A 64,096-nucleotide genomic window follows, 5' to 3' on the forward strand; every position below is an offset into this window, starting at 1 on the left:
CCCTGTTTGCAGATGATATGATACTATGCATAGAAAACCCTAAAGACTCCACGAGAAATCTACTGGAACTAATAGAAAGATTCAACAGAGTAGCAGGATACAAGATAAACATACAAAAATCAGTTGGACTCCTATACACCAATAAAGAGAACGAAGAAAAGGAAATCAGGAAAACAATACCATTTATAATATCCCCTAAAAAAATAAAATACTTAGGAATAAATCTAACCAGGAATGTAAAAGGCCTATACTAAGAAAACTACAAAATAATAGTGCAAGAAACCAAAAGAGACCTACATAAATGGAAAAACATACCATGCTCATGGACAGGTAGACTCAACGTTGTGAAAACGACAATTCTACCCAAAGCAATATACAAATACAGTGCAATCTTGATCCAAATACCCACAGCATTCTTTAACGAGATGTAAAAACTAATCATTAACTTTATATGGAAAGGGAAGAGGCCCTGGATAAGTAAAACACTTTTGAAGAAGAAGAATAAAGGAGGAGGATTCGCACTACCTGACCTCAGAACCTATTATACAGCTACGGTAGTCAAAACAGCCTGGTACTGGTACAACGACACATTGACCAATGCAACAGAATTGAGAAACCAGATGTAAATCCATCCATGTACAGTCTCTTGATCTTCGACAAAGGCCCAAAGTCCATCAAATGGGGAAAAGACAGTGTTTTTTAACAAATAATGCTGGCAAAACTAGATGTCCATGTGCAAAAAAATGAAACATGAGCCATACCTCACACTATACACAAAAAATAACTCAAAATGTATCAAAGACATAAATAAACCAAAAACCATAAAGATCATAGAAAAAAAATAGGGTCAATGCTAGAGGCCCTAATACACGACATTAACAGGATAGAAACCATAACTAACAATACACAAACACCAGAAGACAAGCTAGATAACTGGGATCTTCTAAAAATTAAACCCTCATGCTCATCAAAAGACTTTACCAAAAGAGTAAAAAGAGAAACTACAGACTGGGAAAAAAAAAAATTTCTGGATATGACAAATCTGGCAAAAATCTATCTCTAAAATTTACAGGAAAATCCAACACGTCTACAACAAAAAGACAAATAATTCAATTAAAAAATGGGCAAAGGATATAAACAGACACTTCACCAAAGAGGACATTCAAGCAGCTAACAGATACATAAAAAAATGCTTGCAATCACTAGCCATTAGAGAAATCAAATCAAAACCACAATGAGATACCATCTCACACTGATATTTCTGGCATGAATCAAAAAAAAAATAAAAACAGAAAATAACAAATGTTGAAGAGGCTTCAGGAAGACTGGAACTCTTATGCAGTACTGGTGGGAATGTAAAATGGTACAACCATTTTGGAAAATGATATGGCGCTTCCTTAGAAAGCTAGAAATAGAAATACCATAAGATCCAGCAATCCCACTCCTAGGAATATATCCTAGATAAATAAGAGCCATCACATGAATAGACACATGCACACCCATGTTCATTGCAGCATTCTTCACAATAGCAAAAAGATGGAAACAACATAGGTGCCCATCAACAGATGAATGGATAAACATACGCACAATGGAACACTACACAAGGATAAAGAACAATGATGAATCTTCGAAGCAGCTCACAACATGGACGAATCTGGAGGGCATTATGCTGAGTGAAATAAGTCAATCACAAAAGGACAAATATTGTATGAGACCTCTATTGTAAAAACCCATGAAAAAGTTCACACACAAGAAGAAACAATCTTTGATGGCTAAACACTAAATAGACAATAGATAAGTGGTAACTTTGGTGAAGGGTAAGACAGTACACAATACAGGGGAAACCAGCACAACTTGTCCAAGAGAAGGTCATGGATGCTCCATAGACATATCCAAACTCCCTGAGGGACCGAATTACCGGGCTGAGGGCTATGGGGACCATGGTTTCGGAGAACATCGAGCTTAATTGGCATAGCATAGTTTATAAAGACAATGTTCTACATTGTACTTTGGTGAGTAGCGTCTGAGGTCTTAAAAGCTTGTGAGCAGCCATCTAAGATACTCCACTGGTCTCACCCCATCGGGAGCAAGGGAGAATGAAGGAAACCAAAGACACAATGGAAAGATTAGTCCAAAGGACTAATGGATCACAACTACCATGGCCTCCACCAAACTGAGTCCAGCACAACTAGATGGTGCCCAGCCACCACCACTGACTGCTCTGACAGGGATCACAACAGAGGGTACCCGATATAGCTGGAGAAAAATGTAGAACAAAACTCTAACTCACACACACAAAAAAAAGACCAGATTTACACTGGTCTGACAGAGGCTCGAGAAACCCTGAGAGTATGGCCCCCAGACACCTTTATAGTTCAGTAATGAAGTCACTCCTGAGGTTCACCCTTCAGCCAAAGGTTAGACAGGTCCATAATACAAAATGAGACTAAATGGGCACACCAGCCGAGGGAGAAGGACTAGAAGGCAGGAGGGGACAGGAAAGCTGGTAATGGGGAACCCAAGGTCGAGAATGGGAGAGTGATGACATGTTGTGGGGTTGCCACCAATGTCACAAAACAATATGTGTATTGTTTAATGAGAAACTAGTTTGCTCTGTAAACCTTCATCTAAAGTACAATAAAAAAATTACAGCTAGAAAAAAAATCAGTCACTGAAAATCCTATGGAGCACAGTTCTACTCTGACACACATAGGGTCCCCATGAGTTGGAATCAACTCTACAGAAACTGGTACTGGTACATTGCTGCCATGGGCATTGGTGGTTCAGAGATAGAATTCTCACCTTCCATGTAGGATACCCAGGCAGTGCACCTCATGCATGGCCACCATCCATCTATCAGTAGAGTCAGGCTAGTTGCTATGATGCTGAGCAGGTTTCAGTGGAGTTTCCAGACTAATACAATCAGCCATTGCAACATTTCCCTACGGAGCATTTCTTCTTGCTTAAAGTCATTTTAGGAAAAAAGTCCTGGCAAAGTACTATTGAAAATAAGCCAATGAAAACCTTATGGATCACAGTGGTCTGATCTGCAACCAGTCATGGGGATAGCAGGCAGTGTTGCCTTCCATTGTGCATGGGGTTACCATGAGTAGAGGCTGACTCAATGGCAGCTGACAACACTGCTGCCAAGAGATTCTGATAGTGTTGGGAATATATGATATCCCTCAGGTGCAAGGAGACAGAAAAAAACAATTGAGAACTCCAGCTCTAAAACCACACAGAATCTGACTCAAACATAGTGAAAATGACAACTTTTGTTTTGTTATGTTAAATTTCCCACCTATCAAACTGCTCAAGTACTAAAAATAAGCAAAACTTATATATGGTAATAGAAGTCAGGAAATGGTTATCCTTGAGGTGTGGATATTGATTAGAAGGGAGTGTGGGGAGGGCTTCTGGTGTGCTAAAAATGTTCTTGAACTGGGTGTGGTTGCATATGCATATTCACTTTGGGAACATTGGTTTCAGGCCTATAAAATATGTACTTTTTCTAAATGTTTATTATACGTCAATAAAAGTCTTAAAATGCTTAGATATACCATTATAAGCACTATATAAATGTCCGTCAAATAATCTGTAGAACCTCTTGAAGAAATTTTGAAAAAATTACACTACAGATGTAGAGTTAATAAAACTAACCATCTGTTGACAAATAATTTACTTTAAAATTTTATCTTTTTGGTGAACAAGCTCCAAATATTCAAATGTACAAAAAATTTTTTGAAAAGTTTTAGCTCTGAAGGATAGTCCTTCCTTAACCACAATCAAGTCATCAATCTTGTAAATATGGTTGTCTGTCATCAATGAGAGCGGTATTTGGGTAACCCCCAAATATAAACAACTCCATAATTTCAGCTTTTAAATATACTGTTTTTCTCTGTTAAGAAGGTTATTGATTAGCTAAGAATTGCTTATTACTATTAATTGATAAAGCGTACTTGATGGCCCAAGAACTATATTAACAGCAAAGGCAAGTCAGCATAAGATTTAAAAATTGACACTCAGAGATAACTTGATGCTGAAAATTAAGACTGAGAAGCAATTACTGCTACTAATCACATGTGCCCCAGAGGTGACTTCGGTGTGAGGAATTGCCAAATAAATGTTCTATAGAATAAAGAAGCTCTTGTAGCATGGTGGTTAAGCACTCAGTTGCTAACTGAAAGGTCGGTGGTTCAAACCCACCAGCTGCTCCAAGGGAGAAAGATGTGGCAATCTGCTCCTGTAAAGATTACAGCCTCGTGAGCCCTACGGGGCAGTTTACTCTGTGCTATAGGGCCGCTATGAGTCATAATCAACTTGACAGCAACAGGTTTATAGAATAATAGCCATTATCTCTCCATTAAAAATGTGCAGCAATAAACATCGAACTTGATATTCCAATAGGCTGACAGTGAAATCAAAACATATTTAAATTCACAGATGATAGATCCATATTTATGAACAATTAGAGATGTTTGGCCATACCCAATCTCTAAATGGAGCCCTGGTGGCACAGTGGTTAAGAGCTCGGCTGCTAACCAAAAGGTCAGTAGTTCAAATCCACTCCACCAGCCATTCCTTGGAAATCCTATGGGGCAGTTCTACCCTGTCCTATCGGGTCGCTGTGAATTGGAATGGACATGACGGTGACAAGTTAGGTTTGATTTAAACTCTCAATATGACATCAAGAAGGAAATCTACTCAATCCTCCCTTCCTCCTGCTTAAAGTCGTTTTAAACATATACCTTGAATAAAAGATTGGACAGACAATTTTTCATCAAATATACGTATAGAAGTGTACTAAAAAGTGCAATATTATCTTTGGTTTTATACATATCAATTTAAATCATCTTCCCTAACTGTGCGCATACAAGAATAATGTCTTTTTATGAACCAGTTGTAAACTAACCTTTTTTTTTTCTTTTCCAGCCATGAAAGAATCCACTTTAATGTATTACAGCTCCAAAGAAGTTTTGTTGTGTCTGCATTATTACTTTAGTTGTTCTTTTTTCCAACCACTAAAGGCCAATCAAAATTTTGAACCACGCTACTATCCAACGAATCTAGTGGAATGGATTAGTTCTGCAGATGAGTTTCTCCAGCCATTTGTAAGACCTTAATCCTTTCAATCACATTTGTGTATCTGATGCAGCAACAAGTTGAAAGAGGGACCTTCTGGTTTAAACTTTGATTGTACACATTGTAGAACAAAACCCATTATTTTTCTGGTAGGGTAATTTTTAGATATTAATTTGTTGTGGTAGAGATTACACGAGTTATTCCATTAGAAGATTTTCTCTGACATTAGATGTTCAATTCGGCTATAAGATTAAATCGTGTTTTTTAACAAAAAATGGAAAAAGACAATTGAAGAAACAAAAGTAATTTAACTAGTGTGTGATATATACAACCTATATTTGTTTTTCTCACATTAAGCCTTGTGACCAAAGGTGATGCTTTATTACATGCTATTTACATGCTTGGAGGAGACATAACTAAATCAAAGGTGATGGTTAATTTCTTTTAGCAGGGAAGTGGGATAATATCTTTTTAAATAGCCAAATCCACTGAATTATATACATTATGCTATACTGGTTCTAAGTACATATCAGTGCCTTGGTAAATCTATTCATTCAAAGCATATTAAAAGCATGGCCCCCTCAAATTAGTCCAGCCACTTCCTTAAAAACACAGCACCTGGCGGATTCAAACTGCCAACCTTTTTTGGTTAGCAGACAAACTCTTAATCACTACACTACCAGGGTTTCCATATGATAGTGGTGGGTGGAAAGAAGGTGGGCTTTTTTATACTGGTATACACAGTTTAACATTAAAATACTACATAGACATAAGAAAAGCTTCAGAAATAAAAATATCAACAACAAATACTTTGATATCTTCCCGACTTGGAAGAAAGATTTTATAGTAGGTTATATTTAATGTACTTAGAAATTGGTTTATTAATTGGGCTTTAATGACCTTACAAAGTGAACGCAATACTTCTAAATACATTAGAAGAATGAAATTTCTTAATTTCAACCCCTATGGCTAAAATTAACATTTAGCAAAAATTAACATTTACATTTGAAAAACTATTAAGACAACACCTATATTAAGATTACAGTGGATGATATTTTGCACTGAAATATCTCTGCAAATATCTATATAGAATTCTGTCATGCCTTATAATCATATTCTAATAATCATTATACTAAGAAAATGTTAAGATAGAAACAGATGAGCACTATAAAGATTAAACCTTAAAGAGAAAATGCTTTTAATATTCTTTTATAGAAATATCAAATAGGTCTTGCTATGAAGTTAAAAACTTATCTTAATACTTTGCCTAAAATTTAAGCGCCACAACATAAATTGATAGATTCCACTTTTATCAATATTTTGTGATAGAAAATGTTAGTATTTTTCATGAACTATACTCCTTACATATTTTTTCTTTTGGTGTAGGCTCAACAGAGCAGTTTAACCTCTGCTAACTACTATATATGTAACTGTAACAAACGTATGTCATATTATCTACCCATTGCAAATGATACAAATGGAAGTTTTTATTAGATTTAACCACTAACACTACTGTTTGAAAAGTAGAATAGGTGTGACTTTTCCAAAATATTCCAAATGACAAAAATAGCAGTGTTTAAAATTTGGGGAAGTTAAGAAGTCAGCACTACATTGGCTCACTTGCTCCATGCATAGTGATGGGGGTCATAACAAGGTCTTTATTATTAATTGCAAATTTTTTTAAACTCTAATACAAAATTTAATGGTATAGAGGGTTGTTATGTAATGATTACCATTTAAATATATGCATTTTTCAATTAGTGATTAAGATCAATGAAAATAGCAGTGATTTTGTTCTCACAAGTTTCATACAACTTATCTCTGAAAACTGCAAAGATATTGTCACGTGAGGAATACCTGCTTATCTAATTTCTATTCCACTGTGTTTTCTCCTTATATTTGTCAAATAAAATGGAGACTGTGCAAAGGAATGCAAAGGAATTTGTGTCTAAATAAAGTACATGAAGTATCTGTATGGCCTTTGTGGAAGTTCAAGTAGGAAATGTGTAGGAAGAAATTTAGCTTAGCTGTCTGTTTCTTCCAGGAAGTTATCCTACTGTGAACGTTCATGTCAGCACTAACAAGCAGCACCCTAATTAAAACAATGTAAAAACAAAAACAAAAAAACACACTCCCCTCTCTCCTGGACTACTAGAGACACCCACTTTAACATAAACTCCAGTTGATGTAGATTTCTGCTTTAAATTAAAATTGCTTACAAAACTCGTCTTCTAAGTCCCATAACTCACTTGTTTCAAACATGATTCCATAAAGCATTATTTGCATCCTTCAAAATAAATTATTCAGGTAGGTAGATAAAGGGAGAAGTGAGGCAGAATATAAATGAAACAAGATTGGCCATGAGGTGATAATTGTTGAAGCTGGATGATGGGTGTACAGGGATTCATTATTTGATATATATATACATATATATATGTACACACACATACACACACACACATTTTTATGCAAAAAACATGCACCCTCTGTGTGTTTGTTTGCCAGCAGCGCCCTCCCCCCACAAGGCATCCACACAAGTGCCACCATGCTGATCAATCCTCTTCCATTTGTTGCTATAAAAAAAATTAGCATACCTCACTTACGAAAATACCTCACTGGGAGAGGGTGTGGCTGGCGAACAAATGCAGAAGATGTGTGTTATTTGTGTAAAAATATGTATACCATATTCATATATAGATACATATAAACACATATATACATACACATATATGTATATATGCATATATACTGACATATGAATTATATATATACATAAATATAATATGTATATTATTCATTATATATGGAGTCCCTGGGTGGTGCAAATTGTTAACACGCTTGGTTGCTAACCAAAAGGTTGGAAGTTTGAGCCCACCCAGTGGCCCTCAGAAAAAAGGCCTCGTAGTTCTATTCTGACACACGTGGAGTTGCCATGAATCAGAATCAACTCGATGGCAAGTGGTTTTATATATATGTGTATTTATATATATATAAATTTATAAATATATAAAAATACATATATTTCTATAACCTGTTGCCATCGAGTTGATTCTGACTCATAGCGACCTATAGAACAGAGTAGATCTGCCCCATAGGGTTTCCAAGGAGCAGCTGGTGAATTCAAACTGCTGACCTTTTGGTTAGCAACCAATCTCTTAACCACTGCAGCCACCAGAGCTCCTTGTATGTGTGTGTGTATATATATATATATATAAAACCTCCCTTCCCCCTCAAAAAAAAAAAAACCCACTGCCATCGAGTTGATTTCAACTCAGAGCAACCTCATAGGGTTTCCGAGGCTAATCTCTAGGGAAGCTGACTGCCACATCTTTCTCCCAAGGAACCCCTGGTGGTGTTGAACCACCAAACTTTTAGGAGTCAATCGCTTTAACACTGCGCCACCAGGGCTTTTATATATATGTATATAATTTATATATAACTTTAAGAGCAGTTCAAGGTTCAAACTGGTGGTTGTCCAGTTTGAGACATGTGGAGTTTAATTTGAGGGCCCTCCTTAGGTAGCAATTCCCAAATACTTTCCTCTCCATTGTGGCATAGGCCATTTAGAAAAAGTGACAATGAAACAAGCCTATCCCCACATAATGGCCCTGAACTGCTCTGGGAAAAAAAAAAAAGCTTTTTCTGTAATTTCCAAATTATTTCTCCTTATCATGAAGGTACTTTGACCTGCAGAACTACCTTTTTTAGGTGAAATCTGTTTTGGCAAAAAGAGGATGTCTGTGCCAATAAAATCATTATTTGTTTTTTAAGCCAGTCTTTTGTTTGTAACAAGGACTAAATTCATATTTGTTCTACCCGAACTGAGGTTTTCTAGGCCCAATTTATACATGAAAGATAAGAAAATATATCTAGGCCTGAATAGCTAAAGCAATGTTGAAAGAGAAGAACAAAGTAGGAGGACTCACACTTCCTTATTTTAAAATGTATTATACAGCTACAGTAATCAAAACAGCCTGGTACTGGTATAACAATGGACAAATGACCAATGGAATAGAAAGTCCAGAAATAAACCCACACATCTATGGTCAACTGCTTTTTGACAAGGCTGCTAAGTACATTTGATGGGGAAAGAAGAGTCTCTGCAATAAATGATGTTGGAAAAATTGGATTTCCACATGAAGAAAAATGAAACAGGATCCATGCTTCACAATATACACAAATTCAAAATGGATTAAGGACCTAAATGTGCAATCTAAAACCATAAATGTGCAATCTAAAATTCATAAAATTTAGAAGAAAATGCAGGGGTAATGCTGTCAGGCCTACCCTTAACAATGGATTATCTCATATAATAACAAAAGCACAAACAGTAAAAGATAAATGGGACCGTATAAAAATTAAACACTTTTGTTCATCAAAAGACTTCACCAAAAAGGTGAAAAGACAAGCTACCAACTGCGAGAATATCTTTAGAAACCATAGTATTGGATAAGAATGTAATAACCAAAATACATGTAAAACCTTGACAACTTAACACCAAAAAGACAAACAACCCAATCATAAACTGCGCAAAGGACTTGAATAGACATTTCACCAAAAAGAACATTCAAATGGCCATCAAACACATGAAAAGATGCTCAATGTCATTAGCCATCAGAGAGATGCAAATCAAAACTACAATGAGTTACCATTTCACTTCCACTAGGATGGCTAAGATAAAAACAAAACAGAAAATAACAAATGTTGGCAAGGATGTGAAGAAATTGGAACATTTACCCATTGCTGGTGGAAATGCAAAATGGTACAGCTATTGTGGAAAACAGTGTGGCGGTTCCTCAAAAAACTTAATATAGAACTACCGTATGACCGCGAAGTTCCACTCCTAGGAATTCTTCCCAAAAGAATTCAAAGCAGAGACTCAAACAGATACTTGTACACCAATATTCGTTGCAGCACTATTCACAATAGCCAAAGGTGGGAACAACCTAAATACCCATCAACACATGAATAGAAAAAATGTGCTACATACAATGGAATACTACTGTCAGTAAGAGAAATGAAGTCTTGACACATACACAATATAGATGGAGCTTGAAGACATTATGCTAAGAGAAACAAGTCAATTACAAAAGGACAAATATTGTATGACATCACTTATATAAAAAGAAGAGGCAAATGTATCAAGACTGAAGTTTATTAGTGGTTCCCAGGGGTGGCAGGGAGGGCAAAACGGGGGGGGGGTATTGTTTATGGAGCACTGAGTACCAGTTTATAGTGATGGAAAAATTGTAGATTAAGGGTACGATTGCACAGCCAATTGTTGTAATTGATGTAAGCTGCACACCTATAAAAAGGTTGAATTGGCAAAAGTTGTGTGATAGATGCCGCTGCGGCTGCTTATGTACAACCAAACACCTTATGGGATCTGGTTCCTTGGTTTGGAGGTTTAGGATCATGGTTTCATGGGACATGCCAGTTACCTGGCCTAGTTACCATGTTTAGTACTTCCATCTCCTAGTTCACTGTGTAGTGCCTGGGGTCTTAAAAGCTTGCAAGCTGCCATCCAAGGCACAACAGAGTTGGTCTCTATTTGCCTGGAGCAACAGAGGAAGGAGCGTGAGGAATAGGAGGAAAATCGATGTGTGGGTAACTGCCTCCATGAACAACTGCCTCCTCTGCCCTGAGACCAGAACTCGATGAACCTGGGTACCATCACTGAACATTTTGATCAAAGAGTATATAAAAGAATCCTGATCAAAAGGGGAGAAATGCAGAACACAATTTCAAATTCTTATGGAATCCAGACTTTCTGGAGCCATGAAGGCTGGATGAACCCCTGAAACAAACAACTGCCCTGAGATAATCTTAAAACCTTAAACCAAAAATATCCCCTGAAGTCTCTTAAAAGCACACAAGTTTTCCTTTAGTAAAGAACGTTTTCCTTGAGCGTTACGCTCTTTTAAAACCTATCTATATGGGATCAAATTGACAACAGCAACTCAGAAGATTAGCTAAGAACCTTAGGAGGCAGTAGTTTGTCAATGGGGGAGCAACTCTGAAAAGGAGGGTGATATAAGGTGCACAACTTGAATAATGTAATCAGTGTCACCGATTTGTACATGCAGAATCTATTGAATTGGTGAACGTTTTGCTGTGTGTATTCTCAACAACAAATTAAGTTTTAAAAAAGGAAATTTATCTACTTTTCACTAGCTCCACTGCACTAGTGAACAACTGGAATAATCTCTCAACATACCTCCCTGTTTTCCTCTAGGATACATTCCTCAGTCTCCACATGATCTTAACGATGAAGATCAGATCATGTCACTCAGTTCCTTAAAACCCACCAATAGCTTCCCATTTCAAACTCTTCACAGGTCTTATCTCTTTAACAGTTCCCTTCACACACCCTGGTCCAGCCAAAGCTTATACCCACCTCAGTTTATTTGTGTTTGCAGATTTCTCTGCCTCGACTGCTCTTCCTCAAGATCTTCCTGACTGGTTCCTTCTTGCCATTCAGGTCTTTATTCAAATGCCTCGTCCTCAGTAAGAATTGTCTCCACTCCCTCACCCATAGCTATCTGTATAAGCAAAGTTGCTGAAGTGTACCAGAATTACACTGGGGGCTTTTGTCTAACACCTTACTACTATAGTGGCATTGCACGGGAACTCACTAAAAATGCTGAATCTTAAGCTCCACCCCGCCCCAAAAAACCAAACCCATTGCTGGTGAGTTGATTCCAACTCATAGTGACCCTACAGGACAGAGCAGAGCTGCCTCATGGGGTTTCCATGGAACAGCTCGTGGATTCGAACTGCTGACCTTTTGGTTACAGCTGAGCTCTTAACCACCGTGTCACTAGGGCTCCTAGGCTCCACCTCACACCTACTGAATCAGAATCTGCATTTAAAAAAAAAAAACAACTATATACACATTAAAGTTTGAAACTCATTGGTCTAACATGTAATGTTGTTGTTGGGTGCCACTGAGTAGATTCCAACCCACGGTGATCCCATGTGGCAGAGTAGACCTGCCCCATGGGGTTTTCTTGGTTGTAATCTTTATGGGAGCAGAATGCCAGATCTTTCTCCTGAGGAGCTGCTGGGTTCAAACCACCAATCGTTCGGTTAGCAGCCGAGCGCTTAACCATTGCACCACCAGGGCTCCTTAACATGTAACAGCTAATAGATTTCTCCTTTTTCTGTTATTGATTATTAAAGAATAATTAGTAACCCACTGACAGAGTTTTAAGTAATAATGCTATATACCTAGGTACATGAATTTATTGAATGCTGACTGGTTTGAATATTAACAGTGTGTTTTGTGTTAGTTTACAGAGATCTTTTATGTAGATTTTTATGTTAGTTTTCAGAAATCTTTCCCAAATACTTAGATTCAATATTTTTCCCTTTAAATACATATCAAGAATATCATCTGATGTATTCATTTCTGAGGATTGTGTTATTTAGGCAAGTTAAAAATTTTCAAAATTTCTCTTCAATACAAAATCCAAGGTTTTAAAGTGTGCACCTTAGGACATACATTCTTGAGAGATAATCATGCCATAGTCATCATAATTGTCTGAACTACTAGTTCATGTTGTTGTCAAAGCACAAAATTCAAGAACATGTTTAAAAAAAGGACCAATTACCTAAGAACAACTTTAAGTGAAAAGTATTTTAATAAAGAGTGAACAACATTACAACACAGCTTTAAATAAACTCATAAAACCTTGAAGTGCAATAAATGCATTTTATTGTATGCTCATTTCAATGAGTAACATTTAAAATAATAATCCCACATAACAGTGACAATCTTATTTTACAGCGTGTACATCATTTACAGCCACATAACACACAATTTTCATAGATTTCCCAAATTTAATATTCTGAAGTTAAGAAAGATAAAAAAATTTATTCTCAAGGAACTGATTCCTATCTGGTGCAACAGAAAGGTGAACATTATTTAAAACACAAAACCACAATATAGCATGAAGTAAAATTACATGTTAATTATGTTGAATAGCTGAGTGTAAACATGAAGCAACTAAAACTTTAAAAGTACACATCATATGCATTACATTTATGAACAGGATTTTCATTAAATTGCCCTAAACCAGCTTGTTATATTAAGCGCCATTTTGATTTGCAGCATGCTAACACAAAGTGTTGTTAAAGGGATGCATATTTTAAATTTATACACTGTAAACTGAATAATCACCTCCAAACTCTCTTGGCAGCATATTGTCTGATAAATACTGCCTTATATTGAAAACGCATGTTAATAATATGGTATATAGATTTTAAAAATCAAAATTTTCAATAATGGCATAAAATTGCACCTTTAAACATTAGAGTAAGACTAGAACAATCATACTTGCTAAGACTGTTCTAAAAAATCTTTAAACATTAGAATATTTAAGAAAACTGTGTTCTCTCAATTTATTCTTTATATCATTAGGAAATATAGTGCCGACCTTGCAACTCTACTGTTGCCTGTATTTTAGAAAGCCACATTTGACTCAAATATAGTCTTTGTCATATATGCCATACTGAACATCAACTTGGAACATCCGATAAAAGGGAAATATATATATATGTGAATATATATATATACACATAATCCTTAGACTTCATCACAGAATGCTGTATTTTAAACATCCTATCCTGCGATAAAATATTAGCAGCTCTGAAATTCTTTTTTAAACAGTAATGAATTAATCTAAACTTTTCCAGTGAAATTTTTAAAAATGAATACACAAAACTTTCGCCAGTTCTGAAATTCAACTTCCAGGTAAAAGATAAACGGCTCAATGACTAAGTGACTGATGGATGACCACATTTTATTTCCCTACACTATTTCTAAAATTGCATAAAATTGAGGCGTGCTTGCCACAGCAAAGCATTGTTAAACTCAATATGTATTTTCATTTCAGAAACATTTGTCTCTAGTATGATCAACCAAATAAAGTAGAGTCTTTGCTTTTCCCCTCTGTAGTTTAACTATGCATATAATACTGTTAAATAAACGCAAGTTTTCTGCAACCATTCTATGGTGCTTCTTAAATTCTTTAATTTTCAAAGGGCTGTGAGACCCCTGTCAATTCAAATATTTTAAGATCTTTAATACAAAGAATGTAAAGTTATGATTTAATATCAAGCTTTGAAACCAGATGAAACAGTTCGTGAGATTTTCCTCCCAATTAACGTATCGTCTAAATAGCTTTTTCTTCATATTGATCTTACTACATAAGAGCCTCCTTGTGGTGCCTCATAATATGTTGATTTTTTTCTGATGGTCTTCGGAATCCCTTCTTGCAGAATTCACACCTGTGTGGATAGTCTTTTGTATGTATTGAAATCACATGTCGTTTAAAGCCAGATGCATCTGTAGTACTATATTCACAATACTCACACTGGTAGATCTTCCTTCCAGTATGGGTCTTCATATGCTTCTTGAGCTCATTTTGTTGTCTGAACCCTCTCTTGCACCTTTTACACTTCAATGACTGATCCTTAGTATGAACTGAAAGGATATGCCCACTAAGAATAAATGGATCTGATGTTTTAAAGTCACAGTGCCTACACTGATGAATCTTCCTACCCTTATGGATATCACTATGCTTTTTGAGCTCAGAAGGACGATGGAAACCTTTCTCACACACCTCACATTTGTGAGGAAAATCCTTAGTATGGACAGATATGATGTGCCGCTTAAGGTCACTTGAGTTGGTGCTTTTATGGTCACAATGAGGACACTGGTGTGTCTTGTGTCCTTGAAACAAATCCAGATGTCGCTGAAGTTCCCTCTCATCACCAAATGCTTGGGGACAGTGCTCACATTTATACGGTAAATTGTTACCATGTTTAGACTTAATGTGAGTTTTCAGATTTGATTGATCTGCACACCTGAAGACACAGTACTGACACTGATATGGCTTCTCACCAGTATGGGTTCTCATATGCTTCTTTAGTTCAGAAGGATGTCGAAAGCCCTTCCCACACTCAACACAAACATGAGGAAAATTTTTGCTGTGAACAGCCAGCAAATGTCTGTTCAATAGACCTTGTTCTGCAGTTTCATAGTCACAATATTTGCACTTGTGCATCTTGGGCTCCTTGTCTCTTAATATAAGTTTATTTGAACTCAGTGGACTAGCCTCTCTGTATCTTCGCGTGTATTCTGTAAATTCATGGGTTTTGTCAACTTTGTTTATAAGCTTATGGCTTTCTAAGTGGTTGTGAAAACTCACTTTCTTGTTAGTTGTAAAGTCACAGTCTGTACACTGATATTTTTTTCTCATCAAATGATCAGGATGGTTTTTCATGTGTCTTTTCAAGAATCCCCTGGATTTAAACTTTTTTGTGCAAATGTGGCAAGGGTATACTGTCAAGGGCTGTCCATCAGGACCTATTATAACCGCTAGATAAAAAAAAGGAGGTTATAACATTTGGTCAAAGACTACTTTAAACGGTTTTATAACAAAGGTACTAAAATTAGCTGACACTTACTGTATGAGCACTATAAAATCCTGTAAGATAAAAATGTACTTTAAAAGCAATTTATAACAAACTAGCTCACTGAAAAGTAATGAGAAGCACTCTACTATAGGGCTCACCTGCCAAAATGTTGTATCACGAGCACTTTGAAAACCAGAAACAGGTGCCCTTTATTGTTGAACCAACCTGAAAATTCTCTTTAAAAACATCTTTTGAGTAAAAAGCAAAAAGTTTTACTACATACCAGTCACATACTTAAAAAAAAAATCACCTATACCATACACAGACAGAAACAATGGAGTAGGACTACACTGGAACTGATTTTTTCTTCAATTACCAAAAAATGCTTCCACATCTCAAATCATTACAATGTTCATAAAGCAAAGCATTTTACCTGTTTGCCACTGCCTTGTTTCTCCCCTTCTCCTCTTCTTGGCTTTCTGTTTAAGTACTTTATTCGTATTAATGCTATCACAAATTTGAAGGTACTGTGCTGCTGTGCTACTTCTGTTTTCTAGTGCTGAGTCCAAACTATTTCCTGAAAATTTGATACATCATTAAACTACACATATTTGTCCTTTTCTGGTTTTGGTTAGATGAATTACTGGAGATGACATAGCACCAAGTTGCCCTTGTGGCAATAAATTTCACAAAGTATACCCATATTCCTATTCATATTCTCTCTCACACACACACGTCCATGCATTTTAAAGAACAGACTACCTGAAATTAACTTTAAACTATCCCAGTTTATTCACCCTGATGGAATAAACTGATTAGGTAAATTAACATAAGATAAGCACAATCTTGGCAACAGACCAATTCTCACCAATGAAGGCTGATGAAATTAAAGAGATTTTAAAAAAATATACATACATCAGTGAACCAATATCATCATGGTGACTATGCGTAATGTATAACAAAACAGATCTCTTCTACATATGCTTTAGAATTATTTACTTAATGTGAAAAGTATCAAGTATTTAAAAAAAAAAACCAAACCCATTGCTACTGAGTTGATTCCGACTCACAGCGACGCTATAGGACAGGGTAGAACTGCCCCATAAGGTTTCTAAGGAATGGCTGGTGGATTCAAACTGCTGACTTTATGGTTAGCAGCAGTAGCTCTTAACCACTACACCACCAGGGCTCCATCAAGTATTAAAATTAATTTTGGGGGGTTAAAATAGATGTGGCACAGTAGTCAGGCATTCGGCTGCTAACCAAAAGGTCAGCAGTTCGAATCCACCAGCCAGCCATTCCTTGGAAACCCTATGGGGCAGTTCTACTCTGTCCTATAGGGTCGCTATGAGTTGGAACTGGCTCGACGGCCACGGGTTTTTAAAATAGATGTGGTACACAATTTACCACAATTTTAAAGGGGTCAATGAATGCAGAATAGTTATTAATAAAATTCTAGTTCTTAAAGATGTGTCTTAGTGTTATGCAATTTAGTTTTGAAATGTAAGACTACAAAAATGTCAGTTTAGCTTATATGGCTGTGATATGTATGATTCTCTAATTGATTCCTCTGAAATCTATTTAAATTTAAAGAATCAAATACTTTCCAAGGGTAGAAACAGAAAAATCAGAAACTTCAGTGATTAAAAAGTCTCTTCACTTACGGAATAAAAAAGAACTGTCAACAGACTAGTACTATAAGAAGTTTATTAAAACCCAGAGAAATTAAGCTGACACATGGGTTTTATATTAACAGTAATATAAATCTACAGTTTACCAGGAAAATTAAGAACCACAGTTCCACCCTTAGAAAGACTTTAAAAAGTGGTTAACATCTTCAACAATTTTTATTTTTCTGTGAAATAATTTCTATTTTATATTTGTTTTCATAAAAGCCTTTTATATATCCTGAGGTAAGTTTGCCTGATACTTGTATCTTGAGGTAAGTCTAAAATGAGCTGCATCCACAGATTAACACACTTTATGTCTGCATATAAATCAATCAATTCTCAAAAGAGGCAAACTACTATGTAACTAACTAGTTAGGTCTGACCAGGCAAGAGTCCAGTCAAAGTATCTCTATACACAAACTAATTACTCTTCATTTACCAAACAGTGTAAAACTAGATAGTTAACTTATATTTCATATATAATGCTCTCTCACCTGATGCTTGACAGTCTTCGTACCTTCGGGAAACTCTTCTTTCATCTCCTAAAAAAAAAAAAAGGCTAATTAAAAAACTGATATGCTGATTATGATGATTATTAGCGGATCACATCTTAATCTACAAAATCTTATTTTGACCACCATCCCTTCTATTAAAAATTTTTTGTTGAGTTCTTCCACTCTCATAGATTAGATAATTTCATACACTGAAAATAAGGGCTGCTGTCAGCATCCTTGGAAATGTTACCATCTAGAACAGTCTTACTTTAAATGAAAACTGGGTAGATATTTCTGCAGTGTATCCCCAACATTGAAGATGCTCAATAAATGGCTGGTGAATGAATGAAACTTTGAGAGAACCAAGTTAAGATAAATTAATGCATTTGAACACCAATTTTTTTCAAACTAAAGGGTAGACTACATAATCAATTAACTAGGAAGGAGATAAAATAAAGAGAAAGAAAAATATATAACTTGATAAATTTACCTTCCATTACATACTTTCTAAAAGGGCACATCTGGATTTCTGTTCCTTTTAAAAATCCCAAAATCTTATTATCTCTGTCTTTAATACATGAAATAAGTTTTTCCAAAGGGGGAAGGATCAATTTTCAAAGCATATTCCTATTTTAGGAAAATAAAATTTTTTATGGCACTCACTTATTAAGGTAGGATTTAAAATAGACCCTACTGAAAAACACAATGCATTAAGCAAGGTTCATTTTAAATAATACCAGCTATGTGGTAGGAAAATCACGTAAAGTAACTAGAGATGAATTAGTCCACAGTAAAACATTTTATTATATTAGCCAACTTATGGTGGCATTAGCCACCAATTGATAAAGGCTGATCAAATACATATATTATGTACTTATCGGGTGAAAAAATACCAGTGTCCTACCATATGCCGCAGCCCAGACAACAGGGACAACTGTTTTATTAACATCAGAGTCCTCAAGCTGTGTCTCAGAGAGAGAAGTTCCTTCCTCTTCCCCTACAATGACTTCCATGTAAACTTCATCTGCTATTTCAGCGCAACCTAAATTTTAGAAATAATTGTTTGTTTATAACCCCAAATATTTAATAAATGGGTAAAAATTCCAAACAATTTAAATCTTTCAACTGTCAAGATTTCAATTTCGTTAATTTAATATATATATATTGGGCACTTTCTGAGGCTACTGCCACTAGGAGATAATCACTTAAGACAGTACTTATTCTTCTCCTAGGCCTATGAAAGTGGCTTTTTGATTATACAAAACGTGTGCGCTTGAAATACACTGACTGATTTTACAGTCCATCAGGCATTACTAGTTTATAAAGCGTTGGTATTCCATAAATTCACCTGACAGCTCTTTGATACTCAGAAAGAATTTCCCATAGAAACAATACTAGAAAGTGGTCCATGCTATCCCACATTCTGTAACTGAAATGCAGTACTGTACATGTAATAAAAAAGTCAAATACTAGTAATTAAAGAAACTTTAAAAATTAGTGTCATATATACATATATATGTATAATAATCTTGAATGATGGTGCTCAAGAATATGTGGACACCCTTCCAAAGGCAGGATTTTACAAGAGTACCTACTGAGGGGAAAAAAAGGCATTAAGTGAGGTTCATTAAAAAAAAAAAAAACTTGTATTATGGTAGGGGAAAAATATTTAAACCTAGAGATCCACTTAATACATTTACCTTGAAATAATCTATCTAGATATAACCTATTAAATAAAAAATTTGCTTGAATGTATGCTTTTGGTTCATACACTGGGATCATCTATTCACTACAGAATAGAAATGTGGCGGAGGGTATCCTTCTCCTAAGCTTCCCTTCTTTCCATCAATCAGAAAGACACACTGGTCTAAATTTTCTACAGTCCCATGGAGTTCTGGTTTCAGTTAATCTAAGCTTCAGTCTCCCACTTCCTACTGCGCCCTTTTTCTGACCCATGAGTAAAAATTAAGAATTTAGAGACCAAATAGAAATCTTTTCCCTTCAACCCTTTTCCTAAATGGATTTGGAATTCACCTCCTCATAGCGTCTAGGGAAGGAAACTTGAGGAGTAGGGATCGGAGTGCAGAACAGGTAAAGCCCCACACTGGCAAGGTAATGTAGTGAAGCGGTGATGCTTGCCCTTCTAGGACCAAACCAAGTAGTGTTTGTCTCAGCGAGGCAAGATGACTAAAGAAGGCCTGTGTTCCTATACTGAGGTTGAAGACAAAGTAGGCAGAGAGGAAAGAAATGTCTTCATAAGGAACATGTAGCATGGCAGGAAAGGAAACCTGAGGAGCTTTATTCATCCTGTGGTACTCAGCCTCAAGAAAGCAACTACTTGGAGTCCACCAACAGCATAATAATTAAAGATCCTGGTAGCATGGCCTGGAAGAATACTTACTCAGCTAACCCCTCAGTGACAGGAGAACAACCAGTTAAACCTTCCACTGCTGAATCCAGAGACAGTGCTCACTGTCATGTAGAAAGAACACTGGCTGTGGAGTTAGACAGATACGAGTTCAAATCCTGTCTTCCCCACTTAATACAGGAATGATCTTGGGCAAATTACTTAACCTCCCTGAGCCTTTTCTCCTTCCATAAAACAGTGATAATACCATGAACTTTGGAGATGAGTTGTGAGAATTAAATAATATATATGCAACATATCCAATAATGCCTAGCACAAAGCAGGTACTCAATAATTATACACTTGTGAGCTCCTCTGAAGTCAGGAACTGTATGTTGCTCATCTGTGTTCTTAGTATAGTACCTGACAAATAATATTTCATGTTTGCTGATTTCAACAATACATGTATGCATAAATGGTCAACAGGACCCTTCCCCTTTAAATTATTTACAGCAAAGGGTCAGGTTTATTTTATTGAACTTTGTTCTTAAATAGTGCTTGAACCTCAGAGATTGCTACTTTTTTAAGAATGCACGATGGTTGCTAATAAGTCACTACAGTGCCTTTTAATGATCTTACTGATATCATCTTCCTCTTGAGAAGAATCTTTAACTGCCATGTAAACCATCTTCTCCCGCTGCATTCGGCTCTGGTCAAGCACTCCAGCTACAGAATGTCCACTGGTGTACTCACTCTCTGTGACAATCTCTGTTCCGCCTTAAAAATTAAAACACATATCAAAATAGAGAAGTATCATGGAATAACTCCCTAACATAATAAGGGAGTATATAAGAAATATTTTCGCTTAAGAAAATATTCCAATATAAATTTCAAAGTGTCAAGAAAATTGGCATATAAATCACACTTTAAATTTTCAGTCATCACTGAGAAATAGTAACAACTGCTAACACATATCACACTTATATGCCAAGCACCATATAAGTTTTAAAGGTCCCTGGGTGGTGCAAATGGTTTACACTTGACTACTAACTGAAATGTTGGTGGTTTAAATCCACCCAGCAGCATCACTGAAGAAAGGCCTGGCAATCTGCTTCTGTATGATTACAGCCATTGAAAACCCTACTGACATGGGTTGCCATGAGTTGAAATTGACTCAATGGCAATGAATTTGTTTGATTTTTGGTGTAAGTTTTTTACATATATTTACCAATTTAATCCTCACAACAGTCCTATGAAGTATCTATCATTATAGCTATTTTATGGATGAGGAAACTGAGGCACGGGGAAGTTGAGTAACTCACCAAAGGTCACTCAGCTAAATGGCAGAACCAGGATTAAAACCCAACCAATTTGCCTCTAGAATCCATGCTCTTAAACACTCACTATATTTCTCTACTCTAAACCAAACTCTCTCCACTCACTTGTTTTGCTATGTTTAGCTGCAATATACCACATATGTTTGAAACAATCCAAGAATGATACATTCTACATTCATTCCTCTTTTGTATTCAAATAAATTTTTATATACTACTCCCAAAGAAACCTATAAAAAGAAATCTGCACTTTGAGGACAACTTCAGAATACACCCTAGAAATGATAAGATAGGTTCTAATCCTTAACTGTTATAGAAACAAATTAGTCTTTGTACCTATTTCGACATCATCTTCAGCCTCGGCTTTAAATATATACACTTTTATTACTTCTGAACCAAACTCATCTTCTTTAACATCTTGTGAACCATCACCGCCAATTTTTAATGGTGTGTTTCCCATATGTTCTAATTTCTCCCCAACATCATCCACTGTAAAATATAAAGAGGAAATCTATGTCACTCAAAAATTACCACTGACGTTTAATGGGTGTTCGGGCATAAGTGCAAGGTGAAATGTCTCAATCACCTACCAACTATATTCAACTAATTATTATGTAGCCATTAGAGGTGTTATGTTTCATGAAGAAATAGTATACAAGATCAGATATACTTACATGATCACAATTATGTAAAACTTGACAGATGGAATTTATGTATATGAAATATTTGGTAACCACATAGCTTTAATTAAGCTGATCTGGGAAAAGATTAATATTCCATCACTTTCAACATTTTAAGTTAAACCCCAACAACAAAATTAAGAACAGAATAATTAGAACATAAAATACGTGCTACTCATAAAAGGAATCCACCAGCCACTCCTTGGAAACCCTATGGGGCTGCCCTACACTGTCCTACAGGGTCACTATGAGTCAGAATCGACTCGACGGCAATGGTTTTTTTTTTTTTCACTCATAAAATGTGCTCACATAAAATAGTTCCCAAATTAAACAGCAATTGTTTCTAAAATCAATTCACATATGAAAACTAGGATTTAAAAAAAAAGAGGAAATACAGATAATGTCTAAATGATTTTAAAGGCGTTTTTCAGAAATTATAAAAAATATTAATAAACATTCTAATTGCAGCTGAGTAAACAAAAGAAGACTTCCAACTTGAAATAGTGTATATTTATAGATTTAGCAATGCATGTTATATTTCAAAACCATATACAATACTGAAACAACAGTTAAGACTATTAAATTTTAAGTATACTTACAAAATTTGGCTCTCTGCTGTACAGACTTTAAGTATAACATTTAGTTTCACATGCATACTAAGCATGAACTATGCAATGAACATATTATATTAATCAACTGTCTTCTGACCATAAATAATAATCAAACAATATATTATCCCCAAATATTATATGTCTATCAATTTTTTTACTTCAGTGCTTGCCCCTATAAAAACTGAAATGTAGTCTAAATCAAAAATCTGCTCATTATATATCTCATTTGTTGTTGCTGTTGTTAGTTTCCTTCGAAGGGAGTACCATATATGAAATATAAAATCCTGAGACCTCTGACTACACCAAAACAATTCTAGAACTACTGAAAACAGAATAAAGTGATAAAAGTTTCATTAACTCGGTATTCTTTTTTAAAAAAATTCAGGAAGATCCAAATGAGTCAAAGTATAAATTTTTCCTACTTCAGTTGCAAATTTGACACAACTTCAAAAATGTTCTTTCGGCCTTTCAAAATGGTGAAAAACAACAAATATCAGAAATTCTTTTTATAACAAAGCTACTTTAAATTTGTGATTAAATTTAAATGATACCATACCATTTAAGAGTTCAAACAGTTACTGTCTATGAAAGAACACACCCAAATGATCAAAATAAATAGACTAAAATATTTTTATGTCATCACAGCCCTTAATTCTATTACTACATTTTCAGAAAATATTTTTATGTTATCACAGCCTTTAACTCTATTACTACATTTTTGGAAAATATTTTTTTTTTAACACTGGGATAGATTAAAATGAAATGAAAAAATGATGAAGTATCTGATACTACTGGTTTAATAGTTTCTCTTTCAAAATACGTTGAAAGTGTAAGATCATAAAAAAATCTGAATAACGTGAGATCATAAAAAAAGAGGAAACTTTTTATAAAAAGTACTTTCTCATTCTTAAAAATAAAGACATAGGATATACAAAAAACAAAGTGTGCAAAATATGTATCTCTTAAGTTGGAATAACATAGTAAATTAATAAAATAATAAAATATTTTCATTTCATACATACTGCTTTATAACACTTGAATGGTTTGAAGTGACCACAGTTCCCTCTGGGATAAGCTGAATTAAAACTGTAATTCACAAAATTAAAACTCCTGAAACAAAATACACATTTTTAAATCACTTCTCAATAGTTCTGCACTGTAATTTTAGCTTTAAGTACTGAAATTGCCATTGCTATTCTGATTCCATTTTCTGCTGCTATTCTCTACCTTTCCCTAAAGTCCATACTTAAAGTCTTAAACTATATCTATTATTTTCTCTTTAGATTAGATTCTTCTGAATGAACAATTCTGAAATGTATTGAGTAACTTAACTTGTTCCATATTTTAAGTTTATAGAACACAAGGCTATTAAAGGTGTTGGCGTGTAGGCAGTTTTAAGAGAAAAACCATCAACTTGACCACAATTTAGTCTATAACCCTTGTTATAGACAACACAAAGTTAACAAAGATTTAATATGCAATCAACTAAGTTTAGAAATAGACCCTCAAAAACTCTTCTTAATGCAGACAACACTAAAAACGCCTAAAATATAAGCTTGACATTTTTGCTTGTTGTAAAGCATGCAACAGCCACGCCCCACAATGTTTTTTTCTTGACGCACATGACATTTCAGTTAGCAATAAGCTGGTAATATAATATACACCATAGAATTCTACTGGACACTAAATATAGCATAAAGGAGTAAGGAGCATTATTTGCCAACACTGCAAAGTTTGCTAACGTTTAATATTCTTTTACATTTCATTGACACAATTTGAATTATTCAAATTTCATTTTAGCAAAATGTAAAATATTCTTTTTAGGAGTAAGTAGGCTTTTTACTTTACCCCTTTTATGTTACAGCTACCAAAATTATATGGTGGATATGACGTTATCAGTACAGGATATACTGATGTACAAAAGGGATGGAGGCAGGCAATGTGCAATGGATCTGTATTTCACCATGGTAAAAAAAACAAACAAACATTAGTAACATTTAAATTACAACGGTGTTCCACTCCTAGGTATATATCCAAGAGAAATGAAAACATAGCGCATGCAAAAACTTGTACATGAATGTTCATAACAGCAGTATACATAACAGTCAAAAAGTGGAAATAACCCAAATATCCATCAACTGATAGATGGATGAACAAATGTGGTATATTCATACAATGGAATATTATTCTGCAATAAAAATGAAGTACTGACGCATGCTACCACATGGATGAACCTTGAAAATATTATGCTAAGTGAAAGAAGCCAGACACAAAAGCCTACATATTGTATCGTTTCATGTATATGAAATGTCCAGAATAGACACATTTATAGAGCCAGAAATTAAATATTGCCTAGGGCTGGGAGGTAGAGGAAATGGGAGCTGACTGCTTAATGAGTATGAGGTTTTCTTTTAGGGGTGATGAAACATTCTAAAATTATGGTGAAGTATAGGAAGCACTGAGTATCTGTTAATGGAGATGGAAAATTTGGCAATGGCTACCAGTGATGGTTGCACAGCATGATTAATGTAACTGGTGTCACCAAATTGTACATGTGAAAAATGTTGAATTGGCCAATATTGCTATATATATTTTTACCACTATAAAAAATAATTAAAATATTAAATGGTGGTGATGGTTGCATTAACTCTGTGACCACACTAAAAACCAGTGAATTGCACACTTTAAATGGATGAATTGTGTGAATGTGAATTATATCTCAACAAAATTGTTACATTAAAAAAATTACAAAGGTGTTAGTCTTTTCTCCTTGACCCCTGAAATCCACGAGGTTTGAATGACATTCCTAAATTGACCCTACCAAGATATTTTGCTTTATACAAAACTACGTTCCTGAAAGAAATATAAACTAATTTTCATGAATAAGAAAAATAACATTTAAGTGCCATTACACTGATTCATTATTTACAGGAAACTTTTCACAAAGAAAACGTTGCTGTTGTTGTTAGGCGTCATCGAGTTGGTTCCAATTCATAGCAACCCTATGTACAACAGAACAAAATACTGCCTGGTCCTGCACCATCCTCATAATTGTTGCTACGCTTGAGCTCACTGTTGCAGCCACTGTGTCAATCCATCTCGTAGAGGGTCTTCCTCTTTTTCGCTGACCCTCAAATGTCTTACAGGTGTTGGTTATATTTAAAGAAGGATACATGTGAGACAACTTTAGACAGACAGTTACCATATATTAATTTACAAGTTACTTAGCACAAGTCGGAGAGCCTAACCATCTGCTAAGGTAAAGAATTTGTGAGGTGGTTTGGCCTAAACATAGAAAAAACTCAGATATATCTGAGATATTGAGAAATGACAAACCCCCTACCTCCAAAACGCAGCTGTTGAAGAGGTTTCTTTATAGGAATATTCAGGGATTCAAGAATAAGAGAAAGGTCTTCTGTTTTGAGTCCTCAAATTTATCTCTTGGATTTTGTGAAAATCTCTATTTTGAAAAAACTAGAAAAGAGGATCTCTTGAATTAACATTGAGGCTTTTCAAAGCAATTTGTTCTCTAACTCCTGAAGGATTCAACAGCCAATAAAAATAATCTAACCAAGAGGTGAAGTAAAGATTAAGGAAGAGATGGGAAAAATTAAATCAAAATAGAATGAAATAAATCAATGAAAGTGGCAAGAAAGAGTAACTGAGTCTTAATTGAATATTATATTATAAAAATTGCCAAGGATCTAGGTGGTGGTAGGATGAAAGATATAAAAAATACTTCATTTTTGTATATATGTATACTCTATTTTCCACAACAAAACCAATTACTTCAGTTTTAAAGGAATTTTTAAAAGTTGTTACTGTTTATTTATTAATGATTAAGGAGTTAATTAATCCCCACTAAAATGATGCCACAGTAATTCTAATATTATTATTAAATCTAAAACATTGTTCTTTTTAATTTTTATTCTAATTCTATTAGACTGAAATTAGATAGAAATCCTTTGCATTAGATATATACGGTAAGATCAAGATACATATCCTAACTAAAAATATTCTAGAATTTTTTTTTAAAAATCTTTTGCAAAATTAAATCACAGAAGATATCTCAAGATATGACTATTCACAATATACATGGACTTTTAAATTTTACACCACTTTAATAACAAACAGTTTAATTTGATGGATATTTTTTCTGAAGACACACTAAATTTATTTTAATACAGAGAAACTTCTGCCATGCCATTTTATATGATAACCATAATCATAATTTTTTTTATATATTTTTATGTCAGGTTAAGTTGGTGTTTTAGTTATCTAGTGCTGGTACACCCGAAATGCCACAAGTGGGTGGCTTTAACAAACAGAAACTTATTTTCTCACAGCTTAGGAGGCTAGAAGTCTGAATTCAGGGTGCCGGCTCTAGAGGAAGGCTCTCTCTCTCTGGTGGCTTGGAGGAAGGTCCTTGTCTCTTTGAGCTTCTGCTCCTGGGTGATCTTCATGTGGCTTGGCATCTTTCTTCCCCCCACCTTTGCTTCTTTCACTTGCTTGTTTAATCTCTTTTATATCTCAAAAGAAACTGACTTAAAACATACCCTACTAATCCTGTCTCATTAACATAACAAAGACAACCCATTCCCAAATGGTATTAGAACCACAGGCACAGAGGTTAGGATTTACAACACATATTTTTTGGGGACACAAATCAATCCATAACAGTTGGAAATATTGTACTGATTTAGTAATCTACATCTATTTAAAGACAAGCAATAATATTTGCAGACAGCCTTTTAGTGGCTTAAATCATTATTTTGAAAACACTGTAAATATTCTTTAAAAAAGGAAAAAAGTTAACATGCTAGACTTCAGAATTATTTTACAAAATAAATCTACTTTGTTTTTAGTTTTAAATTCACTGATACACACATATAACACACTATCACTTTACATACACACAGACACCCCACAGGGCAACGTACTTACTTCCCAATGAACAAATTTTCTATTTTAAAAAGAAAAGAACAAAAATCCTCCTTGGAAAAGTGAAATGTCTGCATCTAATCTTTACTATTTACAGCATGACTCTTTCAAATTTTATAGAGAATAGACCCACTTCTATCTCAAGCAACATTAAAATTTGTCATGAGATTTTATTATTGTTTTTGCTCAAGCAAACCTACCACTTAAAATGAGAACAAAATATTTCCTTCCTCCTCCTTCAGACAGAATGTTTTAAGGACCTTATAGAGCAGCCTGACATAAGCTCAAAGTATTTTTGCATAGAATATATATACACATATTTAGACAGAATATAAACACAGGAAGAACTGTAGAACATGATCTGAGTTTATGGCTTGATTACAAGTATTTACTAAAAAAAGCAATATATGCATTTCTTAACATATTATGCTTAATCCCTAAGACGAACTGAACAACTCCAGTGCCCACCATAGTAAAAAGAAAGTAGTGGCTATATAAAAGAAACTTTTCATTTTGAAATATGTATTTACTATTAAATTACTTTTATCATTTAATATTCTTGTCTGAACCTTCCAAATCTATATTTCTGTTTCTAAGATATTAGTAAATTGCAATTTTTACTTTATTTTAGGTATGGAATTTCATTGAGTAAATTAAAAAAAATGAGTAAGTTTTAAAAAGCAGCTCAACAACTTTGAAAAAACTGTTTTTCCAAGAAAAGGTTTACATACACACACAAACCTTCTTTCACAGTTACCAGGGATGGGCGGGAAGGGAGCGAAAATTACTAACTAGACAGAAAACATGTGTTAATATTGATGAATGGAAAAGCAATAAACAATATGGGAGAAGTCAGCACAACATGACCAAGGCAAAGGAAGACACTGAGAGGAATGCAAGAATAAAGGACAACTACCGTTAATTACTATAACACAGACAATCCTGCAACAATAGCATTAACAAAGAATGGTCTAAGAATGGATACAAAGGTAGATAAGTATGCTAAAGAGGTGTGGGAGGCTGTAAGGGAGCACACCCAACTCAGATATAGCTTTGGTTGTGGTTATTTCTACATACCTAATTGTAGATGCTGCATGTCTGTAGGAAATAGAGCACTCAAGGGGCAGTCATGGAAATTTCTTGGACGTAACCAAACACCTTGCAGGACGAAGTTCATAGGATTAAGGGTGAAGGACCATAGACTCAGGGGACATTTACATCAATTGGCATGACATAGTTCATAAAGACAATGTTCTGCATTCTACTTTGGTAAGTAGCGTCTGGGGTCTTAAAAACTTACAAGCGGCCATCTAACATACAACTACTGGTCCCACCTTGTCAGGAGCAAAAGAGAATGAAGAAAACCAAAGACTCAAAGAAAATATTAGTCCAAATGACTAATGGACCACATGAAATACAGCCTACATGACCCCATGACAAGAACTAGATGGTGCCTGGCTACCACTACTGACCACTCTGACTGGTATCACAACAGAGGGTCCCGGACAAAGTGGGCGAAAAACACAGAACAAAAAATCACATTCACAAAAAAGACCAGACTTACTGGCCTGATAAGAGACTGGAGGAACCCCTGAGACTATGGCTCTAACACACTCTTCTGACCTGGAAGAGAAGCCATTCCCAGAGACCACCTTTCAGCCAAACAGTAGACAGGCCCATAAAATAAACAAATGAAAACCTGAGAGGAATATGTTCCTTAGAACAATCAATTATACAAGATCAAAAGTACATTTGCCCAAAAGCAAAGATGAGAAGGCAGGAAGGGGTAGAAAATCCGAAGGAAAGGAAACGAGGAACTCAGAGTGGAAATGGGGAGCGTGCTGACACATTGTGGGGTATGCAACCAATGTCATGGAACACTTTATGTGCAAATTATCTAATGGGAAACTAATTTGCCCTGTAAATTTTCACCTAAAGCACAATAAAAAAATTAAAAATAAATAAATAAATGTAAGCCAAGTAGCAACTAAGGGGGAAAAGAAAGGTTTTTCAACACCTCCCCACCCCCATATGACTTTTACTGCATATATCCCTGATCTCATAAATCCTTTCTAGTTTATAATATCAATATCCCCAGTAATTACAAACTTTATGTTTCACTTACAAGATATCATTAAGTAGTCTTCAGAAGTGCTCTTGACATCATCATCATCATCGTCATCATCATCATCATCATCTTCGGTTTTTATAGTAACTGTAGAACCAGGAACACCACCAGCTGCTTGAATCACAGTTTCCGTATCCGAATTAGTTACAAGAACCTCCTCTGATACCATTGTGGGAGAGTCAACTCCTGAAATACAATCCTGGACCACATGTTCTAAGTGTCCATCAGGACCAGTAACAAGGTCAGCCACAAAAACCTGCTCAGGTACCCTAACAGTTTCTGTAATTAGCTCAGAAGTCAAGATGTGATCACCATCATCTTCCTCTAAATCTTCTTCAATGGCAACATCAGCTTCAAGTACAGCTTCAGGAACAATCACACCTTCTGTTACTACATCAGTCTCTGTGATGATATCAGGCCCATGGACAACTTCAGCTGCAAGGCCATGATCAAGAGTTATGCCATCATCTGTGACAACATCAGAAACTAACACAGCTTCAGGAACTGAGACAACGATATGGTCTCCATCAATATGTGCAGTACCAGCCATTCCAGCCACTATAATACAAACAATTATCCAAAAAGAAGTAAAGTTATTTTATTAATTCACAGTACTTTATTTAATCTAGCAGATGACAGAAGTTTTTAATATTAAAAACTCCTTGCCAAACATATCATTAATAAAAAATAATTGACAATTTAACTGCCATAAAACCCTCACTAACCAGAAATCGGGGTGGAGGTAGTTAAAATAGTGTTAGTAAAATCTAAATTAAGACCTTAGAAGAATGTAAAATAATGTACTTTGTTTTCAAATAAAAACATAAAAGCCACAATGAGACAAAATGACACACCAGTTAGAAGAGCAAAAATAAAAACCAATGACAACACCACAGGCTGGTGAGGCTGCAGAGAAAGTGGATCTCTCATACATTGCCATTGGGAATGTAAAATGGTAGCAGGCACTCTGCAGAATACTTTGGCAGTTTCTTACAAAACTAAACATGCACTTATCATACAACCTAACAATTACACTCTTGGGCATTTTTCCCAGAGAAATTAAAACATATGTTTGCACAAAAAACCGTACATGAATATTCATAGCAGCTTACACTAGAAATTACTTAAATAGTAGCAAAAAATTGGAAACCACCTAATGCCCTTCAACAGGTAAATGGCTAAACTCCAGTAGGTACTTACCATGGAATATTTACTATTCAGCAATAAAAAGGAGAAAACTACTGATACATGCAACAACCTGGATGAATCTCCAGATAATTATGCTGATCGAAAAAAGCCACTTGCCAAAGTTTACAATACTGTATAATGTATGAATGGAATCATCTATATAGCATTCCCAAAATGACAAAATTACAGAGCTGGAGAACAGATTAGTGATTCCCAAGGGCAGGAGTGTGTGTGAATATATAGGGGTAGCATGCATATGATGATGAAACAGTTCTGTATGTTGACTGTGGTATGTTTACATGAATCTATACATGGGATAAAACTGCATAGAACTATATTATCTCTCTCTCACACACATAAACACACACACACACGAATATATGTAAAAAATGGTGAAAACCAAATGAGGTCTCTAGTGAATGAAATCTGTAGGCTAATTTAATAGTAATGTACCAATATCAATTTCCTGGTTTTGATGTTGTACTAGAGTTAAAATATTTAAAATGTCACCACTGGGGGAAGCTAAATGAATGGTACATGGGACTCTATGCACTATTTATTCAACTTCCTGTGAATCTAAATTTCCAAAAATTAAAATAAGACACACACACAAAGATAAAAAGGTATGAACATGTTAAATATTATAAGCTTAATATAATATTAAATATGCATTATAAGCACAAAATCCTGGAACTTCTTTAACTTGTAACAATTACTACATCCAGAAGTTGTCGGCATCTTTCAACCCCTAATTTGGGGGAACAAAAATAAAAAAACTAAACTACTCAATTTAGACTTAGACTAAGAATTGGTTTGACAAAAAAATCATATATATGGACTCTAAATTATGTCAAATTCTAAATTAGAAATCTGCAGAACGAAACTTTAATGTTTTTCTTGGGCAGCATAGTAAACACCAATCCCCTCCCCCTTCCTCCCACTTTGTAAACATTGTATGACCTTAAAAATCCCTTTATGAGGAATTCTATTAAGTTCTGCCTCACTGAAGAGGTACTATGAACAAGTTAAGAGAGTTTGTGGACCTGGTTATAACAAAATCTCTACAGGAAATAATCCAGTACAAAGCCGTTTCCACATAATGATCACTTCCTATAAAGCAGTGCCTGGAAGAGTGCCACTTCCTATGCAATGTTCACTATTATTAATCAGTTAATTATGGAAGTTAGTTGACAAGTCAGGACAGAGAGCAGTGGACACTCTCAATACCCCAAACCATCAAAGTATAAGGTAAGGAGGGAGAGCTGAGCTTTCAACACAGCTCTTGGGATTATCTTCCTTTCAATGCTTTTGTCCTTCTCACTTTTCTCAAGCTTTCACATAAACCACCAGTACCAGTTCCCGCTGAGTCGATTCTGACTCATGGCGACTCCAGTGTTGCAGAGTATAACTGCGCTTCATAATTTTCGAGGCTGTGACCTTTTAGAATCAGATTGCCAGCCCTTTCTTCTAAGGCACCTCTGGGTGGGTTCGATCCACCAACTTTTCAGTTAGCAGTCAAGCACTTAATCATTTGCATCACCCAGGAACTCCACCTAAACCACCAAATTACCCCAAAAGGACACAGTCCAAATCCTGGAGCTCTACTATACAAAGGGAGTATGTATAAACCAAGTACTTTCTATTCACTTGTTACTCCACTTGCCATTTCAGACATTGTTGTTAGCTGCCATCCAGTTAGCCCTGATCTCAGGCTTTAATTGGCTGATTTTTGGAATTAGACGGCCATGCCTTTCTTCCTAGTCTGTTAGCATGGAAGCTCTGCTGAATCCTGTTCAGCATCATAGCTACATGCAAGCCTCTACTGACAGATGAGTGGTGGCTGTACATGGGGTGCAATGGCCAGGAATCAAACCCAGGTCTCCTGCATTTAAGGCAAAATTCTACCACTGAACCACCATTGCCCCCATATTCCAGAGATGGAGAAATCAAATTTGGCATTCAAACAGACTGGAAATGTGGTTTGTAGTGTCAAAGGGAAAAATTAATAACAAACATCTTACTTTGATTTTAAGGTTTTTTTTTTTTACCCACAAAACTAAATATTAACTGTAAAAATTCCTCACCCAAAATTAATCCTACCAGAAGCTTTTTTTTCACCCAAAGTTGCTTATCTTTTCTTTCCTGATGGAAGCCAGGCTTACTTAGATTTCATAGAAGTATCATGGCTACAGGTGGAGGAGGGGACACTTTATGATCTGCTATCAGCTGATCCTAGTAAAAGGGAGAGCAGGGTTCAATCAATCATGTTAAGATTAGCCAATGGTTGATCTTCAATTCTTGTCCCTCCTCTTCTCTTTATAAGCTTCATTGTACTAGCCTACTTTGAACCATTTGCTTTTTTTTTTGGAATAAGAATGGTCTCCCCTTATATGAAGAGAATAATTGCTCAGAATAAACCTTATGTTTCAATTTCTCTGAGTTTTGATTATTTTTAAGAGTAGTAAGGAAAAACGAAATGATAAGCCTTTCACAAGTCAAAGATTTAAAATGTGTAAAATTCCATTTATTTTAGAGCATTGCTAGAGGTTAGCTGGATTCCTGAGTGTAGATGCTAGGGAAGGAGAGAGGGAAAGAATAACTCTAGTGCTAGCCAGGGTTCAGATTAACATGGTTGGGAGGAGTCAAAGAAGATGGAATAAGTACCTTTAAGTTCACTGAGCCTCTACTGTAATAGTAACCTACAGATCAAAATAAATCAGATCTAACCCCAAACAAATCCAAATGTGCTTGTTCACTCTGAAACAAATAATCTCAAGCATCTTAGATCAAGGATCAGACCCTTACAGAGTACTAGCAGTCAAAATACTTAAACCAAGGTCCAATAAGCCTCCTATTAAAATTTGCTCTTTCCTCTTAAAAGCTCAGCTGTTAGCTTCCACTGACTTTCTAAACAGTCATTTATTTAGCTATACACTAGCTGTATTTATTGAGAACTGCCTATGCACCAAGCAACCTGCTAATACTTTTACATGTTATCTCATTTAATCCTTACAACTGTATAAGGTGGGTGCTATCATACTGTAGTTTAAATATGAAGGAATTATGGTTTAGATAGGTTAAATAGCTTGCCCATGGCCCAAGCTGGGAAATGAACTCATAGTTTGATTCAAGACAGGATTTTTTCTGATTGTCTATAAGAGAAAAGAATTTATTTACTCTAGAGAATGTTTTTGAAGAGGTTTACATGGGTTAACCAAGTAAGGCACTACTAGAGGGATAGTTTGAGGTAAACAGTAAAAAGATGTACCACAATCACTCATTTAATTTTAAAGCATATCGTAAACAGCATTACACGGCATTACAAAGTTTTCTCTCACTAGCTTAGCAAATTATAAACAATTAGAAAAAGTCATTTATAAATCATGAAATCAAATAACCAAATGACAGTAAGAAATAAATCCTAATTTAAAGCACTTCCCATATTCCTAGAGAAGTTATTTCATTAAATGTAAATACCTAGAACTTCACCAGAGTTAGAGCATAAAATTTGATAAGTGTTGGGTCTGTCTTAGACCACCATCCAAGGTTGTTTAGCAATTTAAGTCCCAAAGCAACACTAGTTTGTTGGACCTCTAAAATTTTAAACAACTATAAATTCAATAGGACAAACTCTAAGCAGCCCTGGTGGCGCAGTGGTTAAGCATTAGGCTGCTAACCAAAGGGTCGGCAGTTTGAATCCACCAGCCGCTCCTTGGAAACCCTATGGGACAGTTCTACTCTGTCCTATAGAGTTGCTATGAGTTGGAATCGACTCAACAGCAACAGGTTTGGTTTGATTTGGTTTCGTGCCACATAATGTACTTACTTGGCTAAGTCTACCTGTGTAGGCTAAACTATAATGTTTCACAAATATTAATCTGTGGAGTTTCAAATATCTAAGATTTGATGATAACAGAAATTTAAAGAGCATTTATCTTATTTCTAATAAAATTTTAGAATTTAGAAAGTTTAACGGGTGTAGGGTAACTAAGCATATGGCAGCTGCTTTCAGAAGTTACCAAGGCTAAAATTTCCATTGTCAAAAGTCTTCCCAAAAAACGTCCCTTCAGGTTTAGACCTGTTTGACATCTTTGCATTTTATAAAATATACAAAAAAAAACAATACACTTATTATGAAATCGGGCTCAAAACTGTATATAAAAAAATACATAGAGTCCCTGCCTTCTAAGAGTTCAGAATCTATTATCAAGGGCAAATGGAAATCTAGCTTCTATTTTAGGTCAACATCATTTTCAAGACAAAAATGACTGAACATTATCCGTATTAGTCTTTCCTGATCTAATTGGAAATTCAGCAGAATAACCTTACCAAAATGTAAATACAATTTAGTTGCCATTGATTTATATGCCTAAATTTAAAATGGCATAAAAATGGAATTAAAAAAGAATCCATCCTTAGATGTGCAACAAAAGCACGAGCAGCAAAAGACAAAATAGATCAGAGAGACCTCACAAAATAATATTAAATACTTTTGTTCATCAAAGGACTTTATCAAAATGTGAAAAGACAATCTACTGATCAGGAGAAAATCTGGGGGATATTTCAATAAAAGTCTAATACGCAAAATAAATAAAATACTTCTACAACTTAACAACAAAAGGACAAACAACCAAATCAAAACAACAGGCAAAGGACTTGGACAGACTTTTCACTAAACAGGATAGTCAAATGGCCAACAAGCACAAGAAAAGATGTTCAAAGTGTTTAGCCATTAAAAAAAAACCAAACCTGTTGCCGTCGAGTCGATTCCAACTCATAGCAACCCTATAAGGACAGAGTAGAACTGCCCTAATAGGGTTTCCAAGGAGCACCTGGTGGATTCAAACTGCTGACCTTTCGGTTAGCAGCCTTAGCTATTAACCACTATGCCACTAAGGTTTCCGATGAGCCATTAGAGAGATGCAAATCAAGACCACAATGAGATACCATCTCACCCCCATTAGAATGGCAATGATAAAAAAAAAGAAAAAAAAGAAAGGAAAATAGGTGTTGGAGAGGTTCTGGAGAAACAGGAACCCTCACCCACTGCTGGTGGGAATGCAAAATAGTACAGCCACTGTGGAAAACAGATTGGTGGTTCCTCAAAAAGTTGAGCATAGAACTACCATTTGACCCAGCTATTTCACAATAGCCCTAGTGGCACAGTGGTTAAGAGCTACAGTCACTAACCAAAAAGGTCAGCAGTTCAAATCCACTAGCCTCTCCTTGGAAACCCTATGGGACAGTTCTACTCTGTCCTATAGGGTTGCTACATGTTGGCAACACGTTTTATTCCACTCTTATATATACCCATGAGACTTGAAAGCAGCCACATGAACAGACACATGTACACCAATGTTCACTGCAGCACTTTCCACAATAGTCAAGAAGTAGAAACCACCCAAATGTCCATCAACAGGTGAAGGGATAAACAAAATGTGGTATATACATACAATGTAATATTACTCAGCCATAAAGAGAAATGAAGTCCTGATGCATGCCACTACATGGATTAACTATGCAAACATTATGCTGAACAAAATAAGTCAGTCACAAAAAGATAAATACTGTATGATTTCACTCATATGAAATAAGCAAATATATAGAAATCAAAAATTACCAGTGGTTACCAAGGGTGGAAGGGAGGCAGAAAGGGGGAGTTTTTGCTTAGGGGGCAGTGGCTTTATGTTAATGGTGGCGGAATAATTTGGGAAAGGAAAGCAAGAATTGTTCTACAACTTGAAGAATGTAATCAATGTCACCAAATTATACATGTACAAATTGTTGAATTGGTATGTGTTTTGTTGTGTGTATTTTCACTGTAATTAAAAAAAAAATCATCCTCAAAAAACCAATAACCATATGCGGAAGCCAGCACAACTTGTACAAGGAAAAAGGTCATGGAAGCTCCACAGACACATCCAAACTCCCTGAGGGACTGAATTGCTGGGCGGAGGGCTGTGGGGAGCATGGTCTCAGGGAACATCTAGCTTAATTGGCATAACACAGTTTATAAAGAAAATGTTCTATATTCTACCTTGGTGAGCAAGGGAGAATGAAGAAAACAGGATACAAGGAAAAGATTAGTCCAAAGGACTAATGGACCACAGTGGAGGGTCCTGGACAGAGCTGAAGAGAAAGGCAGAACAAAATTCTAGCTCACAAAAAAAGACCATATTTGCTGGCCTGACAGAGACTGGAGAAACCCGGAGAGTATGGCCCCCAGACACCCTTTTAGCTCAGTAATGAAGTCGCTCCGGAGGTTCACCGTTAAGCCAAAGATTACACAGACCCATAAAACAAAACAAGCCTAATGGGGCACAATAGTCCAGGAACAAGGACTAGAAGGTGGTGGTGGGGGGACAGGAAAGCTGGTAATAGGGAACCCAAGGTTGAGAAGGGACAGTGTTGACATGTCGTGGGGTTGTTAACCATTGTCATAAAACAATATTGTACTAAGTGTTTAATGAGAAACTATTTGTCCTGTAAAACTTCATCTAAAGTACAATAAAAAAAGAGAAAAAAAATACCATGCAAAAAAAAAAACAAAAAAAAACCAGTAACTACAAAATACTACCAGGCAGTTGAATCATTAAGACCTGTACTACAAAAAACAATGGCTTTAAACTTTTTTCTCATATAAATATTATTTACTCTATTAGAAAGGGCTTTAAATGATACTATGAAAATACCAATAAAATATCTGGAAATCTTAAGTTAGTACCTCTCAAACTTTCCATTTTATTACTCCCAAAAAGATAGAGAATAGAGAAAATTTTTTCCTTCTACCCCATAATGTATCTGAGTATGCGTGTAGGTATGTATATAAATTATGTGTAGGTGTTTATGTGTGTGTGTGTATGTATACTTTTCCCAATTTAAATGAAAGGGACTCCAAGAAGATGTGGTGTTTATTCTTCGGCTTCAGGTATCTCTTGGCATATTGCCATGTGCCTGTAAGGGCACTTATACCCCAGTCTAAGAAAGAAAGCACTAAGTTAAACACAAAATTGTTTTAGCGAATTAAAAATATTTCAACAGCCCAACTGTCCATCAACTAACGAATGGATAAACAAAATACAGTATAACCACACAATGGAATATTATTCGGCAATAAAAAGAATGAAATACTGATGCATGCTCCAACATGGATGATCCTTGAAAACTTTATGCCAAGCGAAAGAAACGTGATACCAAAGGCCACATATTGTATGATTCCATTTGTGTGAAATGTCTAGAATAGGCAAACCTACAGAAACAGAAAGTAGACTAGTGGTTGCCTAGGGCTGGGGACAAGTGAGAGTAACTGCTAATGGGTACCAGGTTTCTTTTTAGGATGATGAAATATTCTAAAATTATTAGTGGTGATGACTGCACAACTCTGTGACTATATTAAAATCAACTGAATTGCAAACCTGAAAATGGGTGACTTGTATGGTATATGAATTATATGTCAACAAAAAATAAGGAAAAAAGAATGTATACAAAAATATTTCTATATTCACGTTCTACTTCTCTAGCAGATAATGTATTTGATGTAATAAGGGGTTAATTAAACTTCAAGATATTTAGGAGGAACAATGAAAAGGAAGATAAGGGGAACACCAAGTAAATATCCACCAACACCAATCATTTTTTCATCCTTTGGAATGAATCATATTTCAGCTGCCAAGAGGAGTTGAAGGGGGTTCTGGCACTTTACCAAATACTATATGGTAGATAATATATTGTATCAAATGGAGAAAATAGTGTACTACTTCCATTTAAAAAATCTCTATCTTATTTTAAAAAGTAAAAAAATTAAAAGTTGACATTTCAACCAGAACTTATTTACCATACTGAATGAAGTTCAAGTGTTCCAGTATTCTGAAAAGTATCAAGTCCTAGCCATGAATTCATAAGAACACTTCTAATTTAGCTCTCACTTTTCAGCATTATGTCTTCCTTTTAGAATTTATTCCTGTACATTTTTCCATCCAACATCATTTCTAAATCGTCTATAATCAACACAACTCACTTCTGGCTCTAGCAGAAAAAAATCTACGATTCCTTTCTATTTCATCAATTAACCGCTCATCACATCTAATCTTTATCTGTCCACTTTTATTCATCATACAGAAATGTTGAAGAATCATAGTACTGGAGAGGACCTTACATATTATCAAGAAGTAAGTAAACTGACTACATTTATACAACTAGTTAACAGCACAGGCAAGACTAGAATCTAGTTGTTCTGACACTCATTACACTGGGCTTTTCAACAGGGACCAAATGACATATTCAACCATATTATCCTAGACCAGTAGTAGCATATTCTTAATTGAGCAACGTATCACTAGTTCCAGTCCCCCATCTCTAATTTTAGCTTAAACCACCCCATAACACCTCATGTTTCCTGTTGACTTTTTATCCCAATTTCCCATTTGTCTTCTCTGTCCTCCGATTGTATCTTCAATTCTAATCATCCCAGACCTGACTCTTGTACTTCAGATACCTCTATCGCCTGTAATTCAGACCAGCCCTGCTCCAGTTCAGTCTGTTGACTGTCAATGGAGTCTTAGCATCTTCTTCAAAATGACTACTGTAAAGAAGCTACTGAAAAACTTGACCACAAAAGTAGGGAGTCTCTTCTTTAACAAGAGAAATGTATGTTATTGGTAACAACTTTCTGAGGATATAGTATCAGAATGTAATTAATCACCTAGTGCATGATTTTCCCTATATCACTACATATGCATCTAATTTCTTTGAGTAAAAGCACTTCCCTTTGAGCTTTATTAACTATGCAACTTCAAATGTATTTTAAAAAGTCAATTTAACATTTTCTACATGCAATAATTGCTACATACTATCAGAATGTGATGGAATTATGTAAATTGAGTATTTCATTATCAATAATATATTATCACTATATTCCAAGTAGAAGATTGATTTTAAGTAGACTGACACATACTTTTACTTTAAAAAAATAAGCTCTACAGATGTATTTCCCAGTAAAAGAACAATTTCCCACGGTAAATATTCACCCCTTCTTCAATTTACTTTTGATTTTTAGTATGTTCTGACTTTTAAAAAAGAAAAGGAAAATACTACAAAGAAAATGTTTTACCAAAATCCTGCATAATCATGGTATGGGCCATTCTAGATTCTGATGTGTGCAATCCAAGACTTCCACCACCTGGGTCCATACTTAGCAAAGCTCATTCACAAATCTCTGTAAAAGAAACACTTTTTAAAAAAATAGTTTAAATATATTTAGGCCAAAGTCAGTTTTTTTGAGGAAAAAAAAGGAATTTAAAATATGTCTCTCAACCATGTGTGCAAATCTCATTACACAGGAAAACAAACAAAAAACCTTGATGCTTTCTTTATGTGACAACCATAAATAAAAGGGCCACGTGGCAGTAAACTTAGGGTGATAAAGAATAAGACACAGTAAGGGTGATGAGGCATAGGGAAATAATAGAAGCAAGCAAGTAAAAGAACAAAACTGCAGCGCTGAGGTTCCAGTTAAAAGTGAAGTTACAAAAGAAGAAAAAAAGAAAAACAAGATGACAACAGACAGTAGTTAGGATATTTATACATTACTAGAGGACTCAGACGTCTAGTATTAGTGAATTTCATCCAGTGGCTCTCATCCATTTCTTCCAGACCCAGATCAGCCCTGCAGGCGGACTCTGCAGATAAACTTGTGTTCACCTCTGGCTCCCGGGGTTCTACTTATAATGTAAAATGTTCTATCCCAGTTTCCCTGGAGTTCTTTGAACCAGTGAGGACTTCTGGCCTCACTCTACTACATTCTCTTGTCTCACAGTTTTGAGGACTCATGAAACATGACTGCTTCCTACATATGGTAAAGATAAGATCAATCACATATAAACATTTAGAAAATTGTTTCTTGCAGCATATCTTTTACTTATAATTGTACAACCAAATTTTTTCATTAATGGTTAATAAAGTCATGCTAACCTCATGCTGGTTTTGAAATCAAGGGCTCAACCTATTTCATTTCAAATGACTTATATTTAAGATCATCAGATATTATGGAACATAAAGTCAGATGCTGTCATTCAATGTATTTCTTAGAATTACATATGTGTATTTCCCCTTCAAACAGAAGATTCTAAGTGAATCAATCAAAAACACTGTCAATTTTATAAGGCATTTATCGCTGTTTCAGTCAGGGGTGTTTAATAAATTGGGTTATACTGCACAAAAGATGAGGTTACATCATGAATGGAAGTTTCAGAAAGGTGCCGTGTAAAAAGAACTTAATCTCTTCTTAGATTCTATAAATACAGAAGGATCAAAAAGGTTTTCATCTTGCTTAAAGTTCTATAGTCATATAGGAGGCAGGAGTCTCACAGGGTATCCCCTCCCCTATCAACATCTGAGCTGTGTACATAAATATGCTACAGCACCAAGTGACATTTTTATACATCAAATGATTCAGACAAAATTACTTTAGCTACATGTGAGCAAAATTACCAATTTCTTAGACATTCTTAGCTGTATTTTGTCTTTTTTCAAATACCAGAAAATTGTTTTCTGCCTTGCTATTATGCAAAACGAGGCCAAGAGAGTTCACAGTAAACAGCCTGTGTGTTCACAGATAAAATGCCGTAAGTACTTATTTTTAACATTTAAAACAGTGTCTATTTCGCCTTTAATTAGAGTAATTGCTTTCTTTATCCTATAACTAATAATAACAATTAACAAATGTCTTTAAAATGTTTTTGAAAACTTAATTTTATTTAAGTAATTTAAGCATTAAGTAATTTGTTAATCACCTTAGTATGAGTGTCTCCAAGAAACTGTAGATTTTCTTCCATATTGTAAAATAAAATCTGCAGCAATTTCTTTTTGTTATGTTTCCTTCTGAACTATGCTACTTTCTTTGGAAAAACTTTCTTTTTACCTATTGTAAAAATATATTCAAAATTAGATACTTGACATTTTAAACCAAATCTATTACACAACTTAAAAAAATGTTTTTCTTTACACTTTAACTTGCGATGTTAGGTTGGGAAAGGCTCATATGCTGAAATCTGAGTTAATCTAAAAAGCAACCAAAGGGATTCCAACAGCAACACAAGCAACGTTATTACACTTAGAATTCAACCACTCGATTAAATCAAAATCTTCTCTAAAGCACATTTTTTAAAAAAAATCAGTAGCAAGACCTTATTTTGGAAAGCGAAAGCGAACCAAGGGCAAGCTTTATCCTTGCCAAATGCATAGAGAAAAGGCTGCACTAGCGCTCAATTAAGTGTAAAAATTATTAACACATAGTGTAACTGTTATGGGAAGTATGGCTATATAAATACCAAATAAACAAACTGGAGCACCTTTTTTCCCATATGGGAAGTTTCAATAAGCTCAATAATAAGAAGAAATGAGGTATGAGAACAGGAACGTGTCAAATATTCCATAAGCAATAGATAGCTAGGCTTCTCAGTCTTCTCAAGAGTATATCTCACATTCTCAATGAATAGAGGCAACCCACCAGATACGCTTCAAGTAAACGCTTTCCATCGATACACAGGGATCAGAAATCACAAAAGGAAATTTTACTCTCATCTGTCTCCTCTAATCAGAGCTCATTCAGGACCTTGCTTCTCAGTGATGTAAATGGGGTGAGGGGTAGAAGAGAAACCCGAAGGCGGCAGAGCGAGAGAATGCCAAAGTAGTATTTGCAGAGATAGGAGACAAAGGAGCCCTGGCAAGTAGCAGTATTGCAGCTTTGGACGCAGCTCTCTTCCCGCATAAGTCTTCCTTTCCCACGACCGTGCCAAGTTTCAATCATTTCAAGCAGAACGCTCGCACGTGTCCTCTCATACATTACCCATCTGCACAGATCTTAAACCGAACACGGGCGGAAAGGAAAAGACCTAAACGACAAGAATCTCCCTTCCTCTCCTCCCTTCTCTCACTTGGTGCAGCGGTCGCCACCGCTGCTACCCACACGGTGCTGCCCAACCCCTCACCCTCCTCCGGCTCCTTCTGACCCGCTACGTGGGAGACGGCCGGGAATCAAAATGGTGGTGTTTTAGTGGAGGCGACAATTGCCGCACACAGCCCCCCAGGCTCTGACGGCTCCCAATCCCCCTAAGATGCCCGATTCGGTACCACAATCTCGCAAAACGCCGCCATCCTTCGCGCATTCCAAAGGTTACCATTAGCGGCGGGCTGGAGGCGGGGGTTTAAGTGGGGGGAGGGGGGAGCGAGCGGCAGCGATATGGGGGGGAAGGGTCGCCGAGAGAAAATGCCGGGGGACGCTGCATTCTTCACTTCACCGTTTTGTTTTCCGCCATTTTCCCATCACCCTAAACCACCGACGGTCTCAAAGACGCCTCTCGCTCCCAGGGGCTCCGGCCTAGGGCAAGACGCGTTTGCCTGAGGGAGAAACACTGACTTCCCTCCATTCCTTCAGCCACCGGCTGCGTCTGAGGAGCAAAACTGTCCGACTGAGGAGGAAAGGCTTAGGGACCAGATGCCGCTTCCATTGTTCCTCTCGCCCTACTCTACACGCTGGGTGCAAGCCTCTCCTCCCCGCACACGAAGGACACTCAGCGCAGCGGACCCAAGTCCCTCCACTTACTCCTCAGGAATCGCCTTACCTGCCGCCGCCACCGCAGCCGCCAGTCGGACTCTGACCGCGCTGTGGATTTCTGTGGGGGGCGGCAGCTGTGGATCTGTAAGGTCCTCACATTCGGGTTTCCGAGGTCCCACAGCCCGAACCAATCACAAGCTACCCTGCGTCTGGGAGGCGCGCCGCTTCGCCCTGCTTTATATTGCCGCTGACATGCTGAGGTTGCATTACATCACGCTAACCTTCTGCAGGGTAGGGGGCCTGGAAGGGGAGCGCGCGCACGCGCGCGGGAGAGCGAGAAACCCGTGCTGGGTTTGTGCTTGGAGACCCCGCGGACTTGCAGTAGGAGCTGCAGCTCCTGCCAAGCCCAAGTGCGCAAGCCCAGATCTTGGCGCGCCCCTGAGGAGTTTCCGTGGGAAGATGTTTCTGTTTTCCAGGTTTCCCAAAGGAGAGGAAGAGGGGGAGGGGGAAAATCAATGACTGGATGAGCACTCACTGAGCCTTTAATAGATGTTGGACGCTGTTAAAAAAATACCGCCCATACCCTCGAAGATTAACCTTATCAGAGTGATAAGAAGCATGCTCCCCCAATATAGCCTGTGTCTGGTTTGCAATTTCCCTCCCTCCCTTCTTTCATTCTTTTCTTTATATTTCCTTATGGTAGACAGTTCGATGAAGAAAGTAGAGTGAAGAAAGGGATGGAAAGGAAAGGTGGACTTAGTGCCGATGACAAGGAACCCAACACTAAATAGCCCTTGAATGAGTCACTCTCAGCTTGTGTCTGCACTTAAAAGGTGGGAGAACAGTGAGAAATTCAGTGCATGAGGGGTGGGGAAAAGAGTGAGGAGATGTGACTCAAAGCTAGGTGGAGACTAGATTGCATTTGCAAACTGTTTTATATTCTGAGAATTTAGCTTTAATACTATAAGCATTTGGAACCAAAGGCAGTGAGTAAGCTGGGAAAGGATACGATCCTTTTGGGGGGGAAAGAGAGAGAGAGAGAACATTACTTTTGCGTAAATAATTTGAATATTTACAAACAAAAACATTTTATTGTTCTGGGCTGTCTAGATAATTTCCCCAAGTCTGTATAACCTAATATATATATACCACTAAAGGTTTTGAGGAAATCACAGGAGACACGATGTAAAAGCACTTAGCACACTACCTAACTCATAGTAGACCAGTAGTCAACAAACTTTCTCTGTAAAGACCAGATAGTAAATATTTTAAGCTTTTCAGGCCATACGGTATCTGTTAAAACTACTCAACTCTGCCACTGCAGCCCAAAATCAGTCATAGACAATATGTACACACATTAGTATGGCTGTGTTGCAATAGAACTTTACTTATGGGCACTGAAATTTGAATTTTACATTATTTTCGCATACTGATTTCACAAAAATTATTCATTTCATTGTCATGAAAATTATTCTTCTTTGGATTTTTTTCAAATATTTAAAAATATAAACATGATTCTTAGTCACAGACCATAAAAAACAGGCAGCAGTCCAGATTTGGCCTGTGGGCTGTAGTTTGCTGGCACCTCTGTTGTTGTTGGTGTTAGGTGCCCTTGTGTCGCTTCCAACTCATAGCGACCCCATCCACAATAGAATGAAACATTGTCAGGTCCTGTGCCATCCTTGCAACTTTTGCTATGTTTGAGCCCATTGCTGCAGTCACTATGTCAGTTCATCTCATTGAGGGTCTTCCTCTTTTTTGCTGACCCTCTACTTTACCAAGCATGATGTCCTTCTCCAGGTCTCTTCTGATAACATGTCCCTAGTACGTGAGATGAAGTCTTGCCATCCTTGCTTCTAATGAACATTATGAGTGTACTTCTTCCGACAGATTTGTTCGTCCTTCTAACAGTCCATGGTATATTCAATATTCTTTGCCAAAACCATAATTCAAAGGTATCAATTCTTCTTTGGTCTTCCTTATTCATTGTCCAGCTTTTGCAGGTGTATAATGAGATTGAAAATACCATGAGTTGGGTCAGGCGCAACTTAGTCATCAAAGTGACTTCTTTGCTTTTTAACACTTTAAAGAGGCCTTTTGCAGCAGGTTTTCCCAATGCAATATGTTGTTTGATTTCTTGACCGCTACTTCCACAGGCATTGATTGTGGATCCAAGTAAAACGAAATCCTTGACAACTTCAATCTTTTCTCCGTTTATCATGATGTTGCTTATTGGTCAAGTTGTGAGGATTTTTGTTAAGGTGGAATGCATACTGAAGGCTAGTCTTTTATTTTCATCAGTGAGTGCTTCAAGTCATCTTCCTTTCAGCAAGCAAGGTTGTGTCATCTGCATGTTGCAGGTTGTTAATGAGTCTTCCTCCAATCCTAATGCCAGTTTCTTCGTCATATAGTCCAGCTTCTTGGATTATTTGCTCGGCATACAGATTGAATGAGTACAGTGAAAGGATACACCCTGATGCACACCTCCTCTGATTTTAAACCATGCAGTATCCCCTTGTTCCATTCAAACGACTGCCCCTTGGTCTATGTACAGGTTCCGCATGAACACAATTAAGTGTTCTGGAATCTCCGTTCTTTGAAATGTTATCTATAATTTGTTATGATCCACACAGTCGAATGCCTTTGCATAGTCAATAAACACAAGTAAACCTGAACCCTGGAGACGTTGTTTATTTAGTCTTTTATTTTCCCTCCAAAATGAAGAAAGGTATTTTTTATCTGTTTATTCTCATACATGACACATTTCTATATTGTATACCTCGGCAAATACTGCTTGAAAGGTCTTCTCCCAGTGACAATTCCAGACAGACACTAATAGAAGAAAACTGAGAAAGTCGGGGGTTTTTACGTTATCACCTTTGTGCACGATACACAACGATAGATAATTTTTACAACCCAGAGATCATCCTTGCTGTTCCTCTTTCTCCAAACATCTAGTCAATCAAAATGTCCTGAGAATTCTACCTCCTTAAAAATCTGTGGAATTCATCCTTTTTGTTTTTTCCATTACTAATACCTTTACCTTATTCAGGCTCACATCATTTCTTACCTGGACTCTGCAACGCTTTGCTAACTAGTTCCTCTGTGTCTATTTACTCACCAAATCCTAAAATCAGAACTCACTAAATCAGAAAAAAAAAATCTCAAATCAACTCTTTCCACTTCATTCTTAGTTCCATTGCTTTAGTTGAATCCCTCAACAAATCAGACAGTTAAAATAACCTCCTGAGTGATTTCTCTGCTACAAGTCTCTTTACTCCACTTGGTGTCTTTTATAGGGTAGAATCTACACAGCCAGAGTTCACTTCCATAACAACAGAAACAAACTGATTATGTCACTTCCCCGCTTAAACATTGCTGGCAATTCCCACTAGAATTCAAGGATGACATCCAGATAAGGACAGAAGGAGACTTGTGGGAACCCCAGATGGGTAATAATATGAAAGACCTTTCAACATAAAGTCGTTTAAGTATCTGGTCAATATTTATTTGAAGGAAAGGTGCAGATGGTAAGGAACCCAAATGAAGTGAACATTATGTAGAAGAAGAACTGTTAAGGATGGCTATATGTGCTATTTTTTTTAAGTACTTAAGTGTTTTTATGTCCATGCTTTAGTTTTTTTGCAGTTTCATATTAGCCTAAAGACCAGCAATATTAATAAGGTGCTATAAACTCTTTTTTTTTGTAATTTTGAGCTTGCTTTGTTTTGCAGTTTGCTTACTTTGCTCCCTCTACTTCCCCTTGTAATCTTGACTAATAGTGTTTTACTATGGTATGTTTAGAAACCAAATACTGTATTGCTGTCTCTTCTTCCTCATATGCCTCTGGATTCACAGTCTGTCAGTCAGCTACACTCCCTTAAAGCTATTCTCTTTGAAAACTTTAGTCTTCTTGCTTTAACTGTAACCTAGCAATCTCCCAAGGAGATAATCTAAAAAAATTAACATAAGCATATTCCAGGTAATCTAGAAGACCACTTTATAACTGAATACTTTCATACATTATCAACACTCACATTTGTTTTTGTGTTTACAGCATATTGACAGCAAATGTTGTTGTTAGGTGCCGTAGAGTCAGTTCTGACTCATAGCAACCCTATGTACAACAGAAGGAAACACTGTTCAGTCTGTCCTGCACCATCCTAACAATTATTGCTATGTTTGAGCCTACTGTTGCAGCCACTGTGTCAATCCATCTCCTTGAAGGTCTTCCTCTTTTTTACTGACACTTTACTTTACCAAGCACAATGTCCTTCTCCAGAGACTGATCCCTCCTAATAACATGTCCCAAGTACATGAGACGAAATCTTGCCATCCTTCCTTCTAAGTAGTATTCTGGCTGTACTTCTTCCGAGATAGATTGTTCATCCTTCTGACAGTCTATGGTATATTCAATATTCTTTGCCAAAACCGTAATTCGAAGGCATTAATTCTTCTTCAGTCTTCCTTCTTCTTTATCTGGCTTTCACATGCATATGAGGCAATTAAAAATACCATAACTTGGATCAGGCGCACCTTAGTCCTCAGAGTGACATGTTTGCTTTTTAACACTTCAAAGAGGTCTTTTGCAGCAGATTTGCCCAATGCAATACGTTGTTCGATTTCTTGACTGCTGCTTCCATGGGCATTGATTAGGGATCCAAGTAAAATGAATCCTTGACAACTTCAATCTTTTCTCCATTTATCATGAGGTTGCTTTCTGGTCCAGTTGTTAGGATTTTTGGTTTCTTTATGTTGAGGTGTAATCCATACAGTAAGTGTAATCCATACAGTAAGTGCTTCAAGTCCTCTTCACTTTCAGCAAGGAAAAAAAACAAAACAAATTTGTTGCCTTTGAGTAGATTCTGACTCATAGCAACCCTATAGGACAGAGTAGAACAGCCCCATAGGGTTTCCAAGGAGCAGGCAGTGGATTTGAACTGCCGACCTTTTGGTTAGCAGCCGAGCTTTTAACCAGTGGGCCACCAGGGCTCCTTCAGCAAGCAAGGTTGTGTCATCTGCATATAGTAGGTTTTTAATGAGTCTTCCTCCAATCCTGATGCCACATTCTTCTTCATATAGTCCAGCTTCTCACATTATTTGCTCAGCATACAGATTGAATAAATACAGTGAAAGGATACAACCCTGACGTGCACTGTTCCTGATTTTAAACCATGCAGTATCTTCTTGTTCTTTTCCAACCACTGCCTCTTGGTCTATGTCCAGGTTGCCCAAGAGCACAATTAAGTGTCTGGAATTCCCATTCTTCGCAGTGTTATCCATAATTTGTTATGATCCACACAGTCGAATGCCTTTGCATAGTCAATAAAACACAGGTAAACATCTTTCTGATAGTCTCTGCTTTCAGCTAAGATCCATCTGATATCAGCAATGATAACCCTCATTCCATGTCCTGTACTGAATCTGGCTTGAACTTGTGGCAGGTCCCTGTCGATGTACTGGCTGCAGCCACTTTTGAATGATCTTCAGCAAAATTTTACTTGTGTATGATATTAATGATATTATTTGATAATTTCCACATTCTTTTGGATCACCTTTCTTTGCAATGGGCACAAATTTGGATCTCTTCCAGTCAGTTGGCAAGGTAGGTGCATTTCAAATTTGTTGGCATAGAGTAGTGAGCACTTCCAGTACTGCATCAGTTTGTTGAAATATCTCAATTGGTATTCCGTCAATTCCTGCAGCCTTGTTTTTCACCAATGCCTTCAGTGCAGATTGGACTTCTTCCTTCAGTACCATGGGTTCTTGATCATATGTTACCTCCTGAAATGACTGAAGGTCAACCAATCCTTTTTGGTATAGTGACTCTGTGTATTCCTTTCATCTTCTTTTGATACTTACTGTGCCTTCATTCAATATTTTATCAGTATAATCCTTCAATATTGCAACCCAAAACTTGAATTTTTTTCTTCAGTTGTATCCGCTTGAGAAATGCTGAGCATGTTCTTCCCTTTTGGTTTTCTAATTTCAGGTCTTTGCACATTTCATTACAGTACTTTACTTTGTCTTCGCAAGCTGCCTTAACGCCAAATTAAAAAAAAAAAAACAACTGTTGCTGTCGAGTCGATTCTGACTCATAGCGACCCTATAGGACAGAGTAGAACTGCCCCATAGAGTTTTCAAGGAGAAGCTGGTGGATTCGAACTGCTGACTTTTTGGTTAGCAGCCTGAGCTCTTTACCAATGTGCTACCAACGTTCCTAACACCAAATAGTACTACTTTACTTTTTTTAGGCTGATTTGAAATGAAGGCGTGAGACTTCTTCTGTAAATTACGTGGTCCTACCAGGGGTGCTGTACTTAATAAGACTTCTTGGTAGTTAGAATGTGGTCACCATGTGGTGTAATCTACTGGGAAGCAACTGGTTTAGAATACAGTGGTGGGGGAAGTGAATCATTCCATAGCATATAATAAGGCAAGTATTCTCAAAATATTCCATTGCATATAGTTATACTGTGAGCTGCAATGTAATTTTAGGAAGACACTGTAATGCATAACATTAAATTAATGCTGTTAATTTATTAGTTCTGCTGTTTATTGTTTTGGTTTTATAATTGATAAGTACTGTAAGCATAAGGGATTTATTTATACACAGCTCTACTGTTGTTCATGCTTAAGTAACATTACGATAGAATTGATTTAAGTGAACATTAAGGGTATACTTTTTTCTTTTAAAATAGTCTATAATAAAAAATACAAAATGACACACAAAAGACCTCTAAATACTATTCTGCATGAAAGATACCGGGACTCCTTGGGGGAATACCTAATTCCAGGTTTGAGATAGGAAATAAATAAGATGAGCTTGCATTCTATTGTATCAGAGAGCAAAGAAACCATCAAAGACTAATGCGATCATGTCAGAAAGACAAAAGATCATCAAAAAATAATTGCTTAACTGAAATTGATTGAAACACATTAAATATGTTAAAACTCATGAGTTGATTAATGATACTAAAAGAAAGAGATTTCCTCCCCAACCCCCACCCCACAAAAAAAGAAACCTCATTTGATATCATTTGAAGTAAATAGGACATCAACTCTTTAGTCTGGAAATTAGCAATTGAAAGAAAAGAACTGAACATTTTCTTATGCCTTTCCTGTACAAACTATTTCAGGATAACCAATTAGCTCTAGTTTGATGAGGGAAAGTTTTCCTTTCTATTAATATGATTTTTATTATTTTTAATATTTTAAGTGTTTTTAAATACTTTTTATTAATAAATATAAATGGAAGATTTAGAAATTCACTTTACAATCTCTAATGAAGTAATAGATGCAGGTAACCATCATCAGTGGGTTAAACATTAGATGAAACTTTATAAAGGAGTTCAGGTTGTCATCACCTGAATCCACTAATCAGTTTCTCCAAATCTTCACCAACATTTGGTATTGTCAGTATTTTTTATTTCAGCTGACCTAATAGGCATGTAGTGACATTTCATTGTGGTCTTAATTTGCATTTGTCTGATGGTTAATAATGTTAAACACATTTTTGTCTGCTTATTTGCCATGATCTCTTTAGTAAGTGTCTGTTCAAGTCCTTTATCCATCTTTTAACATGGTTATTTGTTTTATTATTATTCAGTTTTGAGAATTTATTAAATATACATTCTGGATACAAGTCTTTTGCCAGACATGTGATTTGCAGACAGTTTCTCCCCACCTGTACTTGGTCTTTTCTTTCTATTGACAGAGTCTTTGGAAGAGCAAAAGTTTTTTATTTTGATGAAGTCCAATTTATCAAATTTTTATTTTATAGATTGTGCTTTTGGTGTAAATTCTAAGAACTCCTTGCCTAACCCCCATCATAAAGATGTTCTATGTTTTTTGCTAAAAGTTTTACAGTTTTAGGTTTTATATTTATATCTATGAGCTATTCTGAGTTTAATCTTTGTATAAGGTGTGAGATTAAGGTTGCAGTTCATTTTTATGCATGCGGATGATCACAGTTTTCAACAACATTTGAAAACACTATCATTTCTCCAATGTATTGCTTTTGCATCTTTGTCAAAAATCAAATAGACACATTTATGTAGGTCTATTTTTATTTTACTGATTAGGTTACATTGATCTGTGTATCTATCTATCCCTTCACCAATATGCACTGATTTGATTACCTTTAAATTATGTCTTAAAATTGGGAAGTTTGATTCCTCCAACTTTATTTTTCTTTTTCAAAACAGTTTTAGCTATTCTAGTTCCTTTGCCCTTCCATATAAATTTTAGTATTAATTTTGATGAAGAATATTGAATGTACCATGGGGTCTGCCAGAAGAACAAAAAAAACCTCTTAGAAGAAGTACAGACAAAATGCTACTTAGAATCAAGGATGGTGAGACTTCGTCTCACTTTGGACACATTATTAGGAGGGACCAGTCCCTGGAGAAGGACATGATGCTTGGTAAAGTAGAGGGTCAGCGGAAAATAGGAAGAACCTCAATGAGATACACTGACACAGTGGCTGCAACAATGGGGTCAAGCATAACGATTGTGAGGATGGTATAGGACAGCATAGTGTTTCGTTCTGTTGTAGACAGGGTCACTATGAGTCAGAATTGACTCAACAGCACCTAACAATAACAAGTCTAGTTCCTTTGCCCTTCCATATAAATTTTAGTATCAGCTTGTCTATACCTACACACACAAAAAAGTCTACTGGGATTTTGATTGTTGTTGCATTAATCTATAGATCTCTTTGAGGGGAACTGACATCGAGTCCTCTAATTCATGAACATGATATGTCTTTCCATTTATTTAGGTCTTCTTGGATTTATTTCAGGGCCCTGGTGGCACAGTGGTTAAGAGCTCGGCTGCTAACCATGAGGTCGGCAGTTCAAATCCACCAGCTGCTCCTTGGAAACCCTACGGGTCAGTCCAACTCTGTCCTGTAGAGTCACTATGAGTTGGAATCAACTCGAGTGCAACAGGTTTTGGATTTATTTCATCAGTGTTTTGTAGTTTTCAGTACACAGATCCTTCACATGCTTTGTAACATTTATACCTAAGTATTTCATTTTTTTGAGATATTGTAAATGATTTTTTTTTTTCAGTTTTCTTTTTATTTTAATTTTCGTTTTAAGCAATTTGGTTTTGTGGTGTCTTAGTTACTTAGGGTTGCTGTAACAGAAATACCACAAGTGAGTGGCTTTAAAGAGAAGAAATTTATTTTCTCACAGTTCTGGAGACTAAAAGCTTGAGTTCAGGGCATGGCTCTAGGACGGTCCATCCTTGTTAGTAGCCCCAGGAGTTCCTGGGAGTTCCTTGGTGTTCCTTGGCATTCCTTGGCATTCACTGGCATTTATCTTCCCTATGTGTGTGTGTCTGTGTCTTTTCAGCTCTCTTTATAACTCAGATGTGATTAAGTTTAGGACCCAGCCTACTCTGGCAATCCTTAATTAACATAACAAAAAATCTTATTTCTCAAACAGGGTCATATATACTGTTACTCATGCCCATTGCCGTTGAGTCGATTCCAACTCATAGCAATCCTATAGGACAAAGTAGAACTGCCCCATACGGTTTCCCATACGGAAGCAAACTGCTACATCTTTCCCCTGTGGAGCGACTGATGGGTTTGAACCATCGATCTTTCAGTTATCAGCCCAGTGCTTAACCACTGTGCCACCAGGGCCCCTTATTTAAAGCTACAGGGGTTAGGATTTCAACACATATTTTGGGAGGACACAATTCAATACAAAACACTGGGCTTGGATTTCTTTTGGTTTATCCTACTTGGGGGTCACTCAGAATCTTTATCTGTGTATTTGTGTCCGATAATTTGCCAAGTTTGAGACATTTCCAGTCATTATTTCTTTGAATACTCTTTCAGCCCCACCATTTTTCACTACTCCTTTTGGGACTCTGATGATATAAAATTTAGACTTTTTGTTGTTGTCCCACAGGTCCCTGAGGCTTTGTTCATTTTTTTTTTCAATCTTTTTTCTCTTTATTGTTCAAACTGGATAATTTCTATTGATCTAACTTCAAGTTCCCTGACTCTTTCTTCTGTCATCTTTATTCTGCTATTGAGACGATCCAGTGAGAGTTTTTTTGTTGCTGCATTTTTCAGTTCTAAAATTTTCATTTGATTTTTCTTTATATCTTCCATTTCTTTGCTGATACTTTATTTTAGTATTTGATTCAAGAGTATTTACCATTGCTCATTCAAGCATTTTTGTGATAGCTGCTTTTAAAGTCCTTGTTAGATAATTCCAACACTTGTGTCAGTCTTCTGTTAGCATTTTTTATTATCTTTTCTCATATGAATTGTGATTTTCATGGATCTTCGTATGCTGAGTAACTTTAGTTTGCGTTCTGAATATTTTTAGTAATGTATTATAAGTCTCTGGGTCTTATCTATATCCAATGAAATACCGTGTTTTTATGCAAATAATGCACATCTTCTGCGTTTATTTGCCAGTTGTGCCCTCCTCCCATGAGGCACCTTCACAAGTGCTGCCATGCCAGTCCTCTTCCACATGCTGCTGTGAAAAAAGTAGCATAGCATGCTTACTAAAATATCTCTTGGGGTGGGGAATTGGGCATGGCCGGCAAACAAATGTAGAAGGTGCACGTTATTTGTGTAAACATAGGGTATGTTGATATTTTTGTTTTAGAGGGCGCTTGACCTGGCTCAGTCAACTGAATGGAGAAAAAGGAGAGAAAAAAAATCAGGGATTTTCTTTACTCTCTTTTTTGAGCTTTAGGAGTTCCCTTTTCCTTTCTCTGAGCAAGAATTAGTGGGTTTCTCCTGGCTCTCTGACTGACCCCCAGTGCTCACTTTTGTGTTTCGAGTTGCATTGAGTTCAGTCCAGGGAATATAGCAGGAATTAAAAAAAAAAAAGTAATTTAACTGCTGCTTCAGTGGTACTTTGAATTCTGGTGTTCTTCTCTGATCCTACTGCTGATGTTTACTTTTCAGAGTTCTCAAATAGCTATCCATGCAGTCTGTTCAAGTTTTATATTTGCATTCAGTAGGAGACAAAGGGAGGCATGTGTTTATTCCATGTATATGGAAGCAGAAGTCTCAAAGTAAACATTTTCAATGGTTTGAAATTTATTCAAGAGCTTTTTTAAAGTTTTTTTAAACAAAAAATGGAAGGAATGCTCAACTGTATCAAATGCTCATGACAAATTGACAGATTGATTAAGATAACAGCTAATAACTGATCATTGGTTTTGGCAATATGAAAGCCTTTGGTAATCTTGGCCAAACTTCTTTTGGGAGCTTGGTGGAGAAAAAAGCCTGATTGTAATGGGTTCAAGAGAGAATGGGATGAGAAAGAGTGAATACAATAAGTAGAGACAATTCTTTCTAATAATGTTGCTTAACAGGAGCATAAAATGAGTTGGTAGTGAAATAATAAATCAAGGCTTTAAAGATCTAGTCTTACTCATTCGTTCATTCAGGCATTCATTCATACATTCACTTATTCATTCACCAAAGATGTAGTACTGAACACTTCTAGATATTGGCAATACAGACGTGGATAAGACAGTCTCTGTCCTCATGGATCTTACATGCTTCTTAAAATCTAGTACTTAAACCAAATAAAAAATGAACTCAGATGGACCACTTACCAGTTTAGTGGACAGGGACAATTTTTTAAAGCTCTCTGTCCCTCAGTTTTTTCATCTGTAAAACGGGGATTAAAAGAGTACTTTACTTCATAGAGATGTAAGAGTTAAAAGAGGAAATCCTTGTAAATACTTAGTCCAATGCTTGATACATAGTAGACATTCAATAAGTATTAGCTATTTTTAACTATATTAATCATCATCGTTTATTAATAGAGTAATTTTGAATATGCCCGTTCCTCCATTCTCTGCTAGGAATCTGAATTGATTTACTCAAGGCTAAATAACTATGAATGGCCATACACTTGCATGAAGTTCGTCTTTGTTATTTAGGATAGTCCAGTGGCGTGCTGGTAAATAGGCTGGAGGAGTAGGGGCTTAATTTATAGTGTTTACTGATTTTCATGGTAGAAATACTCTTACCACGGGCAATCCTACAGCTACCAAGGTGGTATCACTAAATGCAAACTTGGAAAGAGATACATACAGTCGGCTTTTGTGAGTCAACACAAGTGGCTCCAGCACACCACTAAAATATCCCTGCTATTTCCTGAATTCCTATAATAAGAATCCACTTCACTTCACACCGAGTAAAAATTAAGCAACCTGTGACCATCCAAAGCACTATTCCCTGAAATGTTACAACCCCCTTGGAAAACACTTTGGCAGTATCTACTAAAACTGAACATGTACATACGCTAAGGACTAGCACTTCCTCTCCTACGTATATATCCATCAGAAATGCATACACATGTACAACAACAACAAAAGAAACATGTACAAGAACATTCATAGCAGCATTATTTGAAATAGCCAAAAACTGGGAACAAATCAAATGTCACCAAGTCGTTCATTCATTCATTCATTCATATTCTTTGAGTGCCTACTATGTGCCAAACACTGGTCTAGTGTATCCCTGCCTCTTGGAGCTTACATTCTAGTTGGGAGAGACAGATAATAAACAAATAAAGCAAACAAATGCTGTTACAGGCACTGGGAAGGGGGGTGTCTATCAATGAGCAAAAAAGATAAAATCCCTGACTTCATAGTACAACTTCCATTCTACTGAGGAAAGAAGGAAGCAGAAGATAAACAAATGACTAAATAAAACAGGTAGTATGATAGACAGTGATAAAGCATAGAGGAAGGATAGAGGTTTGGCAGATGGTTTGCAATTTAAAATAGAGTGGTCTGCGAAAGCCTTACTGAGAAGATCTTATTTAAGGAAACATCTGAAAGAAATGAGTGAGGTAGGTAGATATTTGGTATTAAAATGTTCCAAGTAGAGGCAACAGCAAATACAAAGGTTCTGAGACAGGAATTTGGCTAGAGTATCCCACAACAGCAAGGAGGCAAATATGGTTGGAGTCAGACAGATAAACATAGATCAGATCATGGTCTTGTTAAGTTATTGACTTTGACTTTTTCTCTAAAAGAAATGAACACTTAAGGGTTTTGACCATGGAAGTGATATGGTCTGACATGTTTTAAAAGGGTCATTCTGGCTGCTCTGTTTAGAGTAGACTATAATAATGCAAAGACTGAAGCAAGGAAAACTTCGGAAGCAGTTACAATACTCCAAGTGATTATTTTTATTGCAAGAGATAGTGATAACTTTGCCTCTGGTGGTAGCAGTGGGTGGTAAGAAATAGTCAGATTCTGGATATATTTTTAATATAGAGGTAGCTAATATGTTTCACTGACAGATTGGATGTGGGGTAGACAGAAAGAGAGCAATCAGTAATGACTCCAAAATTTTTAGCCTTGACTGAAGTTTTTACTATCAACTGAAATGGGGAAATATACAGAAGGGGAACAAATTTTTAGAGATAAAACAAGAGTTCAATTTTGGACCTGTTAAGTGTGAGATGCCTGTTACATGTCCGAGTGTAGTGTGGAGTCCAGGGGAGAAGTCCAAGATAGAAATATAAAATTGGGAGATCATCAAGGAAGTGAGTGTATTTATAGAAGAGGTTCAAGGAATGAACTCTAGAGAACTGACATGTTAAAGATCAGAGAAATGAGAAGAAACCAGTAAAGGAGACTGAGAAGAGGAGAACAGCGAGGTAGGAGGAAAACCAAAAGAGTATGGGGTTTTGGAAGCCACGTGAAGTATTTTGAGGAGAAAGGAGTGATCAACAGCATCAAACGCTACTGATAGTTCAAGGACTGAGAATTGACTGCTAGATTTAGCAACATGGAGGTCACTGGTGACCTTGACAAAAGCAGTTTCAATGATATGGTAGGAGTAAAAGCCTAATGGAATGGGCTCTAGAGAGAATAGGATGAGAGGAATTGGAGACTATGAATGTAGAAAACTGATTTAAGGAGTTTTATGGTAAAGGGGGCAGAGAAATGGGACAGTAGCTGGAGGGTGATAAAGGGGCATCTATAGAGGTTTTTGTATAATATGAGAAATTATAACATGTTTATATGCTGATTGGTACTGATGCAGTAGAGAGGGTAAAATTGATAATGCAAATAAGAAGAAGAAGAATTACTAAAATGACATATTTGAATAGGTGAGAAGTTTCAGTGCACAAACGAAGGAATCAGCCTTAACTAGGGGCCTGGATAATGGCAAGATAATGGATAATGGCAAGAGAGAAGGCAGACTATATCTGCATAGTTGAAGGTACATCAGTAGATGTGGAAGTTCTCTTCTGAGCGCTTGTGACAAATTCCTCTTTAAAAAAATCTTCATTATGGAAAATTTCAAGCACATGCAAAAGTAGAGCTAATAGAATAATGAACCTCCAAGTTTCTATTACCCAGCTTTAAAAATTATCTATTTATGTCCTATCTTTTTTTCCTGTAGTCCCACTTACACTGTCTCCCTTGCCCAGATTATTTTGAAGGAGCTTTCAGATATCCTATCATTACAACAGGAAATATTTCATTATACACCTCTAAAAGATGTGTCTTGGGCTGGGTTCTCTAGAGAAGCAAAACCAGTGAAGCATATCTATATCTATATCTATATATATATATATATAGAGAGAGAGAGAGATTTATCTCAAGGAAATGACTCACGAGGTTTTACAGGCTGTCAAGTCCCAATTTTGTGGGTCAAGTGTCAAGCTGGAGACCTCTCCTGACTCACATAGCTGCAGGGGCTGATGAACCCAAGACTGGTAGATCAAAGGGTAGGCCACTGACTCATGGGCTGAGGAGGCTGATGAACCCAAGACTGGTAGGTAAGATGGCAGGCTCCTGGATCACAGGCTGTGGAGGCCAACAAATCCCAAGAATGGCAGGCAATACGGCAGGACACTGGTTCAAGTCCCAACAACCGAAGGTCAGATAATGCTGAGCCAGATGCAGGATCCAGAGCAAGGGAGCAAGCTTTGCCAGAACTTTCATATATATATTGAATTCAGGCCACACCCCTGAGGAAACTCCCCTTACAACTGATTGACTAATCACATTAGATCACATCATGGAGGATGACTACATCATTACATAGCTGCCAAACTACATCATTACATAACTGCCAAACCACTGAGAATCATTGCCCAGTCAAGCTGACCCACAACCTTAACCATCACAGGCCACTTCTTGTCAACTTGGCACCTGTACACACTTCCTTAAACCATACACAATCTCTAAATAAAGACAATTACAAAGTCATACTTGCGCCTAACATGGTACAACTGCCATCATACAACCAAAAACGCACTAGCCTTGTTTACATTTTATATTTCATAAGTGAAGAAAACAAAAATATTTGACGCACACATACAGGAAGAAATACTCATAACAATTACAGTCTTAATTTCCAAAACTGGTCATATGATCGTAACTGGTATTTAGAACTACCTTCTTCCACCACCCATTCTGTATACCCTTTACCCTCAGCAAACACCTCAGCTGATCATAGTTCTTTGCTTGGTGGGTTTACCCAAACTTTCATTCCCGAAGAGCCTGGGCCATTAGTACTCATGTTGTAATTGGGTTGCTGTAGTTTTCCATTGACTTTAACCACAGGACATGGTAATACTAAGAGATGTCCTAAGGGATCTCCTGTATTCCAAAATACTCTTCTTTACTTCCATTATGCAACACCAATCAGATTTCCCCTTGGTAGTCAGGATCTATCACCCCAGCCAATATGGTAACTCCCTTCTTTGCCTTGTGATCTAGAGGCATGAGGAGTCCAAAGTGGCTGGGTGGCATTCTTAACTTCCAGTTCAATGGAATCCTTGTTGTGTCTCCAGGTGGGAGCATTTCTCCCTTTGGAACTAAGACCTCAAGACCCACAGAGCATCGGGTTGTGGGGATAGGAAGCAAAAATTTTGTGAGTGGGTCACTAGGGGTAATAGTGAGTGGTGCCACTCTCATTTGCACCCCTTGATTCCCGGGACCATGAATCCTGGCTATGGGAGAAACAGCACCATATATTGGATGCTGGTTTAGAGCATATACAGCTTCCTGGAGAACATTACCCCAACCTTGCAAAGTATTGCCACCTAGCTGGTGCTGTAATTGTGTCTTTAGGAGGCCATTCCATTATTCTATCAAGCTAGGTGACTCAGAAAGATGGGTAACATGGTAAGACCAATGAATTCCATAGGCATGGGCCCATTGCCACATTTCATTTGCTATGAAGTGTGTCCCTTTATCTGAGGCAATGTTGGGTGGGATATCATGATGGGGGAGAAGACATTCTGTGAGTCCATGGACGGTAGTTTTGGCAGACACATTGCGTGCAGGGTAGGCAAATTCGTATCCAGAGTAATTGTCTATCCCAGTAAGAACAAAATACTGCCCTTTCCATGATGGAAGTGGTCCAATGTAATCAACCTGCCACCAGTTTGATGGCTGATCACCTCGAGGAATGGTGCCATACTGGGGACTCTGTTGGTCTCTGCTGCTGGCAGATTGGGCACTCAGCAGTGGCTGTAGCCAAGTCAGCCTTAGTGAGTGGAAGTCCATGTTGCTGAGCCCATGCATAACCTCCATCCCTACCACCATGGCCACTTTGTTCATGAGCCCATTGGGCAATGATGGGAGTGACTGGGGAAAGAGGATGACTAGTTTCCACAGAATGCGTCATTCTATCCACTTGATAGTTAAAATCCTCCTCTAATGAGGTCACCCTTTGTTGATCATTCACATGAGACACAAATATCTTCACTTCTTTAGCCCATTCAGAGAGGTCTATCCACATACCTCTTCCTCATACTTCCTCGTCCAATTTTCCAATCATGCTCCTTCCAAGTCCCTGACCATCCAACCAAACTATTGGCCACGGCCCATGAATCAGTATATAATCGAACATCTGGCCATTACTCCTTCAAAGCAAAGTGAACAACCAAGTGCAGTGCTCAAAGTTCTGCCCATTGGGAGAATTTTCCTTTACAACTGTCGTTCAGGGAGGTCCCAGAAAGGGGCTATAGTGCTGCCACTGTCCACTTTTGAGTTTTTCCTGCATATCATGCAGAACCATCTGTAAACCAGGCAGGAGTTTTCACTTTCTCAGTCAACTAATCATAAGGAACTCCCCATGAGGCCATAGGTACAGACTGGGAGAGGGCAGGTAATGTGACAGGAGTGGAGACCACGGGCATTTGGGCCACTTCCTCATGCAACTTACCTGTGCCTTCAGGTGCTGCTCAGGCCTGATCTTGTATATACCACTTCCATTTAATGATGGAGTGATCCTGTGCACTTCTGACTTTATGGCTCTGTGGGTCAGACAACATCCAGTTTATGGTGGGCATCTCAGGCCACATGGTGACTTGGTGGCCCATGTTTAAGTGTTCAGTCTCTACTAAGGCCCAGTAACAAGCCAAAAGCTGTCTCTCAAAAAGCGAGTAGTTATATGCAGGGCCCCACTCAAAACTAACAGCTTTTCAAGTCACTCGATACACAGGCCAGAGTAGCACACCCACATGAGGAATATGTTGCCTCCAAAATTCAAAGACGCCTACTAGGTGTTGGGCCTTCTTTTTAGTTGTGAGAGGGGCCAGATGTAACAACTTATTCTTCACTTTAGAAGGAATATCTTAACATGCCCCACACAACTGGACTCCTAGAAATTTCACTGAGGTGGAAGTTGCCTGAATTTTTGTGGGATTAATTTCCCACCATCTAGCACAGAAATGTTTTATTAATAAGTTCAGAGTCACTGACACTTGATCCTTACTAGGTCTAATCAGTATAATGTCATCAACGTAATGAATGGACCAGAGTGACCTCCTGTGGACAGGTAAGGCAGTCAAGGTCCCTGCAGGCTAAATTATGACATAGGACTGGGGAGTTGATACATCCCTGAGGTGCAACAGTGAAGGTGGATTTCTGGCTTTGCCAGCAGAAGGCACACTGCTTCTGGTGTTCCTTCAAAACCATAATTTAAAAAAAAAGGCATTGGCCAGATCAATAGCTGCATACCAATACCAGGAGACGTATTCATTTGCTCAAGCAATGAAAACACATCTGGAGCAGCAGCTGCAATTGGAGTCACCACTTGATTAAGTTTAGGATAATCCACTGTCATTCTCCAAGATCTATCTGTTTTTTTGCACAGGCCAAATAGGAGAGTTGAATGGGGATGTGGTGATCACCACCCCTGCGTCCTTCAAGTCCTTTAAAGTAGCAGTAATCTCTTCAATCCCTCCTGGAATGCAGCATTGCTTTTGGTTTACTATTTCTATAGGTAAGGACAGTTCTAATGGCTCCTACTTTGCATTTCCTACCATAATAGCCCTTACTCCACTTGTAGGGATCCAGTGTGGGGGTTCTGCCAATTGCTGAGTATAGCTATTCCAGTTATGCATTCTGAAACTGGGGAAATCACAACAGGATGGGTTTGGGGTCCCACTGGACCCATTGTGAGATGAACTTGAGAAAATACTCCATTAATATCTTGACCTCCATATGCCCCCGTTATGACTGGTGGGCCACAGTGACATTTTGGGTCTCTTGGAATTAGTGTTAGTTCAGAGCCAGTATCCAGTTATCCCTGAAAAGTCTGATCATTTCCTTTCCCCAATGAACACTCACTCTCTTAAAAGACTGTATATCCTTCTGTGGAAGGCTGGGAGAAAGATTAACAGTACAAATTTTTGGTAGTTAGTGGGCTCTTTCCTCAAGGGAACCCAACCTCCCCTTCTTTCAAGTGGTTGTGGATCTGTAAACTGGCTTAAGTCTGGAACTGATTGAGCGGCGGCCACTCTTTATTCTGGCAATTCGAGTTAGGCTGTCATTCACTTGACCTAGAATCCTCCTGCTTGTACAGATCAAGTAAATATTTAGTAAATTTCCCATCTATTTCCCTCCCAGGGACACCATGACTAAGTAGCTAACACCATAAGTCCATACGAGTCAGACTATTCTGATTGCTGCTTTGACTCTGCTGTCCATCACGGTAACCATACTCACCTTGTCTCTGCCGATTGTGTGCCTCCACTTGGCCCCTACCACCACGAGGTTCAATCAGCCCCATTGTAGTTAGGTGTCTTAATTCAATTAGGGCAGTTCCCACTGTCAAATCTGCTTACATAAAATAGCAATCATAGGAGTCTTCAAGGATGCTGGGGCAACCTTCACTAATTTGTTCCTCACTATTGTGGCAAAATGTGTGTCCTCTGGGGACTCCATGTGTGGGTTTGTGGGTCTAACCTGATAAATCCACTCTAGCATGCTAGTTTTCCTAAGCCTTTGGATACCTTCTTCTACAGTATACCAAGGCAGATCTGGTACTTCAACTTGATTTAGTGTCGGCCACCTCATAATCCATGTTTCAGCAACCCAACCAAATAAACTATTAGATCCTTTCCTAACTTCTCTAGCTGAAACATTGAATGAACAGTCTGTGCTTAGTGGACCCATATCAGTGAACTCAGACTGATCAATCTTTATGTTCCTTGCACCATTATCCCACACCTTTAATACCCATTCCCACACATATTCCCCAGGTTTCTGTTTGTACATATTAGAAAACTCAAGTAGTTCTTTTGGAGTGTAGCATACCTCCTCCTGGGTCACACTTTGTACTTCACCTTTTGGGGCTTGCTGGGACTTAAGTCTAAGTATAGGTCTGGAAGCAAAAATGGGTGGTGGGAGTGGGTCTTGGGAGCATTCATCAATGTCTTGTAAGGCATCTACCCCAGGTGATGTCCCAGACAATGACTCACACGTCGTCCAAGGTGATGACTCAGATACCACCTCAGGTGATATCCCAGACAAAGGCTCTTCAGACACAGCTGGGTTAATCTCAGCAGAAGAGGATGGAGGGAATAATGATTTTACTGGTGGTGGCTTAGCAGACAATGATGGCATAATCCCTTCAGATGGGAGCAAGAGGGCTGGTTCTGTTGGCAGGAGTGATTCAATGGAATTTAAGGGCTCAATGTCCGCAGCTTCTTGATTATCTACCCTTATGTCTCCATCCCAACTTTCAGGATCCCATTTCTTCTCAATCAATGCCCTTACTTTAACTTTAGACATCATTCAAAGTTAGGAGGAATTCAGTTTGCATTGTAATTCAGCCACTCTTACAACAAGTCTCTGGGTTTGGATTTTGGCAATATCAATTCTGTTACTACAAGAAATGTGGCTTTCTTTCAGGGCACAAGTGGCAACTTTGAGGTCTTTTATGCAGCACTTTTGCTATGACTCTGTAGCCTTGAGCTCATCTCTTTCTTTCACCACTTTGACTAGCAAAAGTAGGAACAGCCAGTCAGCTTCCCTATACTTCTCATTATGACAAACTTGTAGAAAAGTATCAAACACATGGTCACCTAGAGCCTCACCTCTCACCAATACTTTATATTTCGTTTGTTAATATTGCCACCTCATGCCATGGATTAGCAGCACCCTCTTTCATATTGGAGGCAGAGTCATCATCACCTTTAAAACTAGTCATATTGAGAACCAACTTAGAAAACTCATCCTTATGATTTTGTTTCTCTAGAACCACTCTCAGTACCAAATGTCTTAGGCTGGGTTCTCTAGAGAAGCAAAACCATATATATATATATATATATATATATATATATACACACACATACGTATATGTGTATATGTGTATATATATTTATC

At 37.0% G+C, this 64,096-nt stretch overlaps 1 protein-coding gene across 1 annotated transcript; it reads right to left on the reverse strand.

The window, feature by feature from the left end:
- Positions 1-12,779: 12,779 nt before the first annotated feature.
- On the reverse strand, positions 12,780-42,952 carry ZNF711 (zinc finger protein 711). The gene is made up of 10 exons (XM_004378874.1): positions 42,831-42,952; positions 41,688-41,815; positions 40,007-40,741; positions 29,707-30,267; positions 21,686-21,838; positions 20,655-20,792; positions 18,573-18,710; positions 17,669-17,716; positions 15,938-16,081; positions 12,780-15,466 (listed from the first exon to the last, which is right to left on the reverse strand). Exons 3-10 carry the CDS (start codon positions 40,083-40,085, stop codon positions 14,289-14,291), a joined length of 2,439 nt encoding a protein of 812 aa, XP_004378931.1. The 5' UTR covers positions 40,086-40,741; positions 41,688-41,815; positions 42,831-42,952; the 3' UTR covers positions 12,780-14,288.
- Between the last annotated feature and the right edge of the window lie 21,144 nt (positions 42,953-64,096).

The sequence above is a fragment of the Trichechus manatus genome, unplaced genomic scaffold (genome assembly GCF_000243295.1).
Source record: "Trichechus manatus latirostris isolate Lorelei unplaced genomic scaffold, TriManLat1.0 scaffold00060, whole genome shotgun sequence".
Classification (NCBI taxonomy): domain Eukaryota; kingdom Metazoa; phylum Chordata; class Mammalia; order Sirenia; family Trichechidae; genus Trichechus; species Trichechus manatus.

Bases quoted from the DNA above. Each gene is read 5' to 3' on its own strand.
- ZNF711 (XM_004378874.1), bottom strand. From the start codon at position 40,085: ATGGACCCAGGTGGTGGAAGTCTTGGATTGCACACATCAGAATCTAGA. The intron at 16,082-17,668 runs GTGAGAGAGCAT...TCAAATTTTCAG, and splicing joins CGAAGACTGTCAAGCATCAG to GAAATAGTTTGGACTCAGCA. The intron at 15,467-15,937 runs GTAAAATGCTTT...TTTTTTATCTAG, and splicing joins AACAAGGCAGTGGCAAACAG to CGGTTATAATAGGTCCTGAT.